General features: G+C 37.6%; 2 protein-coding genes across 3 annotated transcripts; one reads left to right on the forward strand and one right to left on the reverse strand.

Annotated features, from left to right (window-relative positions):
- Positions 1–847: 847 nt before the first annotated feature.
- LOC106005810 lies at positions 848–53,338 on the reverse strand. Its single transcript, XM_013056233.2, has 5 exons — positions 53,308–53,338; positions 52,834–53,196; positions 45,541–45,618; positions 44,325–44,377; positions 848–1,011 (listed from the first exon to the last, which is right to left on the reverse strand). The coding sequence occupies exons 1-5, from the start codon at positions 53,336–53,338 to the stop codon at positions 883–885; spliced, it is 654 nt and encodes a 217-aa protein (XP_012911687.1). The 3' UTR covers positions 848–882.
- A 350-nt stretch (positions 53,339–53,688) lies between these two features.
- Positions 53,689–60,632, forward strand: TENT5A (terminal nucleotidyltransferase 5A). 2 transcript variants are annotated; one of them, XM_004752817.3, is made up of 3 exons: positions 53,689–54,048; positions 54,227–54,770; positions 55,908–60,632. In XM_004752817.3, the coding sequence occupies exons 1-3, from the start codon at positions 54,029–54,031 to the stop codon at positions 56,682–56,684; spliced, it is 1,341 nt and encodes a 446-aa protein (XP_004752874.1). In that variant the 5' UTR covers positions 53,689–54,028; the 3' UTR covers positions 56,685–60,632. The 2 variants fall into 2 exon arrangements, with proteins under 2 accessions (XP_004752874.1, XP_004752875.1); XM_004752818.3 differs by having other exon boundaries at positions 53,690–53,993.
- Positions 60,633–72,089: the final 11,457 nt, after the last annotated feature.

Here is a 72,089-nt window from a genome sequence, read left to right on the forward strand (position 1 = left end):
TATTCACGGAAAATAAGGCAGGTAGGAGAAAGGCGATTAATCAATCTTTCCATTACACTTCCTCTGAGAAGGGAGGGACTGGTATTCTCCTTAAGACCAGATCAGAAATGGGCAAACTCCCATAAAAGCCGTGGAGACTGAAGTGCGGTGAGACTAGTGGGAAGGGGAGTGCTCAGCAGTAGGCAATATGGTAGAAAGTTGCTGTCAAAGACATCCTGTGGGAAGTATCTGCCTCAGATCTGAAAGGTGAGGGGTGTATTGACTTCAAGAAGGCAACAGAAGGTTCCAAAGTTTCAGGGAAGTCAAGTGGTGGCCAAGATTTCAGAGACAGGCAGGTATTTTTTTCACTAAAGATGGTTTTCCAGAGGAATAGAAAATTGGGACTTAAAGGAATAAGAAGAAGGAAGATTGTGCATTGAGAGGTATGATGGGATGATAGGTGAGTAAGAAGGAAAAATAAGAAACAGATAACTAAGTATAGGATAAAAACAGGCATGAGGACCGAAACAAACCTAGAACTGGAATAGAATAGAACAGCAGAGAAAGATCAGCAGTTCTAAGGCAAAAGCCTTCACTTTTCTTTTTAAAATTATATTTATAAATAAATATTCAATATATCTGGAAATATCTGTAAAATATGTATAGGTACAAGAAAAATAATAGAGATATATCTAAGTTCTATGGAGTTTATGAGGCCTTCTTTAAAGAAGACAAAATCATGAATACAAAATTAGATATAAAAAGGCATTAGGTATAAATACATAAAATTAGATATAAAAAGGAAATTGCTTTAAAATTTTAAGACAATAAATCACAAACATTATAAAGAAGGAGAAAAGTACAACAAACTCTACAAAATCCAGAAATACATATAATATTTATTTAGAGGTTTATTTTTGGTTTATTTTTAGTTGTATAAAGGAGAAATGTAGAGTTCCATAATATTTTCTTATTAGGGTTTCTACTTACAGAGTTTGCTCTAGCTCTGGATGTGATTTTGGTAAGAGACAGCTGTCAGGAGAAAGATACGTATGTATGAGGAAAAAATGGTAGGAAGTGGGACCACGCCCAGAATGCTTCATATTGGTACCAATGAAACAAAATAATGTGCAATTCTGGTTGAGATTTAGCCTCAACAGTGCATTGTTTTTTCCTGGAAATCCATCGTTTTTACAGTTAATAATGTCACGCATTTATACTTGCCACCTGTGCTAGAGTGTAATATACAATATACCGAGAAAGCATAGGTAGAGAAGTAGAGGAAGGAGGAAAAAATTGGTTCATAATGTGGAGTCTCTAATGACATTATCTTTCCTCATGCATGTCCTGGATAGGTAGTAGTGAAAACTGTAACAGATTTTATTAAAAAAATGTATATTTATGTATAGTTGCACAATTTAAAATGAGATAAATATGGTGGGAAGGGAAAATGAAGTAGACTAATATGCTCTGGCAAGTAAAAATGTCTATCATATATTGTTACATATTTTAAAAACTTAGATTATAGAACAATGTGAATAGTATGATTGATTTTTGTGAAAAGGAACAGAGGAACACACACACACACACAGACGCTTACATAAAATCGTGGTGCAATACACATACAACTTTTTTTTTTCTCCCGAACTATTTTTTAGTAGTGATTACAGCAGAGGAGTAGATTTGGTATGGAAGAATGGAAAAGTTGTTACTTTTTAATTAAATCCAATTGCTTTACTTTTTACTCTTTACAATGATAATTTATTTTATGGAAACAAAATGTAAAGACTAGAACTAAATATAGAGCAGTGTGGCAGACTGATTGAGCAGGAGAAAATGTTAGGTATCCTGTTTCTAAACTGCTTTTATTAGCTGCCTATGGCAGAGTATGTTATTTCATTAGACCTTATAATGAACGTACCCTGATATAAAACTTTAGAATAAAAATTGAAACAAAACAAAACAAAAAAATCCTGGGGGAAAAATCTATTCTATTTTTTAGCATTTATATCACTGATCAAACAATCATTAAATCCCAGGAATCAGCATCATATTAATTAGGTCATGATAACTAGTTCTAACTTTATCTTTTTTATTGGCTCATTTTCTGAATGCTTTTCTCATTGCTACTCATTCCTAATTATTTGTTAACTGACTCTTTTAATGTGTAACAATGAATAAAATCTCCCTTCCTGGGGCACCTGCGTGGCTGACTCTTGATTTGGGTTCTGGTCATGATCCTGGGATCTAGCCTCATGCTGGCTCTGGGCTTAGCAGGAGGTTTGTTTTAGCTTCTCTCTCTCCCTCTGCCCCTCTCCCCCTCAAATAAATAATAAAAATCTTTAAAAAATATCTCCTTTCTTACAAAAAATTATTAGACTATAAAACAGTCAGAAATTGCTGTCACAATGCTCCTCTTTATGTATTCAAAGTGTTTTTCTGAAGGATATTGGGTTAACCATAGACTGTATTTTTTTTATTTTTTTATTTTTTGGTCAGAGAGAGGGAGCACAGGCAGACAGAGTGGCAGTCAGAGGCAGAGGGAGAAGCAGGCTTCCTGCTGAGCAAGGAGCCCAATGGGGGACTCGATCCCAGGACGCTGGGATCATGACCTGAGCCCAAGGCAGCCACTTAACCAACTGAGCCACCCAGGCGTCCCATAGACTGTAAATTTATTAATCACATTGAGTCAACCCTGAAACTGAATATGCAGTATATTTTAGAGTTTTAAATGTCTGTACTTCAGTCTGCATGGTGCTAAAATTTTACAGGGGAGTGGATGGTGGACACAAAGCTCTCCCTGGGGTACTAAGAAAAGAAAATGAACTGCTGTATGTGCAAGGGGCTTAAAAATAAAAGATACTATAGAAATAGTAGGAATTATTTCTATTACTTTAATAATTATTATTCTATCTTGACAAGGATTGGCTTCTATTTAAAGTCTTGGAATATTTCAATTTTATAGAATTCTATATAATTTTTTTCTTCTGTAAAGTTTTTAATTAATATAAATTTACTTAATATAAATTACCTTTTCCATCCAGCATCCCTTGATAATTTTGTGCCTAGAAATCATATAACACTATAAGACAATAAAAATCATTGCCTTAGGTAAAATTTCTCTTAAAGAAAATGGTATGTATGCCCTTCCTAATGCCTACAAATTCTAGTAGCAAATGAAGAAAAAAATATACATATATAAACAGACACATATTTATGTATGTAAGAACTTGTTTTATAAGTTGACTATAAAATAATGTCTAATCATTAAACACCATATCTACAAATAATACTTAATGTCATAAGAAAATGCTCAGAATGGTAAAAAGATGGATATAAAATGATGGTAAGAGTTATGACCTAAATTTTGAACAGGTAAAGTGTATGGGGTATCTGTGTGCATAAACAAAATTTTAAAAGATTGGAAGGAAATAAACTGAACTATTCAGGATTTGTTTAATTGCTGGATTTTAGAAATGTTTAGCTTTCTTTCTTTCTTTCTTTCTTTCTTCCTTCCTTCCTTTCTTCTTTTTCTTTCCAAATTACTTATTTTTGAGCTTACATTATTTTATAGTCATATAACATGACATATATGAATTTATATAATTTCTGCCAAAATGCCTTCTGACAGAAAAATACCATATAAAATTGCCTCTTTTTCCTTATGAGAGAAATTTTTTTTTAAATTTTAACTATAAATAAGAGAATGTTCTTGTCTCTCTGATCCAACAAAATAGTGAAGTATAAGGGTTAATTTCTTTTTTTTTTTTTTTTTTTTTTTTTTTTTTTAAAGATTTTATTTATTTATTCGACAGAGAGAAATCACAAGTAGGCAGAGAGGCAGGCAGAGAGAGAGAGAGGAGGAAGCAGGCTCCCTGCTGAGCAGAGAGCCCGATGCGGGACTCGATCCCAGGACCCTGAGATCATGACCTGAGCCGAAGGCAGCGGCTTAACCACTGAGCCACCCAGGCGCCCCAATATAAGGGTTAATTTCTTAACTAAGGATGTGAGAAGGCAACAGCGAGAAACCTTCACATTCATTTCAATAGACTCTCAGGTTTGGGACGCATTTGGAAATTTTACTTCCTTGACTTCCTCCAAAAAAACTCTATGGCAGTATACAATGGAAAGCTTCAAAAAAGATCATACTGAAATATTTGAAAATATTTGTAGCACAAATGGCAATATGACATCCCTTTATATGTATAAATACACTCACATAAATATTTGGCATCAGTAAGAAAAAATAAATCCTTATATAATAGCAGGCAAAAGACATACATAAGAAATTCACAAAGAAATGCAAGTGTTCAATAGAAATGCTTTTCTTATAAGTGATCAAAATGCAAATTAAAACAAGACATCAACTTTGGACTTTCAGGCTGGCAGCTGTTAAAAAGGATAATACTCATATATTTGTGAAATTGGAGAATGGATCTGCTCACATAATTCTAGTGGGAATGATTAGAAATTAGCATAACTTTTCCTGATAACAAAATATTTATTGAAAGCATTTAAAAATTGTATATCCCCTTGACATACCAATTCTAATTTTGTAAAGAGTTTATTTATTTATTTGAGAGAGAGTGAGCACACACACGCATGCATGAATGGGGGGAGGGGCAGAGGCAGAGGGAGAGGAAGAAGCAGACTCCCAGCTGAATGGGGAGCCCCACATGGGGCTCAATCCTAGGACCCTGGGATCATGACCTGAGTCAAAGTCAGACACTTAATGATTTATCCACCCTGGTGCCCCAGCAATTCTAATTTTTATCTCAAATAAATAATTGAAAACATTCATAAATAAAGCTTATGCAAGAATGTTTATAGTCATTGAGAACTATAAATCTATTAAAATCTCATCAAATGATCCAGTAATCACATTCCTAGGTGTGTTTGTCCTACGGAAATAAAAATTTACATTCTCACACAAAAACCTGTATATATTTATAGCAGATTTATTTGTAGTAACTAAGTAGTAGAAACAACTCCAAAGTCCTTTCAACTGGCAGAGAAATGAATAAAGTATGGCACATTCATTCAGTGGAATACTATTCAGCAACTAAGATGAACGATATATTAATACATGCAACAACTTAGATGGATCTTATGGGTGTTGTGCTAAATGAAAAACACCAATCACAAAAAATGGCACATTGTTTGATTCTATTTATTTAACATTCTTTAAGTGCCAAATTAGAGATTTGGAGAATGGATCAGTGATTTCTAAAAGTCAGAATTAGAGGTAAGAGTGTTACTGTTAAAGGACATGAAGAATTTTCTTTGTGGTACTGGAATACCAATTCTGTTGGTATTGGAACTGGGGTACTGGAATACCATTACCCCAGTCTATGTTCTGACTGGGGTAATGGTTACACAAATCTATGCATGTGATAAAATTGGACAGAATTGCACACAAATACACACATGTAACGCACATAAATGAGTTTCTATAAAAACTGGTGAAATCCTAATAAGGTCTGCTGTTTAGTTAATAGCAAAACAAATGTCAGTTTCCTAGTTTTGATAATAATCAGTAAGGTGTCAACATTGGGGAAAGCTGCCTGAAAAGTACATGAAAACTCTACTATTTTTGCACTTTTTGTGAGTCTAGAGTTACTGTAAAATAAAAGGTTAAAAAAAATGCTACGGAATCTGATACTGATACTGAATCTGATACTGAGGGATCCAGTTCCCATCAACATTTCTGCTGCTGCTCCGAAGAAATGCATGGTATGATACTACCAGAAAGTTCACAAACTATATAACCATTAAAATAAGGAATGACTTCATGATTGCTAACTGAAACTCTGCAATAATAAACTCATTAAAATCAACATTATTTAAAGGAAGGATACCTTGCATCTGGTGACTAGAAGAAGGAGCAAAGTAAAAGACACTGCCATAGAAGAAACACAATGTATTGTTTCCATCAGTGTTGCATTTATTATTATTATTTTTAAATCTTGGTACTTACTTGAAATGTAGATCTTTTTCATCCCTCTCAGCTTTCAATGCCACTTAAAAAAAATTCCTAGGATGGTATTATCATGCTCTAATTACAGTTGAGGGCACAGTGACATGTGACTGTGCTATAATAACTAAAGCCCTGGAGTGCCCTTTTATTCCATTAAAAATGACCTTAGCTTTGGATCACAGAGCTTTGAATTGATTTGGCTTTTTTGTGGTTCCTCTCCATAGGTCTGCTTCCTCATACAGGGTGATGCACTGAATCATGACACATGAGGTGGGGGAGGGTCAGTGAAATTAACTATCTTTCCCGTGAGAAATAATTCATCATTCAGCATTTGCTATTAACATACCTCTGTTGTGAATAAATGAAGTCACATGAAGTGTATGGAAGTTGTGAAGCAGAAGGGCATTATATAAATATCATTAACTGTTCATGAAGGAGACAACAATTTTTTCATCTGCAAATAGTAGGTATTTGGGCAACAAAAAAGGAGATGTTGATAAGTTTGGTTGCTATATAGAAATGACTCTGCTTGCTTTTATGAAGTATCTTTTTGAGGCTCATTTAAATTTTGTTTTCTCTCTGTTTCAATAGGGTCCTTTGAAAACAATGATTAATACTGGACTTGATTATGCCCTGTAGTAAAAAGACTTCCCAGATTTCTCCAGAATTAAGAAGATTCCTTTGTTCTTAGCACAGGCATTAGGGGTCTCATCTCACTTTGTCTCTGCACTGGATTTCCATTTGGGGAAAAAAACCTAGAAGAGGTTGTGTGCTGGGATCATTCAAATCAGTCTAAAAAGAAGTATCTACGAAGGGTTCACTGCAAGTCAGATTTTGTGCTGGACAATGTGATGGGGACACAATATGAATGGGAAAACCAGTGATTCTTATCTAGCTTAGAACGTACATTTGAACCAAAGGGGACATGTACCAATATGTTCACTGAAGTACTATCTATAATAATGACCTAATGTCTATCAATAAGAGACTGGCAAAATAAACTATGAGATATCCATACAATGGAAAATCATCCATTTTTTGTAAAGAGTGAGGTAGGTTTGTATGTGGAAAAGTGTCGAAGACCTTTGATGTTAGAGGAAAACTATACAAAGTGAAACATTCAGTATAGTACTCTATGTAAACACACACAACACTACGTATTTTCTCCATAAGCATTAGATGCATAGGAAACAACCCTGGAAGAATACCCTTCAAAGTAGGTCTCCCTACTGCACAGTGGCAAGAGTGTTATTCCTACTGGAGGCAGGTTATTCAGTGACAGTCTGGCAGCCATCACTGATGGCCCTACATCAACCTGCTGACTGGTTAGCCCAGGGGAGTGAAGGAGACCAGGATTAAAACTAATTGTCGGGGCGCCTGGGTGGCTCAGTGGGTTAAGCCGCTGCCTTCGGCTCAGGTCATGATCTCGGGGTCCTGAGATCGAGTCCCGCATGGGGCTCTCTGCTCAGCGGGGAGCCTGCTTCCCTCTCTCTCTCTCTCTGCCTGCCTCTCCATCTACTTGTGATTTCTGTCAAATAAATAAATAAAAATCTTAAAAAAAAAAACCTAATTGTCAAATAGAGCCTTAGGAATTATCTACAGCATTTTTATTCTTAAAGATGATTAGTGAAATGTACATTAGATATTAATTTAAAAGTAATGAGTGATTACTGCTGTCTAGTGCTATCAATCCAGAGGAGAAACAGAACATACTCAAATAATTCTAATACAAAACACATTGTGGTCAGTGCTATCGTTATATCCAAACTATGTGTGGTAGGAATATGAAAGTGGAAGGGATCTGTCCTTCTACTACTTGGAGGAGGAAGGGTTTAGTGAAAGTGTCCTTAATGAAAAACAAACAAACAAACAAACAAAACTTTCTACTGTATAGCATTCTGGGCTTTGGGTTTATCATTAGCTGGGAAGACTGGGCAGCTCTGGTAGTATCACTAGTTTTTATCTGCCAGTTCAACCATATTAAAATCCAGGGGGTGAGAGGAAGATGCTAGAAGGAGAACCAGAGGCAAGATTCTAGCCTGTATTAATTAGGAGTGGTTTATTTGCAATTAAAACTGACCCTAGCTACTAAAACCAAGAGGAATGAATTGGTTGGATATTCATGGAGCTTATGGTATCAGTGGAGGCTGGAAGACTGAACTTGGAAAATATAGGTAGGTAGCAAGCATCTTGAGACAGTAAGAGTGATGCTGGTGATGGAAGAGTGCACAAAACCTTTCATTTAGCAATAACAATAGTGGCGAGAGTAGGCATCTTTGTCGTGTTCCTGATCTTAAGGGAAAGGCTGAGAGCCTTATCATTGAGAATTATATTCATTGTGGTTCTTCACAGAAGGATTTTATGAAATTGAGGAATGTTCCCTCTATCCCTATAATCTGAAGAGTTTTATTCAGGAAAGGATGCTTTATTTTCTCAAATGCTTTTTCTGCATCAATTGATAGGACCATGTGGTTCTTGTCTCTTCTCTTACTTACGTGTTCTATCATACTGATTTGTGAATGCTGAGCCACCGTTGCATCCCAGGGATAATACCCATCTGGTCCTGGTAGATAATCCTATTAAAGTACTGTTGGATCCTATTAGCTAGGATCTTGAGAATTTTGGCATCCATATTCACCAGGGACATTGGTCTGAAATTCTCCTTTTTGATGGGGTCTTTGCCTGGTTTTGGGATCAAGGTCATGCAGGCCTCATAGAGTCTGGAAGTTTCCTTCTGTTTCTATTTTTTGAAACAGCGTTAAGAGAATAGGTATTATTTCTTCTTTGAATCTTTGGTAGAATTCCCCTGGAAATCCATCAGGCCCTGGTCTCTCGGTTTTTGGGAGACTTTTGATCACTGCTTCAATCTCGTTACTGGTTAACTGTCTATTCAGGTTGTCAATTTCTTCCTGTTTCAGTCTTGGTAGTTTCTAGGTTTCCAGGAATGTACCCATTTCTTCCATGTTGCTTAATTTATTGTCATATAACTGCTGATAATAATTTCTGATAATCGTTATTTATCTCCTTGGTGTTAGTTGTGATCTCTCCCCTTTCATTCATAATTTTATTAATTTGGGCCCTTTCTCTTTTCTTTTAGATAAGTCTGGCCAGTTGTTTATCAATCTTATTAATTCTTTCATAGAACTAGCTTCTATTTTGGTTGATCTGCTCTACTGTATTTCTTGTTTATAATCTATTGATCTCTGCTCTAATCTTAATTATTTCCCTTCTCATGCATGGTTTAGGTTTAATTTGCTGTTGATTTTTCAGATCTTTAAGGGGTAAAGTTTGAATATTCGGGTTTCTTTGCAGATGACATGATACTTCATATGGAAAACCCAAAAGACTCCATCCCCAAATTATTAGACTCATACAGCAATTCAGTAATGTGGCAGGATACAAAGTCAATACACAGAAATCAGTTGCCTTCTTATACAATAACAATGTAACTGTAAAAAGAGAAATTAGAGAGTTGATTCCACGTATAATAGCACCAAAACCCATAAGATACTTTGGGATTAACCTAACCAAAGAAGTTAAGAATCTATACTTGAGGAACTACAGAACACTCATGAAACAAATTGAAGAAGACATGAAAAAGATGGAAAATCATTCCATGCTCATGGATCAGAAGAATAAACATTGATAAAATGTCTATGCTGCCCAGACCAATCTATACTGTCAACACCATCGTGATCAAAATACCAATGGCATTTTTCAAAGTACTAGAACATACAATCATAAAATTTATATAAAACCAAGAAAAGACACTGAATCATCAGGGAAATGCTGAAAAAGAAAAACAAAGCTGGGGCATCACGTTGCCTAATTTCAAGCTGTAATACAAAGCTGTGATCACCAACAGAATGGTATTGGCACAAAAACAGACACACAGATCAATGGAACAGAATAGAGAGCCCAGATACAGACTCTCAACTCTGTGGTCAATTAATCTTCGACAAAGCAGGAAAAAATATCCAATGGAAAAAAGTCTCTTAAATAAATGGTGCTGGGAAAATTGGACATCTATATACAGAAGAATGAAACTCGACCATTCTCTTACACAATACACAAAGATAAACTCAAAATGGTTGAAAGACCTCAATGTCAGACAGGAATCCATCAAAATCCTAGAGGAGAACATAGGCAGTAACCTCTTAGACATCAGCCACAGCAACTTCTTTCAAAACACATCTCCAAAGGCAAGGAAAACAAAAGCTAAAATGAACTTTTGAGACTTCATCAAGATAAGGAGACAATCAACAAAACAAAGAGATAACCCAGGGAATGGGAAAATATATTTGCAAATGACACTACAAACTTTCATTTGGCTGATATCCAAGATCTATAAAGAACTTCTCAAACCCAACAGCTGAAAAACAAATAATCAAGTAAAAAACTGGGCAGAAGTCATGAACAGACACTTCTCTAAAGAAGACATACAAATGGCTAACAGACACAGGAGAAAACGTTCATCATCATTAGCCATCAGGAAGATTCAAAATCAAAACCACATTGAGATACCACCTCATTCCGGTTAAAATGGCAAAAATTGACAAGATAAGAAACAAGTGTTGGAGAAGTTGTGGAGAAAGGAGAAGCCTCTTATACTGTTAATGGGAATGCAAGTTGGTGCAGCCACTTTGGAAAACAGTGTGGAGATTCCTCAAGACATTAAAAATAGAGCTACCCTATGACCCAGCAATTGCACTGCTGGGTATTTACCCCAAAGATACAGATGTAGTAAAAAGAAGGGCCACCTGTACCCCAATGTTCACAGCAGCAATGTCCACAATAGCCAAACTGTGGAAAGAGCCAACATGCCCTTAAACAGACAAATGGATAAAGAAGATGCAGTCTATATATGCAATGGAATATTACCCAGCCATCAGAAAGGATGAATACTCAACTTTGGCATCAACATGGATGGGACTAGAGGAAATTATGCTAAGTGAAATAAGTCAACCAGAGAAAGTCAATTATCACATGGCTTCACTTATTTGTGGAAAATAAGGAATAGCATGGAGGACATTAGGAGAAGGAAGGGAAAAATGAAGTTGGGGGGTGGGATTAGAGTGGGAGAAGAACCATGAGAAACTATGGACTCTAGGAAACAAACTGAGGGTTTAGAAGGTTGGGAGGGTGGGGGAATGGGTGAACCTGGTGATGGGTATTAAGGAGGGAACAGATTACATGTGTTACATGCAAACTATGAAACATGGAACACTACATAAAGCTAATGATGTACTATAACATTGGTGTATGGTGACTAATATATCATAATTAAAAAAAAGTAGCAACAACAACGTAAATGTGAATAAAATCAAGTAATGCCATCATCTTTGTACCATATTAATTCTGATCTAGATTAGGTCACATATATTTGGTTGCCAGAGGTGGGAGAGAGAGAAAACCATGTCCCCAGCTTCCACAGTGGATGGTGGGACATCCACAAACACAGCACTATTGGAGTCCCCCACAATAGGAATGGGGTTGGCAAGTTGGAGATCCCAAAAGGACTAGTGGTTATTAACTGGGCACCTAATAAGGACAAGTTACTGTTCTTAGCACTTTATATGGGCTTTATTTAATAGTCACAGTAACTTTATGAGTTAGGTACTATTATCATTACCATTTTACCATTTTACAAATAGGGTTATGTAATTTTTTCAGCATTGCAGAAATACTGACTTGATAGTTTGACTCCTGAGTCTATATTTTTAATGACTTGCTAAGGCAGATGTGAAGATAATGCAGATAATGCAGATGTCAATTCCTTGACTTTCCCCCCACAACTCCCCCAGGAATCTGGAACACTTCATAACATTGAATCAGAAATGTGTGGGATACATTATCCTTAAAGAAACCCAAAAGGTTTTCACAGCTGTAATCTGTCATACCTCCAAACTCACGGTGAGAAAATATTTTGATTCTTATTTTTCCAATATTAAAGGAGTCAATTGTGAATCATAGGACCTTCCCAAATGTTCTCATTGAAGATCTAAATTGAGATAAAAACTCATAACCAATGAATTAATAAGTAATCAATTCATTCCTCTAGTCAGGAAATTATAACTTCCTCTTTCAGTGAGGTTTCTAGAACCAGTCTCCATTTAAAATATATACTATAAACTATAAATCAGAAAGAGTCATCAATCCCCCCTGTTTAAAACAGCCCAGTGGCTTCCATCATATTAAGGATAAAACCTTAATTCCTTACCATGACTATGAAGATTACAGGATTCTGCCCTGCCTTCCACTCTCTCCTATGTTCTTTGTTTTCCCGTTGTTCCCAAATATTCTACATGAGTTCCTGTCTTTGGCCTTGAACCATTGTTCCCTCTGCTTGGGATGCTCTTCCACTAGTCTTTATATGGCTGATTCTTGCCCTTTAGCTCTCAAATTAAGACACCTCAAAGACAACTTTCCTTCCCACCCAAACTAATGTAATCTTCCCTCCATGTCCCTTCACCATGTGTTAATTTCCTGATAGCACAGCCTGGAATTTTCTTGTTATCTGTTAGTCTATTATTGAGTGATGAATTCCCTTTTCTAAAATGTAACTCCAGAAGGGCATCATTCTCCAAAGCCACAACGTATGCAAATGTTCACTGAATAAATTATTTCCAGTTTATGTAGGTTTTCTCCTTCCCCCTCAAAGGTCAAGTAATTGTAGTATAGTAAGTCAATATAGGACTCGGAAAAATTTCCTTACTTTTATAGTTCAAAAAGCTGGGATGAAAGATAAAGTAACCTCCCTGAGTTAATAGCAAACATGGACTAAAATCTGGTTTTTTTTTTTTTTCCCACCTCCAGAAGAGAGCTCTTTCAGTATATTGTGCTGCTTACACTAAATGAAGAGCTGAGGTGATCTATGATTTATAACCTCTGTGGTCATCATCCATGAGAGGCCACCATGAGCATGCTTACGCAGAGGTGTTACCTCTCTAATATATTAACACCAGGATAGTTGGGCACCTGAAATGATGACAGTGACAGGTCCATGTGCTATTCACTATTTAAGAGCTTGGCACTTACTAATCTACAGAATCCTCATACAATTCCTATTAAGTAGATACTATTATTATATCCATTTGTAGATGGGGAATTTGAGGCACAGATGTTAGGGAACTTGCCCAGGGCCATACAGCTAGTAAGTTGTGCTGTTAGCATTCAAATGCAGGTGGTCTACTTCAAAGCCCTCACTCTTAACCATTAATAATATTCTGCCTGCTCTGGCTATAAGGCACAATTTGTCCTTCAAAACACCAAATCAGTGAGTTTCCACCGAGACTAACTAGGTAAGAAGAATCCTGGGTGAACCTTGAGGCAAACAGAGATCAGTAGCACAGTTTTTATCAATGCGGTATTGGCAGAACTGTTTTGCTTTTTAAGGCCTTAATTTTCTTTGTACATTAGTCTTCCATAAACAGCAATAAAAGAAAGAGAACAAACACCACTGAATCACCAGCTTCCAAGGTACTGAGTGGTGCTTTATTGACGGCAGGTGTATGAAGCTTCCTGGAACATGCTGTTTACAAATAAAGACATCTTTCTGGCATTAAGAATGGAGAATGTGTGACCCTACTGGTCAAGGAGCAAGACACACTTGAATAACTGATTAAAGAGGAATGGCTTCTCTACTGCTCTATGCAGGTCAGAGTGTTTTGTTAAAATTGCTCTCTGAAGACAGAGTTGGCAGATGGATTACAGGGAAGGCACTGCACAGGGAGAGTCTCAAGCAACAGAGCAACAAAATCTCTGTCACCTGATTGGGAGAACGCATTCCCTTTAGATCAAGAATGTCCATTTCCTGACTGAATGGGGACAATTTCCTAGATTAGAACTCTTCCCACAATCTCCTTCTCAATTCCATTAAGTTTATTGACTTTCCATTCTGATTACTACTAAAATTTAAAAGCAATCAATCAGAGATAGAGCGTCCAGAAGGCAGCAGAATTTCAGATATAAAAAGAAATAAACTGGGTTCAGGAATATCAGAGTGCAAGTGGGTATCTGGATTAAATATTTCATTGGCAACATAGGTTGATGATGTATCTTCCTCATACCCATTTGCTAAGCCCAAAGGTTTGTAAGTTTTGAAATTTCTTAGCACAGCATGGACTGCTTTGATAATGAAGTCTGACCACAAAATTGATACTTTTACTTCATAGACCCATTTCAAATGGACTAATCTAGAAATGATGAGTAGATTTGTTTCTCTGATTTTTTCTGCAGAGGTACAGACCTGTTGATACTCCGAAAGATTGCTAGCTGGACATAGTTAGGGATACATGGTTCAGAAAGGTGGTGTCAAATCTGCTTGGGGTTGAACCTTCATTAAAATACTTTAATCTGCATTACTGTATAGCTAAACACATCCAGACCTTACTTATGGAAATTGTTACTTCTCAGTTGTTTTTTTTTTTTTTTAAGTTTTAATTTAAATTCCAGTTAGTTAATAAACAGTGTAATATTAATTTCAGGTATACAATACAGTGATTCAACACCTGCATACAACACTCTGTGCTCATCACAGCAAGTGCACTCCTTAATCCCCATCACCTATTTAACCCATCCCCCCACCCACTTGCCCTCTGATAACCACCAGTCTGTTTCCTATAGTTAAGAGTCTTATTCTTGGTTTGTCTTTCTCTCTTTCTTTTTTTCCCCTTTGTTCATTTGTTTCTTAAATTCCACATATAGGTAAATTCATATGATATTTGTCTTTCTCTGACTGACTTACTTCATTTAGCATAATACTCTAGCTTCATCCATGTCATTGGAAATGGTAAGATTTCATTCTTTTATGGCGGAACAATATTCCACTGTGGATATATCTATACCAAGATATAGATATATCTTCTTATCCATTCAGCAGTTGATGGACACTTGAGCTGTTTCTATAATTTGGCTGTTACAAATAATGCTGCTATAAACATAAATATCAGGGTACAGGTACAGGTATGCCTTCAAATCAGTATTTTTGTATTCTTTGGGTAAATACCTAGTAGTACAATTTCTGGATTATAGAGTAGTTCTATTTTTAACTTTTTGAGGAACCTCCATGCTGTCTTCCAGAGTGGCTCCACCAGTCTGCATTCCCACCAACAGTAAATGAGGGTTCCCCTTTCTCTGCATCCTCACCAACATTTGTTGTTTCTTATATTGTTGATTTTAGCCATTCTAACAGGTGTGAGGTGATATCTCATTGTAGTTTTGATCAGTATTTCCCTGATGATGAGTGATGTTGAGCATTTTTTCATGTGTCTGGTGGCCATCTATATGTATTTTTTGGGAAAAAAAAGTCTGTGTGCTCTGCCCATTTTAATTGGATTATTCATTATTTGGGTGTTGAGTTTTAGAAGTTCTTTATAGGGGTGCCTGGGTGGCTCAGTGGGTTAAAGCCTCTGCCTTAGGCTTGGGTCATGATCCCAGGGTCCTGGGATCAAGCCCTGCATGGGCTCTCTGCTCAGCAGGGAGCCTGCTTCCTACTCTCTCTGCCTGCCTCTCTGCCTACTTGTGATCTCTGCCTGTCAAATAAATAAATAAATAAAACCTTAAAAAAAAAAGTTCTTTATAGATTTTGGATTATAACCCTTTATCAGATATGTCATTTGCAAATATCTCCTCCAATTCCATAGGTTGCCTTTTAGTTTTGTTGATTATTTACTTCGCTGTGCAGAAGCTTTTTCATTTGATGTAGAGTCAACAATTTATTCCTACATTTATTTCCCTTGCCTTAATTTTCTTAATTAAATAAAAATTTCTTAATTTTTAACTCATAACTACATAACTCCCTTGCCTTAGGAGACATATCTAGAAAGAAGTTGCTATCACTGATGTCAAAGAGGTTACTGCCTGTGTTCTCCTCTAGGATTTTTATGGGTTCAGGTTTCACATTTAGGTCTTTAATGCATTTTGAATTTATTTTTGTGTATGGTGTACGAAAGTGGTGTTTCTTTTGCATGTAACTGTCTAGTTTTTTTCCAACACCATTTGTTATTTTTTGGTTTTAATAATTATCACAATTAACTGAACTCTTCTTTGTAGGAGGAAAGAGTACATGAAATTAAGTTACACGCTTGCCAAATATTTTCAAACTAATTAGCAACTTTTATAAAATTCACAACTATTTCCTCCTACTTCATCCCCTCCCCCAATAAAAAAACCAACAAAAACTAACATTTATTGTAGGAAGCTCATTTAAGAAATCATACAAATTTATACTTTTGATTGGCTCAAAAATGTTCTAGGATCAGCAATTTAACAATGGTTCAATTCAAATAGAAATAACATGGACTAGGAATCCAGAGACCTGGATCTTCCTCTAATTAACTGTCTGTCCTTTGGGGAGTTGTTCAGACCCTCTGACCTCCACTTTCTTCAGCATTAAATTGGGATTAATAGGGTGTGCTCTTTGCAAAGCTTTTAAGGTTGCTGCCACTATCAAAGCAATATCTGTAAATTAAAATATGCTCTCCAAATGTAGGATATCATACACCTTAAATAGCTAAGCTCTGTGTCAAAATTTTGTCCTCAAAGCATCATATTTAAGTGGAACTATATGATCTAGAACTATGGTGCTACTACTGTCAAATAGCCAAATTTGTTTTACAATTTTTTTAAAATATCAGCCTGAGAATTAGGAAAATAAAAAATAATAGAAATTTTAGATTTTTATTTCCAGATTCAACCTGAGAATCACAGTTTCCAGGACTGATACTACTTATGACTATCTAGTAGTCTTATCAATCAAAATGGCAATATTCCCAGTTGGTTATAATGTCATCATCAACAGATTTTTTTTCTTATACTGCCAATAATGCAATTTAAAAGGAGTTACATAATGGCCATTTTCTTTTTCTGGTAAGTTTTCTGTCCAGTCATTTCTGATTCTTTGAGGTAATATGAAATCCTGAGGAAAACCTGCGTTGGGGAGATAATGAGAAAGCAATCTTGGTAAATGAGTTGCTAGATATGTGACAGAACACTCTTCATTTAGTAAAGTATTAGAAAAAATAAATATAAGAATTTCTTTTTTAAAAATCTATTTAAAATGGACAGTAATTTTTGAAAAAGGCAAAATGCTAATAGCCACTGGACAAGAAAAAACAATGGATTGGGAAGCACGAAAAAATAAGCAAGGATGTGTGTGTGAGTAGACAAAGCAAAAAAAAACTCACATAAAATAAGAACAAGAACAAAACTGCATTGACATTGTAGACAAAATAGCTCTAATAAACTTAAAAATATTACCAATTTACTAAAAGTAAAAAAGAAACTAAAACACTAAGGCACAAAGCATCAGTGGATATTTTAATAATGTCTCTGGTTCAGAAAATGTAAAACCATATAACTATAGGCAACCAAGAAATTTTTGAAGATTAAATGAAAAGGTGAGCTTATTCCAGAAAAGCTAATTAAAAAGTAAATACCAACATTTTGTTGCCCACATAACTCATCATTCACAAAAAATGTAAAGGTTAAAATGCCTATTAATGCTCCAAGTTTCCATTTCAATCCACTTACAGAATCAGAGAAATTCCAAATGCCTATATACAAAAACTTTGCAATCATATGATCCATTGATGTGTAATGTTTATGGCAAACTTACCCATGGAAGCAATCTGAGAGATTAAAAAGTGTCCTTCAAAGAAGGCTCTGTTCTAATGCTTAACTTTTTGGAGTGGCTAGGGAATGGCTCTACCACCTAAACAGACAATTCTTCTGTTACAAAGACTGTTCCATAGGCGATCAACCCAGGATGGGCCCATTACTACTCCCTGTAATGGTTCAGTTGAAAGAGAACGTAACTTGGAATTAGAACTGAGTCTGACCTCCAGCGTTTACCTATATGCCTGATTATCTTGGGCAATTCACTGACCTTCTTAAGACACAGCTTGCTTGTCTATGAGATGTGACTAATAATAGCCTAACCTCATAGGGCTGATGAGAGAGCTAAATGAAACACTATCATTTACACATATATATTCTATTCAATACCTAGCAAAAAATGCCATAGTGTTACATATTCACTTTTTAATAAATAACCTGTGAAACAAGATAAACAACTTGCTCAAAGTCACACATCTAAGAAGTTGCTGGCTGGATTCAAGGTCAGGTCTTCTGATTTTAAGTCCTGGGCTACTCCTAAAATATATTAAGGTACAGCATGCAGTTAAGGGATTAAGTGAGTTCAGATGGAGGGAAATTTGTCTTCCTAAAATATTGCTCAAGAATAACAATTTTAATTTGCTTTCACAAAAATATATAATGTAGAATAAGACTAAACAAGTCTTATTGCACTGTGTATTGGTCACATCATATCTGAAGCATATATTCTATTGTGAGTTAATATATTGTAAGGTTTGGGATTTATGAAAAGTCATAAAGTCAACAATTGCCAATAATTTGTTATAGTGGCTAAATTTTTGAAAACCATGACTTTCAAGGAGCAACTGAAGGAATTTGGGGTGCTCAACCTGGAAAATTGGTGGTGGTAGTGGTCACAGAGGATGGAGTTATAGGGAAACTACATTCATTGTATATTAAAAGCTCTGAGCCATTACATCAGAAAGATTAGATATGCAGCCTCAGAAGCCAGAACAAAACTGCTGAAGAGAAATTAATCACCAAAGTTTATTTGATAAAAATTGTCAAAGTAACTTTTATTCAATATAAAGAAAATTTTCAAAAACAATAAAAGGTCCTCAAAAATTCAGCACATTTTGTGAGGTATAACTTGTAAATAATCAAGGAAAGATGAACAGACCTTCTGATGTGGATGATGTAATCATGGTTTTGGCACTGGGTAATAGGTTGAAATAAATGTTCATTATAAGCTTTTCTCAAGGTCTCTAAGATTCTATAATGTGCTTTTTTCTTAAACATGAATAGGAATTGTCAATGTAGTTAGTTTAAATGTTCAGCCTGCATTGCTTTGTACTTCATCTTTGGAGTTTCAGTTGTCCAGATGCTTTGCACTTTGATATTAATTTATTAATACAAACTATTATTTTCATTTATACTTGGTTTATTTAATAATCAATAAATAACAATTATTTAATTTTAATTTGCATGTAATGTTAAATATTTTCAAAGTATCTATATATAAATCCAGTATGTTCCCCTGGATTATAGGTGGAAAGCATCTTTTGAATGCCACATTAACAGATCATTTGATAATCAGTTAATTGAAGTGTATGGTTAGAGTGGAGACAATACAAAACAGTAAGACTAATAATATACAAAAGCAAAGGCCGAAACAGATAAGCCTGTATTATTTGCAAAAATTATCACAGGATTCTGCACTGCTTCTTAATTACAGCTGCCATTTTACCCTCTTTATGGAGAAACCAGAATACAATGAAAAACTTCCCACCTCCTGCAAAATGGTGGTCAGATTCATGTGTTTGAAAAGCACACAGATACCAGCTAGACTTTATTGCATACACTACGACATTCAGCTCTGCTCCTAACATTTGCTTTCTAAATAACAAAGGCTCTTGAAGTGAATCATGAAACTAAAAATAGGTCCTAGTACTTAGAAGAAAAGTTTTTTAGCTTGGGGAACCTTCTGCTTCATTCTCTTTTCTTATGTAAACAAGGAACACCAACAGGTAGCATAGATTACTAATGTTCTCAATTTATTCTTACAGAGAGATGAACTGCTACTCAATGAATTTAACAGAGAGCTACATCAAATAACCTGAAACAAAACTAGACAGGAGTCTTATAGGTCTTCATTTATTTAAATTAAATAATAAATCTGATCTATAAAATATGATTCTATTAAAGTACAGTTTACAGTGTGAACCTTAGATCATATACATACACATAGACCCATAGGCCATATAAGTTCCTCACTTATAAAACAAATATTAAAATATTCAATAAGATCTTGGGAAAGATTACACAGGAACACATAAATCAATGGCTTAACACAACACAGTGAGGCTTCACTATCATTATTATTAGAATATAGTAGAGTATCTACAACCGGGTATAGAGGGAATGTACATTAACACAAAAAAGTCAATATATGACAGATGCACACACACCATCCTACTAAATGCTGAAAAGTTGAAAACTTTTCCTCTAAGATCAGAACAATACAAGGATGCCCATTCTCACCACTTTTATTCAACACAGTACTGGAAACTCTAGCCAGAGCAAATAATAATGAAAAATATATTAAAGGCATCCAAATCAGAAAGGAAGAGGCAAAACTGTCCCTATTTGCAGATAAGATATGCAGAAAACCTCAAAGACTATACTAAAAACTATTAGAACTAGTAAATAAATTTAATGTTTCAGGATATAAGACCAACATACAAAAATCTGTTGCATTTCTATACATAAATAAGGAACCATCAAAAAAAAAATTAAGAAAACAATCCCATTTATAATTACATCAAAAAGAATAAAATAGGGTAAGTTTAAGAAGGTGGAAAGTTTGTTCAGTGAAAACTATACAATATTGATGAAAGAAATTGAAGAAGATACAAACAAATGGAAAATATTCTGTGTTCATGGATTGGAAGAATAAATATTGCTAAAATGTCCATGGTACCTGAAGCAATTTACAGATTCAGTGCAATCCCTATCAAAATTCCAATGGCATTTTCCAGAAAGAAAAGGCAGTCCTCTAAAATTTGTGTAGAGTCACAAAAGACCCCAAATAGCCAAAGCAATCTTGAGAAAGAGAAACAAATCTTGAGGCATAACACCTCTTGATTTCAAACTATATTACAAAATTATAGTAATCAAAACAGTATGATGTTGGTATTAAAAATCAGACATAAAAATCAATGTAACAGAATAGAGATCCCAGGAAAAAAACCTATGAATATATGGTCAATTAACTTATAGCAAGGGAACCAAGAAAGGACAGTCTCTTTAATAGATGGTACTGGGAAAACTAGACAGACACATGCAAAAGGATGAAATTGGACCTCTGTCTTACACCGTACACAAAAACAAACTCAAAACAGACAAAGGCTTGAACTTAAGACCTGAAACCATACAACTCCAAGAAGAAAACATAGAGGGCAAGTTACTTGACATTGGCCTTGGCAATGATTTTTGGATTTGATACCAAAAGCAAAAATCAGTAAATGCAGCTACATCAAATTAAAGAGCTTCTTCACAGCAAATGAAACCATCAACAAAATGAAAAGGCAACTTAAAGAACGGGAGAAAATATCTGCAAATCATTATATAATAGGTTAATGTCCAAAATACATAAGATACTCATATGACTCGACTGCAAACAACAACCCAACAATTTGACTAAAAAATGGGCAGAAAATCTGAACAGACATTTCTCTAAGAAGACATACAAATGCTCAAGAAATACACGGAAAGGTGTTCAATATCACTAACCATCAGGGAAATACAAATCAAAACCATAATAAGACATCACACCTTACACCTTTTAGAATGGCTATCATCAAAAAGACAAGAGATAACAAGCATTAGTGAAGATGTGGAGAAAAGGGAATCCTTGTGCACTCTTGATAGGAATATAATTGGTATACTCATATGGAAAACAGTATGGAGGGTCTTTAAAAAATTAAAAATACAGCCACTGTATGGTCCCACAGTCCCATTTCTGGGTATATATCCGAAGGAAATGAAATACTATCTTGAAAAGATACCTGTATTCCCATGTTTATTGCAGCATTATTCATAATAGCTAATATATACAAACAATCTAAGTGTCCAATAAATAAATTGATAAAGAAGATGTGGGGCGCACACACACACACACACACACACACACACAATGGAATATTATTCAGCCATGAGAAAGAAGGACGTTCTGCCATCTGCAACAACATGGATGGACCTTGAGGGCATTATGCTAAGAGAAGTCAGACTGAGAAAGACAATAGAAATATTGCATGGAATCACTTATGAAAAAAAAAAAATCAAACTCCTATTAAAAGAGAACAGAAAAATGGTTGCCAGTTGCTGGAGGGTAGGGTTGGAGAAATAGGGAAAGGTTGGTAAAAGAAAATAATACAGTACAATAAAGAAGAGTCCTGAACTGGAAAATATGTTAGGAAGCCCAAATTTTTGTCTGGGATCTGCTACTAATTAATTCTGTAACTACAGTCAAGACTCTTAATTTCTCTACCAGTAAAATTAGGAAGTTGGCTAGATGGTACCTATATTTTTGAGCTCTAAAATTATATGATTATGAATAAACAAGACAATCACAAATTCCCCTTTTCAAAATATGCAGTATAGACCTAAATCTAGGATTAGTTGGTCACCAAAGGATGACTTTCAAGTTGAATAAAATACTCCCCGTATAACTATTCCATCTGTTTGATTAGTCAATATCTTGGAACTGAAGACTAAGCATGTATGTCCTGATAAGGGTGTATTGCTCTGGATCCAGAATTCCTGGGCTTGAATCCAGACCTATTATTTCTTAGCTTTATGACCTTGGGCTAGTCAATTTCCTTGCCTGTATAATGGAAATAATAATATATAACATCATCAAGTTGTGAGATGGAATGGATTCACACATGAAAAACACTTAGAACAGTATTTGGCAAGGATAAGAGCTCAATAAATACTGGTAGTTTTTATTGCCTTTACTTTATATGCCTTCTGTTCCTTTCCCGGTTCGCTATTTAATAACATAAATCTTTGAAAATATAATATACTTCAAAATACTACATTAATATGTTATCTTTACAATCTCTTTAAAATGTAGATAGCAGGGGCACCTGGGTGGCTCAGTGGGTTAAAGCCTCTGCTTTCCTGGGATCTCTGCGCTCTCTGCTCAGTGGGGAGCCTGCTTCCTCCTCTCTCTCTGCCTGCCTCTCTGCCTACTTGTGATCTGTCAAATAAATAAATAAAAATCTTTAAAAAAAATGTAGATAGCAAAAGAAAGGAAAAAGCCCTAGCCTGATTACTAGTTTATTTTATCTATTTATTTATTTATTATTGTTATGTTAGTCACCATGTAGTACATCATTTTATCACTTTAGCACTTTTTATCTCTAATCAAAAGGCTTTTCCTTCAAAACTAAAGAGGTTTCCAGCTTTTGTGGCTTAGGTCATTGAGAATAAGCATCAGGCTATTCTCAGCTTCCCAAATGTTCCATGTAATCCTCACAAGAAACTTGAGAGGTGAATATCATTCCTATTTTACATATGAGAAAGACCCTAGCAAATAGAAATGGCAAACCCAGGACTGACTTTTGTCTGTCTGTTGTTCTTTCTCCTTTTTCTTTCTTCCCTTCTCTCTCTTTCTTTCTTTTGCAAAGCCAGGATTTTTAACCCAAATTTCAAATGTTTTACTTTTTCCACAATAATAACTAGTAAGAGTGGAAGGAAGGAAGGAGTTAAAAATAGGAAAAAAGGAAGGAAACAAGGACTTCCAAGGAGCTCTGAAATCATGCCCCCTCTACTCTCCTTGAATTCTTATAAGACTGATGCAGCATTCATCACCCCTGCAACAGTCTTCCTATCTGCCCTTATTCAGTCATTAGAGAAGTCAAGCTGTATCCTACAGGGGAGTGTAGGAGGTAAGTCTTTGGGCAGCTGGTGGATTCTATTCTGTACATTGTAACCTAAAGTACATTTTCATAGAATATCTGGAATTTCTGAAAAGTTCTTGCCATCTCTGATGTCCTGGAAAATCTATTTCAAATAATCTCCTAAATTGCTTTATATAGAGAGAATGGAGACTGGTATTTGCAAACAGAAAGACAAAGCATACAAACAGGCAAACCTCTCTGTGCACTTTAGTATCCTGTTACCTAGCTTATTCAAGTTAAACATCAAATATCAATTAAAAATAAAAGGGTAAATAGTAAAGAATTATGTGTAACAGGTCAAAATCTGAAAAGCCATCCCTGAAGTTAAAACTCTCCTTCCTAAATAGGCAAGAATGATTGGCATCTGGTGATAATAACTGAATTCACCCTATCTCCATCACTGTTACATTCCTGTGGAGTATAGATTTTTGTCATTTTGGGCACATGAAGATACTACTCCCTTTGTCACCCCTTTGGAGGGGTCACATTATCTCTATTCTTTCAGAATCTAAGCCAGTCAGTCTCAGAGCCCATGCATGGGAGGGAATGGAAAGGGGATGCCAGAAAGCTTAGAAATGCCATGGACGCTATTCTTGCAACTCATTTATAGTAATTTATTAGGAGTTCACAATTAAAGGCTTCTTTTGACACATTCAACGCAGCTTCTGGAGGACAGGCACAGACATATGTACAAAAGTCAAAACCAAAAATTCATTCTGGCAGTTTTATTCATGTATTAATTCTCAGTAGCCTAGTCTGACATGACATCCCACATTTGAAGGGCTTTTTAGCTCAGAAAACCCTGGATAACTGACCAACTGGCTTCAGCCTTCTTCTCTTTATATGACAGGAATGGATTTCTCTGAAGGACTTGGCCTCTGACTAGAGCAGGAGAGTCACAAGTCCCAGCTGAACTTGGTAACTTTTCAACCTGGCCACAGCCTAGTCTTGGATTATCCTCTTGCTTTTGTGAAAAACCACCTGAGGTGAGAGCCCCAGTGGATCATGCACAGGAACAAAGTGAGCCAAGCCAAGGCATCAAAGCCTAAAAGGTTGTTCATTTCTAGCTTTTCAAGAAATGGGCCTCTTTTATGAATGGAACTCCTTTATGAATGGGCTTCCAGATTCAACACTGACCAGTGTTGGTATCATTTTACTAAAAGTGTCTTTCCCCATAAGGAAGGCTACCTGTCCCCTCATGCTTAATTCAAAATCCCTCCTCAAAGTTGCTCCTGTTTGGGGTGAAGACAAATTTAGAAGACTGCTTCTGGCTGATCAACTCTTAAAATCTATGCATGATCTACTTGTTAGAGGCAATGGAGAGAGTAGATGCTATAGGCCAGTCCAGCTGGCTTTGTATCCTGGCTCTTCCACTTCTCAGCAGACAGCTATGGGCGAGTTATTTAAATTCTTTGTGCCTGTTTCCTCATCTTCAAAAGACAGAATAATACTGCTCACCGTATGAGGTTACAGTCATAGGGAAATGAGTTAATTAGGTTAAGTGTATAGAACAGAACAAGTAAGCGCCAGAACTGATCACTGTTAGCTAATACGCTCATTTAGAAGTCTGAGAAGTTAGTACCCTTTCTAAAGTGGTAGTTGGACATTATTATACTCAATCCGATCCTGAAAGAATGAAATGAGAAAAAGGTAAAACAGCAATAAAAGGGGAGTTTTGGTTTTTGGATGCTGTGAGGAATGTCCTGGAGATGTGAGCCATGGGAAAGGCTGTAATGGTGTCTTGAAGAGTAGGTTCTGACTTCCAGAAGCTAAGGCAGGAATGGCAGGGCTGTACTATAAATCTTTGGTATCTAAGAAGCAATGATATTGGTGACTTTAAAAGGTGAAGGCAGGGTGCCTGGGTGGCTCAGTGGGTTAAAGCCTCTGCTTTCGCCTCCCAGGGTCCTGGGATCCTCAGGCTCTCTGCTCAGCGGGGAGCCTGCTTCCCCTTCTCTCTCTGCCTACTTGTGATCTCTGTATGTCAAATAAATAAATAAAATCTTTAAAAAAAAAAACAAAACTTTTTTTTTAAAAAAAGGTGAATGCAATGTAGATAAAGAGAGACACCTAACTATATTTGCTTGAACTATAGTTTCTCCTACAGTTAACTGTGGCAGAACAGGATTAAACTACAATTTCCACTGAAACAGAAACTGTTGTCTTGGTGCTCACAATGAGCTCTCAGTAAAGATGTTGTTCAGTGGATTAGTAAGTGATGAATAAACCGCCCGAAGTCCATGCTGAACTTACTTGCTCCATAAAGCTAACTTGACTAAATCCAAAGACAGCCTTTAGACAGAAATTTGGGGATGCAGCTACTCCTAATGTTCCTTTCCCACTTGTCGATTCAAGGTCGACCAAAAAAAGGGGGGGGGGAGGGGACAGCTTAAAAAATGTTTAATATGGAAAAAATCACAACTATGTCTTATTTCCATTAAGGATGCTGCATACTTTCCTTGGGATCAACTAAAGGGATTCCTTAGTGTTAAACAGATATGTTTACAAGTTTTCTTCAGCAAGTTCTCTTTGTTCAAAATATTCTTTTTCTCAGGTGCCTGCTTGGCTCAGTCAGTTAAACATCTGTCTTCTGCACAGGTCATGATCCTAAGGTCCTGGGATCATGCCCCACATCAGGCTCTTTGCTCAGTGGGGAGAGCCTGTTTCTCCCTCGTCCTCTCTTCCTCCCCTCTGCTTGTGCTCTATTTCAAGTAAATTAAATTAAAAAAATATGTATTTTTTCTGAATTAGGTAATAATCAATTAAGACAAAATCATTAACATTTTTATTAATGTAGGTAGGAAGAAATGATCCCAATTTATTGGGGTATATATTCAGATGATCCAAATTATTTTTAATACTACCCTGCAAATAATTTGGCACGCACCAAAAACAAGGCCAAAAGGAATGCTTTAATAAAAATTAGTCAAGTGTGACAATACAAACTTAACAGACAGGCTAGAATTGTGAACATCCTTTGAACATGATAAACAGTAGCAATAATCCCCCCAAAAAAAGTGTGTGTGGCAAATAAATATGAATTTTAAAAATGATGTCATAAAATAGCATATTTAAATACGAATAAAGTAACAATTGATGAAACAGTATTACTCCTTTTATAAAATAATAACCAGTTGGCCTTTTTTTGATCATAGTGCCTAAGCATTAGATCAGGGATCAGCAAACTTTTTCTGTAGAAGAACAGACTGAATACTTGAGGCTTTGCAGGCTAAGAGGACAAATTGAGTATAATAACTAAGTACTTACATAGCAAGTAGAAAACAAATTTCCAGTTTTTATTGATGAAATTTAAACTATAATATTGAGTACAACTTTTTATAATACAAGTCTATTCATGAGTGGATTTTTTTTCCAGTACATTTTACTTAACTGAAGTTCAATTCTAGAGTTCCCTATCATCCAATTAATTACAAATGCCTTTTAGTAAAAATCATTTCTAGGTACTAGAACCATACATAAACAGGCTGTTGGCTAGATTTATTTCTGCTGGCTATAGATTGCCAATCTTTGGGTTAGATTCATTGAAGAAGACCAAGCAGAGCATGCCCATAAAAGAGCAAAAACTAGTTAACCAGTTAACAGCCCTTGGTCACTGTTTTCCATGAATTGTTATTAGGTCTTGATACTGATATAGTATACTAGTGTTCAAACCAAATAATAGGAATTCCTTAACATAAACTTGGAAAATTTTAATAGTGATTAAGAATAATGTGAAAATGAGAATAAGTACCCTAATATAAAAGGAACCCAGCACAGAGCAGTGTGAGTTAAAAACAGCACAGGAGGAGGAGGAAAAGGGCTTTCTGAATGGGTAAGATAGAGGGGATTCCCTTTGCGTCACTGGTAACGAGTATAGCCTGTTCCATAACAAGGAGTGACTAGAAATTTAAATCAGATTGTACCCAGAATTGTATATATCTGTGTTCAAATTAATTGTCAGTAAAATGGAAATAGTTTTTACTCTAGAATATACAGTGGCTTCAGTTCTGACCTACAATTTCCTTCACCATCTTTATATAGTTCGAAGAAACAGCCTAAATATATGTATGTGGTATCTTGGCCCATTACATGTTGGGGCCCAGTGGAGTCAAGATTCTGAGTTTCAAAGTTAGGAAAAAAGGATGAGCAGCTATGATCATACTCCCACATCTTCTTCTCCAATCAAATGCTCTATTAACATGACTTAAGTCTGTCTCTCACATATAGGAATTCACTAAATAAAATTCTTTGGCCTGGGATAGTAATTCATTCATTTAAAAGCCTTTATTAGTTATTGTGAGAATTCAACCCCTTTTTCTTATTTTTAATGTCCTTATGTAAAATCATTCTTTTCAAGGAAAGGACTCTGGTAAAGAACTCAGATTCTAGCTAGAGTCAAGCTACTAAGTTTGAATGTCAATGCTATACTATGTGACCTGGGGCAAGTTACTTTTTTTTTTTTACAACAGTTTGCTCAGCTGTAACAAAGGAATAATTGTTCCTACCTCATCAGATTTTTGTGAACATAAAGTGAGTTACTTAGTATTCTGCCTGGTAGATGCTATATGCTCAGTAAATACCAGCTATTTGTATGATTAGATATTATTACTCAATTTACCTATGATGTTTATTATAATGGCAATATCATTTCTGACATCAAATGAATCGACAGTTTATGAATTTATTGACATATTTTCTGTGCTAGGCATTACTGCAGGCACTGGATAGCATAAATAAAATAGATAAATATCTATAGTTTTGTAGGATTTTCATCCTGGTGGGAGGAGGGGAGAACAGAGAATAAAAAAAAAATGCAATCACTTTTCAGATGATGACAAATACTATGGAGAAAATTAAGTAAGTTAGGGACTATTGAGGGAGGAGAAACTGCAGTTTGACATAGGCTGGGGGATGGGAGAAGTCTTCCTGGATATGGTGCCTTTTTTCCTAAGGCAGTGAGAGACCTTGGGTATATTGCCAAACCAGCAAATAAAACATCCTGCATTTTATGTGGTAACCATGCCTGGAGACAAGGGATGAGTTTTCTTTTGGATAAAGAGCAAATGAGTTTCAGTGATAAGGAGGTATCATAGGGTGTAAAAGAGAGAAGGTCCCAGAGCTCTGGGGCCCCATTTTCACTGCTGTAGAGGCTGAGAGTAGGCTGTCTTATTCTGAGTATTTGAGGTTTTGAAATTTCTCTAGATTCCTTCCTGTGAGTGGGTGGGAAGTGGAACACGAAGAACTTTACGGAGTCCTTTTAACTCCTAATATTTGTTACTCAGGGTCACAAGAAGTAGACTGAAAGTGATCTTAAATGTCAGGTAATACAGTCCTCAGGAAACATGTTCAGAGTAGTTTTGAATGAGTTGCTCAATATTATGAAGACAGTACTTATCTAAACCTTAGTACTTATCTAAACCAATAGGTTTAGATGCTTGAAAGGTCAGTGAACTGCAAGAAAACATTCTCTGTGTGTGACCTACCTACCTACCTTTTTTCCTTCCTTCCTTCCATCCTGCCTTCCTCCCTCCCTTTCTTCTTTCCTTCCTTTTTTCCTTTCTGTTCCTTTCCTTTCTTTTCTTCTTTTTTCTGTTAATTTTTACCCATGGTACAGTATAGTACAGTTTCTTCCAGAAGGATGATTTCAGCAGTGAGTATTGGTAGTTTCTACCATACATTATAATTCTTCTTCCAATGAGTCAATGCTGTTCTCTTACATGCAGTTAGGGGAAAGTTGGCTTCATCTCACTCAGTTCTGGAACTAGGGTGACAGCATTGATTACTGCATGAAATTGAAAGGTGGAGCCAGTTCACTTGAACATGAGAACAAGGGTTTTGTTCTGTTGGGTTTTGTTTTTTGTTTTTTGTCCACTTTTGAAAATTCGGTTTCTACAACAGCACCTAGTACATAGTAGATATCAGTAAATGTGAAAATGAATAATAGATGCAGGTTTTCAGTATTATGAGGCTTTCTTAAAGTCAAAAGTTTATTTTTGTTATATCACTTTGAAACAATGCTTATTTTTATGCTTCTGTCCCAAATAAGGTGTTAGAGATGTTTTCTTGCAGATGCTGGAAAAAAAAATGTCATAGTGGTTCAGAAAATTGGCCTTGCCTCCTATTTCATACTTCCTAGCAATGGGACTCTCAGTTCCTTTTTCTTTAAAATAGGGCAATACAACTAATATCATACTCATGTCTACTTTGTCATCAGATTTTGAAATATGTTGATACATAAAGTATTAAATCAGTTCCTGTCACATACATGGTACTGGAATGTTACCCACTAAGATTACACTAATCTTATATTATGCCTAACATGTCTTACATTATCCCCAATACATTTCTTTGTACATTGTGATCTATAATGATTGCTGGATGATTAAATAATGTTTATATGTTAGAAAAAATTCAAACTAATATTTAGAGTTCCCTGAATATATGGCAAAAGAGTATAATGATTTTTAAAAAAATCACTGCTTGACTACTTTAGTAATTTACACTTTAGAGAGCAAGTAAGCTGAACAATTATAAGGATGAATAAGCCTCTGTCATCAACCTCTCGAGCTGGAAAGCGAACATATTTACATGGGAAGGAGGCAGTGCCTCCCTTTTCTAATCATGGGCCATGTCCACCTTGGCAAGTTCAGGGCCTTTGATGAGCTTTTGTTGTTAGGAATCCAAAGAAAATACCACTTAGAGAGAGGGGGAGGAGTAGCTTGTCAAGATGTAATGTTTGCACCACTTCCCCCTCTATCTATAACTACACACAAAGTATTATCACAGAGATAAGTGATTCCATCCTTAATCTACCACGACTTCGCTTTCTCTCCCCCATGCCAATAAATCCACTTTGGCCAAATTTACAGATTTTTTTTTTCCTAATGGTCATACCCAATGATTCCTTCTAGCCCTTTCCTTGATTCTCTGAATCCTTTCTGGCATGCTGTCCTTTCTGAAATGTACTATGTCCTTGGAATCTGAAACAACCCCCTACCGCTACCTCAAATGTCTCCTTTTCTAACTGCTGTTCTTTCTTTACTCACTTTCTGGTAGTGAATCCTCTTTCTTTGTTTCCCTGTATATGATTATGGTTCCTAGAGTCTGTATTTAGATCTCCTTCTCATAATTTCATTTCCCTCATATGTCTTACAGCATCATATATTAACAAGAGTAATAAGCTGAATAATGACCTCCAAAACCATCAGATCCTAATTTCTAGAACTTGTAGATGTCACCTTATTTGGAAAAAGGATCTTTGTGGGTATGATTAAGATAATGGTGTTGAAATGAGGAAATTATCCTAGATTATGCTGGATTATCCAGGTGGGTCGTAAATGCCATCACTGTGTCTTTGTTAGAAAGAGGAAGATGGAGATTTCTTAAAGATAGCAGAGAAAAAGATAACATGAGCTAGACACTGGAATGATGAGGTCACAATACATATTGCAGCCATTAGAAGCTGGAGGAGGCAAGGGACAGATTCTCTCCTAGAGTCTCTGGAAGAAGCATGGCCTGCTGACACCATGACTTTGGCTCACTGGTACTGATTTTAGACTTGTAGCCTCCAGAACTGTGAGAGAATTAATTTCCATTGCTTTAAAACCCAATTTAAGAAGAAAAGAGAAAGGACCCAAATAAATAAAATCATGAATGAAAGAGGAGGGATCACAACCAACACGAAAGAAATACAAACAATTATAAGAACATATTATGAGCAACTATACGTCAGCAAATTTGACAATCTGGAAGAAATGGATGCATTCCTAGAGACATATAAACTATCAAAACTGAACCAGGATGAAATAGGAAACCTGACAGACACATAACCAGTAAGGAGATTGAAGCACTCATCAAAAATCTCCCAAGAAACAAGAGCCCAGGCTTCCCAGAGGAATTCTACCAAGCATTTAGAGAAGAATTAATTCCTATTCTCCTGAAACTGTTTCCAAAAATAGAAATGGAAGAAAAACTTTCAAACTCATTTTATGAGGCCAGCATTACATTGATCCCCAAACCAAACAAAGACCCCATCAAAAAAGAGAATTACATACCAATATCCTTGATGAACACAGATGTGAAAATTCTCACCAAAATTCAAGTCCATAGGATCCAACACTATATTGAAAGGATTATTCACCACGACCTGGATTTACTCCAGGGCTGCAAGGTTGGTTCAACATCTGCAAACCAATCAATGTGATACAATACACTAATAAAAGAAAGAACAAGAACCATATGATCCTCTCAATAGATGCTGAAAAATCACTTGACAAGGTACAGCATCCTTTCTTGATCAAAACTCTTCAAAGTGTGGTACATAGAGAGTACATAGAGGGTCAATATCATCAAAGCCATCTATGAAAAACCCACCAGGAATATCATTCTCAATGGAGAAAATCTGCGAGCTTTTCTGTTAAGATCAGGAAGACGGCAGAGATGTCCACTTTCACGAGTGCTGTTCAACATAGTACTAGAAGTCCTAGCCTCAGCAATCAGACAACAAAAAGAAATTAAAGGCATCCAAATCAGCAAAGAAGTCAAACTATCACTCTTGCAGATGATATGATACTTTATGTGGAAAACCCAAAAGACTCCACTCCAAACCTGCTAGAACTCATACAGAAATTTAGTAAAGTATCAGGATATAAAATCAATGGACAAAAATCAGTTGCATTTCTATATACCAATAACAAGACAAAAGAAAGAGAAATTAAGGAGTCAATCCCATTTACAACTGCACCCAAAACTATAAGATACCTAGGAATAAACCTAACCAAAGAGGCAAAGAATCTGTACTCATGAAAGAAACTGAGGAAGACACAAAGAAATGGAAAAATGTTCCATGCTCATGAATTGGAAGAATAAATATTGTGAAAACGTCCATGCTACCTGAAGCAATCTACACATTTAATGCAATCCCAATCAAAATCCCATCAATCTTTTTTCAAAGAAATGGAACAAATAATCCTAAAATTTATATAGAACCAGAAAAAACCTCAAATAGCCAGAGAAATTTTGAAAAAGAAAGCCAAAGTTGGTGGCATCACAATTCCCGACTTCAAGCTCTATTACAAAGCTGTCATCATCAAGACAGTATGGTACCAGCACAAAAACAGATATACTGATCATTGGAACAGAATAGAAAGCCCAGAAATAGACCCTCAACTCAATCAATGAGTCTTTGACAAAGCAGGAAAGAATGTCCAATGGAAAAAAGACAGCCTCTTCAACAAATGGTATTGAGAAAATTGGACAGCCACTTGCAGAAAAATGAAACTGGACCATTTGCTTACACCACACACAAAAATAGACTCAAAATCGATGAAAGACCTCAATGTGAGAAAAGAATCAATCAAAATCCTTGAGGAGAACACAGGCAGCAACCTCTTCAACCTCAGCCACAGCAACTTCTTCCTAGCAACATCACCAAAGGCAAGGGAAGCAAGGGCAAAAATGAACAATTGGGACTAGATCAAGATCAAAAGTTTTTGCACAGCAAAGGAAACAGTTAACAAAACCAAAAGACAACTGACAGAATGGGAGAAGATATTTGCAAACGACATATCAGATAAAGGACTAGTGTCCAAAATCTATAAAGAACTTAGCAAACTCGACACCCAAAGAACAAATAATCCAATCAAGAAATGGGCAGAGGACATGAACAGACATTTCTGCAAAGAAGACATCCAGATGGCCAACAGACACATGAAAAAGTGCTCCATATCGCCTGGCATCAGGGAAATACAAGTCAAAACCACAATAAGATACCACCTCATACCAGTCAGAATGGCTAAAATTAACAAGTCAGGAAACGACAGATGCTGGTGAGGATGCAGAGAAAGGGGAACCCTCCTACACTGTTGGTGGGAATGCAAGCTGGTGCAGCCATTCTGGAAAAGAGCATGGAGGTTCCTCAAAAAGTTGAAAATAGAGCTACCCTACAACCCAGCAATCGCACTACTGGGTATTTACCCTAAAGATATAAATGTAGTAATCCAAAGAGGCATGTGCACCCCAATGCATATAGCAGCAATGTCAATAACAGTCAAACTATCAAAAGAACCTAGATGTCCATGAACAGATGAATGGATAAAGAAGAGGTGGTATACACACACACACACACACAATGGAATACTATGCAGCCATCAAAAGAGATGAAATCTTGCCATTTGCAACAACATGGATGGAACTAGAGGATATTATGCTGAGCAAAATAAGTGAATCATAGAAAGACAATTATCATATGATGATCTTGATATGAGGAAGATGAGAGGCAAAAGAGGGAGCTTAGGGGGTAGGGAAGGAAAAATGAAACAAGATGGGATTGTCAGGGAGACAAAACATAAGAGGCTCTTAATCTTGCAAAACAAACTGAGGGTTGCCAGGGGGAGGGGGTGAGGGAGAAGGTGGTTGGGTTATGGACATAGGGAAGGTATGTGCTATATTGAGTGCTGTGAAGTGTGTAAACCTGGTGATTCACAGACCGGTACCCCTGGGGCTAATAATACATTATATGTTAATAAAAAATAAAAAAAATTAAAAAAAAAAAACAATTTACACAGCAGCCACAAAGAACTAACACAACTACGAAATCTAAAATTTAACTTTAATTGTTATCTCTTTTCTCAGTGCCAGACACACAAAGTCAAATACCTACTGGACATTGCACCAGACTTCCCATTTAACATGAGAACTAGCTGTTACTGAGTACTTGCTTTATAAATATTATCTCATTTAATATTCACTTTAGTACTCACTACAATCCTATGTAGTACTTAATATCTTCACTTCAGAATGAGTGAGCTGAGTCATTAGAATTCAAGTAGCTTGCTTTAGGTTATAAAGATGTGAAGTGCTTACTAGGTATCTACCCAAAAGATACAAATGTAATGATCCAAAGGGACACCTGAACCCCAATTTTTATAGTAGCAATATCCACAATAGCCAAACTATGGAAAGAGCCCAGATGTCCATTGACAGATGAATGGATAAGGAAGATGTGGTATATATACAATGTAATATAACTCAGCCACCAAAAAAAAAAAAAAAGTCTTACCATTTGCAATGACATAGGTGGAATTGAAGGGTATTATGCTAAGTGAAATAAGTCAATCAGAGAAAGACAATTATATGTTTTCACTCATATTTAAGTGGAATTTAAGAAACAAAACAGAGGATCTTAGGGGAAGGTTGGAAAAAATAAAATAAGACAAAATTAGAGAGGCAGACAAACCATAAGAAACTCTTAACTACTAGAAACAAACTGAGGGTTGCTGGAGGGGATAGGGGCTGCGGTAACTGGGTGATGGGCATTAAGGGGGGCATGTGATCTAATAAGCAGTGGGTATTATATACAACTGATTAATCACTGAACTCTACCTTTGAAACTTATAATACACCATGTGTTAACTGAATTCAAATTAAATTAAAAGAATGTTAAATGCTAGAGCTGGGATTTGGGGCCTAGTGTGATCTACCTTCAGAGCCAATCATTAATAATAGTACTTTGCTTCTTCAAATTACCTAATGTCTCAGGCTATTCAAAGCCTAGTCATGTCTAACCCAAGCAGCAGTGCCCAGGCCCTCTGAGGATAAATTACTTTAGTTGAATTCAAAGAATCTTTACAGGGCCCCAACTACTTGCTAGGTACTCAGGTATGTTGATCCTTTGCAGACATCACTACAGGCAATTTGCTGTTCTTGCTCAATTATCAAACTCTCTGAGGCTGGAACATTTCCAAATCTCATGCAATTTCAGAATTAAAGCATACATTAGAAGGAAAACCTGGGCCAGATATGAATTCCTATTGCTTCCTAATAGCCTCATGATTATTGACAAATTCTATTCACTGAGTACTATGGTCATCATGTTGCCATGGTCACTTTTACTGTGTTGCTACTGTGTTCCCCTGGGGAAAACTGGAAGAGCTGAAACTGAAAGCATCCCTTTCAACTTTTATAGAGTTTGTCTTTTCATACCGTGTTTAGCACATCTGGAGTCCCTGGACTCCTGGCTGTGTACCATTCCCCTGATTCTTCCCTTATCATTGGAATTAATAGCTGCACTATCTTAGTCATCTACTAGGAGCCAAGTAGTATATGCTATCCATTTAAACTTTCTTCAGTCCTTTAAGGAAATTATTGTTATTGCCATTTTATAGATGTGAAAACTGAGGCTTAGAGACTTAGAGGCACACTAATTTGTCCAAGCTCACGTAACTTGTTAGGGGCAAAGTCAAGTTAGGATTTAAATAATCACGCAACTAAAAATGTTGAACAAGATAAAAAAAATTCTTAACAATTTAAGTTGCTTCTTCAGGTTGTTTCAGCTGAAGGAGCAGAAGGGAGAAAAAGTGGTTCTTCATGGTTTGAGAGGAAGCCAACTCAAATTCCTTCTCCATACCTCAAGCAGTGAAATATTGTGATTTCTGCCTCTGAGATTGCTTCATGCTTGGGCACAGTGGACTTCAGTAATAATACTGGTATTATTTTTATTACATCTGTATAAGTATAAGTTACCAAGCACAAAAGAGCTCTTTCCATAAGAGTGAAAGGGGAGGACCTCTCCTTCATCCTCAGAATTCTATGTTGGGTTAATGCCTCTTTGCAGAAATGGATTTTCTGTGAAGTTAAAAAAACTAAATTTTCAAGGGACTCTTATTTGCACAGGGATAGGCTTTTGTAAAATTTGAAAAAGTAAAACATTTCAACCACAATCAGTTAGACTGCTATTTCTTTCCATATCAGATTTCTCTCCCTGTCATTTCATCCTGAGTGTTGTCCACAGACTGGCTGTGGACATTTTGGGTATCTGGCTAATGGGAAATTGAATTGAAGATCATCTGAGTTTGAGTTTAGTGAAATGTACTTATGTGGTTTGCATTCACTTCAGGTGTAGCTAAATTATTGTTACCTGTCCTTATGTAGCAATACTTTCATAAATACTCCCGCTACCCACTCATTTGAAGTCATGGAATGAAGACGCAGGGTTAGAAGTTGTAAAGCAAGATGAGCCTATGCTATAATACTAGAAATCTGTGGATGATGGAGAAGAAAAAAGGTTTGAGATGTTCAGAGCCAGAAGCTCATTTGTGGAAAGTTTTCAAACAATCCTACATATAAAATTGTAAGCAAATGTTTTGGTTTTCTTAGAAGCCATGCTAACTCACAAGTTCTCTCCTATCAGGAAATATGTAATGAAACAATCAGAGTAAGCAACCTAAAAAAGGGTGGGGGAGACACTACAGGGTGTCAGGAAGGTAATTAACGAATATTTTTATGGATTTTGTGGTATTTATCATCTTTTTAGATACACTTTTAAGTCTACTTTGTGGCGATTTCTTTTATTCTAACTAAATATTCACCTTGTATCTATTATTTCTTTGCATCCTTTTATTAAAGAGGGGCCTAATAATGTATAAGCTTTATATCTTTCAAATTTGGTATCCGCTTCCACCACTATAGCATTTAAAATTGCACTAAGTTGGGGCACCTGAGTGGGTTAGGCCTCTGCCTTTGGCTCAGGTCATGCTCTCAGGGACCTGAGACTGAGCTCTGCACTGGGCTCTCAGCTCACCAGGGAACCTGCTTGGTCCTCTCTCTCTCTCTCTCTCTGCCTGCCTCTCTGCCTACTTGTGATCTCTGTATGTCAAATAAATAAATAAAATCTTAAAAAAGAAAAAATGCACTGGGGCACCCGGGTGGCTCAGTGGGTTAAAGCCTCTGCCTTCAGCTCAGGTCATGATCCCAGTGGGGTCCTGGGATTGAGCCCCACATTGGGCTCTCTGCTCAGCAGGAAGCCTGCTTCTCCCCCCCTACCCTGGCCTGCCTTTCTGTCTACTTGTGATCTCTGTATGTCAAATAAATAAATAAAATCTTTAAAAAAAATGCACTAAATAGACCCTTCAGTTAATGGATGATGGTGGGAAGGAGGTGGAAGAATCCAGACCTGTGGGCTGCGAGGGGAATGGTTTTGGAACTGAATTGGCACATGGGCTCTCTGGCTCTGGTATGAGCATTCAGGTCCCACATGCTGGCCTCCATGCCCAACTTACACAACTTTTTTTTTTTCCTTCCCTCAGCAAGGCCAGTCTAATGCAGTCTAGTGAAAAACCAGCTATTATCACTGTAGAGAAGTGAAGCTTCTCCCAAGTTCACACATCTCCTCCTCCTCCTCCTACGGGCCCTATAATGTCAGAGTTAGAGATACATTCTTCCAGGTTTGGAGAGCATTCCAATCCTCAAGAATGCAATTATTAAAAGCAAACAGTCTTATAAATAATTTCAACATAAATCAGTATTAAATATCCCTTACTCCTGAGCCTTAAGAGATACTAGTGGAGATGAGGATGATGACCTAATAGTTTCTGAACATCTACTATGTATCAGGCCGTATGTCATGTACTATACCACACACGGTCCCAGTCCATCCTCCAAAAGAGGAAGAAACTGATGCTCAGAGGGATCATATAGCTCTTGGCTGAACAAGACTTCACAGAGATTAGGGGACAAAAAGTTAAATGACAATTAGGAGTTTAGGGCTTTAAGAATTGCATGTTTCACACATGCTGCCTTGGGCTAGCCCTGCTCTTTACTGTTTTCCCAAACTCTAGTAAAATGCTGATTACTACTTCTAATCACACAGAAAAGGGTAGAATTCACTCTATACTGTGTAGGGTATAAAAAAGTAACCCTGACAAAGTATTTGGCCCAGCAAAAGTAACATAATTGGGATTAAAAACTGGATGACACCTGGATTTCAACAAAAACCAATTACTAAGATGGGAAAAGGTTTTCAAGACGAGAACCAGACAGTTAAACATTAGCTTTCAATGGTTTGAAGTGTTTAGTTTTGAAATGGTGTGGTTTGGAAGCTCTCCAGCAGAAAAACTATTTTCTTTTAAAAGAAGAGCTCTCTGCAATATTTTCTTTGCTGAAATAATGTGATTCTTAATGACGTCTTATATGACCCAAACTTTAAATGGACCTATTATTTTAGTTGACCTCATTCTTACTGGGTTTTTACAGGTCAACAATGAACTATCAACAGCTTCCTGATAATTAATCTTACTTACCCAAAGAACTGTTAGCCTGTTAATCTTATCTGTGCTATGAGGAAGCTTTTATATGTACCAGACTTCCTTAGTGAATAATAAAAACCAAACTGAAATTCTGCAGAAAGGTTCAAGCTTGTGAAGTTTGAGAATGAAGAAACGGATTGAAAATCATGATGCTACCCTGTCTTCAGCTCCTTACTTGCTGAAATTCTGTGGTACATCTAGCACAGGGATGACTTTACAGTAGAGTCAGCAGCACAACTAGTTGGGTCAGGAGTGGCTCTCTGGATGGCTTTATTAAAATGTATGGACATTCAGCATATACGGATAAGGTACCTGGATGGTCTGGTTTGAGAAGCAATGGGGAAGGCATCTCAAGTACTTCAACTAGAATAGCTCCCATTAAAGTTAATTTTTTACAATCAGAGACTCATTCCTATGACTCTCTAGATCTTTAAGAATTTACTATTAAAATACAATTACGGTCTTTGGTTGTCATCTACCCCAAAGCAAGAAAGACATCTGACAAAAGGAGGGGAGAAAGATGTACTTTTATAACTGAGGCAAAGGATCCCAGGAAGAAAGGTAATGAAATAGTAAACTGGCTTTCTTCAAACGGCAGAGAGGGAGTAGGAAGTAAATGCTGGTCTCATTTAGCAATTTGTAAATGAGTTGTTTATATGTATGGGTTTAAAAATGCTCATACATTGGGGGTGTGTACATACGTGTTTGTAAAATAAAAAGCATTATTTGATTCAGCCTTTTGTCAGCACAGTATGAAGTTCCCCACATAAGGGTATGATCTGCTAATTGCCCATGACATGCACCCTTTCTTTTCAAGGCAAGTTTCTGAGTTTCAATTATTTAATATAAATCTATTTTTCTTTTTTTTTATAAATCTATTTTTCATCAGGTTAAAAACTTATCCCATATAGCAGTTTAAATCTGAGATGCTCAAGTAGATGCGGACAGTGATATTCATTAAGATGACCTTCTGGAAGAGAGGTCATTATATCCTATTTTAGACAAAATAAAATATAAACATGACACTTTACCCAAGACACCACACATTTTTATTACTCACTGGTGATAATGTAAGTTTTGAAAGGTTAGGTGTATGGTGCTGACTTGAGTACATTAAACCAAACAGAGATCAAACTGTATTGAGAAAAAGTTCAGCAAAGCTAGAATTGTTACTTCAGAAGACCAAGGAACATTCCCTCTTAGAAGGAATGAAGACTGAATAGAGTTTACTATTCCCTCCCCTGCATACTTTTTAAAAAAATAAATATTGTTAATTTGCTTATAATCTCTGCTATAGATATATCAATGACCCCAAAGGAAACAGACAAAAGGTGAGAGAAAGAACTACTGGTGACCGTCAGGTTACATTCTGATTCTTCTTATATGTACACTTCAAAAAATTGCTCCTTATCTGCAATTTTCCTATATTAATGGTACAATCTTTTTATATTTACTCTGCCTAAGTTGTAAATAATTTTTTAAAGAATAGGGTACAAAGATAGGAATGTAATATTTAAAATGAAATGAAATATATCACAGAACTTTGTCTCTTCTATCTTTATGTGCTTTCTAAGGCAACCTCTTCATCTCCACGTATCTGAAGACATCTTTATGTTAATGAATCCCCTCTTCTTTCTGTCTCCACTGTTATCACCATGGCTTCTCTGACCAGTACCCAGAGTGGTAAGTCCACTTTACATTATAATTCTATATATATTATATTATATATATAAAATATATATATTATAATTCTATTATTTGTATTATAATTGTATTGTATTGTAATTGTAACTGTATTGTAATTCTATTACATTATAATTCTATACAAGCGTATCTGGTGGATATGCATAACAAGTGTGAAGAAAATCATGAAATGATATGATGGCCTCTAATATTCTCTATTGTATATCATTCTATTTCACTAAAATCATTGTGTGACCCTAACGGGTTGTGACAAACAAGACTGAAAACAGTAGTCTAAGCCAGCTTCATCAATTGCCCAGATATATGCAGTTGCCTATTAAGTGGTTTCTCTTTTTTCCATTTTTTTCTCTTTGATTCCCTATTCCAAACAGAGCAAGAAATAAATCGAATCAAATAAATCAAAATAACAATCAAACAAATCAAAATACATCAAAAAATAAATCAAATCCTGGTACTATCCTGCTCAAAACCTTCAGTAACTTCTTGCACTTAATAATAAAAGCCAAACACCTCACCATGACCTTCATGATCTAGCCCTTTACTTCCTCTACAGACTAATCTTATGTCCTGTCTCCCTTCTTCGATATGCTGTGGCTCCATAGAACTTGTTACGATCCCACTAGGACACGAGATTCTTGCCTGCTGGATACAACCTCTTTCCTCTGCCAGGAACCTTCTTTTGCCAACTTCTCATGCCTAGTTATTGCTTATGCTTCAGTTTTTTGCTTTATTTTCTCTACAGAGAAGCCTTTCTTGACAACCTAGTTGAGGTAAGTCTTTCCCTATTGCTATCTATTTCAGCCTATTGTTTGAATATTTACCACCTTTGGAGAAATATGGAAAAAATATGGCAGCTAGAAAACTTTGACCAAGTAAAAGGCAGGATGGGGAAGTGGAAGACCCAGAGCAGGAAATTGCATGGTTTTAGGGACTAGGTTGTATCTATCTTAAAATCAAGATCTTAGACTTTGGAAGCACGGCTTTGTGAAGCACCTTGCCTGTAATTGCTGCCCTTCAATTTTTTATTATTGAATCATATTGATTTTTAAAATGCTACATGTCACTATTTCACTAAGAAGAATGAAGAAAAAGAAGGCCATGATTACATGTAGGCCAACAAATTTTAAGAGGGATTATCTGGTGACAGAGGCAAAGCAATAGACCCTACCAAAAGGCAATGCTTAGGTGCAAGGGTCAGAGGCTGCCCATAGGGTCAGCTCCTGTCAGGTGAGGGTTCTCTTTAAGATCTCTTCTTGGGAAGCCGGGGTGGCTCAGTTGGTTAAGCATTTGCCTTTGGCTCAGGTCATGATCCCAGAGTCCTGGAAGGGTCCTGGGATGGAGTCCTACATTGAGCTCCTTGCTTCGCAGGAGCCTGCTTCTCCCTCTACCTGCTGTTTTCCCTGCCTTTACTCTCTCTCTCTCTCTGATATAATAAATAAACAAAACCTTAAAAAAAAAAAAAAAAACCTCTTTCTCTCTTCTTCTGCCCCTCACCACCATGCACTCTCTTTAAGTAAATCTTAAAAAAACAAAACCTCTTCTTAAAGAGTTTAATGTTTTAATAAGGAAGATATATCCATCTGTGAACCTTAAATTTTTGAACTTTGAAGATTCTTCCTGTTATGGAGATCATGAATAACTTGCCAATTTTGTACTCTATTAACTTGCCAGCTTGCCAGGGTAGTCCGTTTGAAGGGACTCTGTCCTAGGGACTAAAAGCCCCTATTGTCTATTCCAACAGTTCCAGATCTATAAGCAGATATTTGTAAATGGTGTTATCCTTCACCAGCAGCTGTTTGGGAGGATGCGGATGCAGGATACACCTGCTTTTGAGTTCAGGTGGTACTTGGAATCAGCTAAATTTGACTGAGCCTCAAAGTGATGCCCTGAAAGAGGATTCCCTGAAGCCTAATACTAGGAGTATCTTATGAACCCTCATGGGCCTGATGCTTAGGAGAAGCGCCACCTAGTTTCTGGACCTTCCCTCTGCTACCACCAGCTTCCATTTCTAAGCATTAGGCTCCACTCCAGATCTTGCAGAACAGTTACAAAGCATCAAGCATGCTCTAGGATATATTTATATATATTTTCTCATTTAATATTGCCCAGCCTACTGCTCTCTCAGCCTGGCCATGTATAACAATCTTGTGTCTATTCCTTTTCACCTCAGCATCAGAGGACCATCTCTCCAAAGCTATGACATGAATGTACATGTTCTGTGTTATGAAACATGTCTTTCTAATCCCCTATAATTCCTCAACAAAGATTTGTGATAATATTTTACTCATCCCCACAAAGCCTCCTAGGCTCAACGTTGAAGAAAATTTATTTACTATGGCTGCTTTTAAAGAGACTAATTGTAAGTTCTCATAGAAACATTCTATGTCAAGAACTAGGGAAAAAATATCCATCCCCAGGGTTCCTGCATCCAACCCTCAACCACATGATTTAATAACTTTATCTTAGAATAATGTACTCAGTTGTTTGCATGTTAGCCTTTGATTTTCCCAAGAAATGAATAAGAGAGATGTGGCATTAACTAAGGTGACCTTGCCATAAGGTTAAAGGAACATGACAACTGATCTCCAGAGCTTCTGGACCTTTGGAACAAATTCAGTTTCTTCCTGGGTAAGGTTTCTTTGAATTATAATTTATTGAACACAAAATGAACTAGCTATTTTGGGGTTAGGAGTTAACTACCTAAATCTTGATTGAAAATAGTAAGGAAAGAAAAAAGAAAGTAGTTTGTGAAGTTGTGTAAGAACGGCCTATTCTTGTTTACTTTCTTCTTTTTTGTTGTTGTTTAAAGTAATATTCTTGAACAATGTAATAGATAAGAACTATATAAAACCTCTGGGTGTTCAACAGCTTTTATGGAATTGTGAGGATGATCCACTGACAGTGAGAGCAATAACAAGAAAACAGACTTCAACTGGCAAGAAACAGCAGATCCCTGCCTGCAGGGAATGACCAAGTCAGAAATCTGACTCCTTCATGTGTTTGGATAATGTAATCTAACACAGATGCAAACCCAATTTATGCTATAATGATATTACATTTGAAATGCTCTACTTAGTTGTAATCAAAATCCAATTTCCTAGTGCAATTAAATATAGTAAAATATATTGTAGGCATTTATTAGCCAAAATTAATTAAAAAAGAAAGACACAAAAAATAAAGTAGAATCAGCCCCAAATGAAAGCAAGCTGGACTAAAGCCAAAAATGAAAGACACTCTACAGATAGGTAAGAAGTCAAGGCAAGAGACTTAAAACTATTTAAGACCACAATGTTCTTCAGTGAGACATCACAATTGTCCACAGATCTTAGGAGATTAACCTACATTGCAATTTTATGAAACTGGTTATTTATAGTCAATGCTTTCCACTAAGTGTGCAAAAGCCTTTAATTTTAAATGACAGAGTATGGTGATATCTCTGTGGGTTTGTGATTTTGGATTAAATCCCCTGTATTTCGTTTCTATTATAACTTAACAATGACCAATATGAAACATCACTGTCAGAGAAAAACAAACTAAAGGAGGAATCCAAATCCTCCACAGTAGATGTATGACCACCATACATCTTAGATTTCTGAAGAACTAAGCAGATATAAAATATAGTCATTTTGTCCTCATATTAGTATTATTAATATTAGTATTTATTAGCATACTAGTATTTTTGATTTAGGACATATAGTCATAATACTTAAATGTTCTAAGAATAAGAACATAAGTTTTAATCAAAACACTCATTTAATCAAAACTTATTCAGTAGTGTAGAATTTAAGGAGGTATTTGGCTGGCTCAGTCAATACAGCATGTGACTCTTAATCTCAGGTTCATGAATTGAAGCCCCACATTGCGTGTGGAGTCTACTTAAAAAAATAAAAAAAGAGAGGGAGAGAGAAGAACTTAAGTTGTAACATAACATCCTCATAAAAGTAAATGGCATATTTATAATTTCATATCACATGTATGAAGGCACAATTTGAAACCTAAAACTGATTAGTCTTCATATCCCACCTGATTAAAAAAACAGAACAGTGGTGGAAGCTTCTGAAGTATTCCCAGAAGTGCTGAAAAACAAAAGAGAGAAATAAGTAAATCCCAAATAAAATCCCATTAATCATATGTAAATGGGGCTTCAGGAAAAAGAGTCATTAAATGAACATAAAATCAGAAACTTAGTTTCATAATAACACTGAGGATTTATTCGAACTTTAAAGCTGACCATATTTCAACTGAAAACATCCTCCTAAATAGAGGTTTTTTTTTTTACTACAGACACACAGAACATATTAAGCTACTTAATTTAGATTATTTGCCAGTTGATTTTCTGGTGCCAGTGATCAAACTAAGGATTTACAAAAAGTAGCTTAATTGTGGCTGATAGCACTAGTCTGATTCAATAGCCATGCATCTGTGTTAATGAATGAGAAATGAGAAAGGATGAGTAAATGAATAAATATCTGGGAAAAAATTTAGGTGAAAGATATATACATATGTCCACACATACCTTCACCTCCCAGCACAGCTAGGTTCAAACACCACCTCCTGCCCCACTCCCCGACTCTTTTAACTCAGAGAAATAGGGACAGTGCACTACATCAGGGCTGAGGGTTGCTAGAGGTTTGGACTACCCAAGTTTGAATACAGCATAAAGTACAGTGTGTAAAGCCTCTAGTTAATTTGATCAACACAGGCATTCAAAAGCGATAATGCAAGTTTCAGAGTAAATGTTTTGATCAAATTGGTCTTTAATTAAGTTTAGAAGACAACTGAGATTTCCATTTTGCCCTATTTAAAAACAAAAACTTTAACCAGACATCTGGCTGTTTAATATCACATAGATAGATCAATTAAATAATTAGTTTGTTTTTCAATTTTTTAATCCAAATGTTTGCTATATTTAGACAAAGAGCAGATTAAGAATTAGTCATGATAACTCAATTTCTTTGATTTATGAAAAAAATGTGATTCAAAGTAATGACCTACCCAATATGCAAAGGGTAATTACTTTGGAGTCAGAAATATTTTCAAGTCATCTGTCTGTGTGGTCTAGAGTTGTAACGTACAAAACAGAATACAGTGCATGTAATACATAAATCTAATATTTTAACAAATTTTAAAGTAAAACAGAAGTTATTCTTAATGTTATCTTCTGATGATTATTGATTTTATTTTTCAAATAATAAATTTAAAATATGGATATACTACTCGAAGTATGAAATGGACTCACCTTGCAGGTATTTCCAGTGCTCAGCAGTGTATAATGTGCCTGTGTCACTTCCGAGTATTGTGACTTGCTCAATGAGTCCTGTAACAAACAGAAGGACATTGATGATGTTCAAAGGCATGTAAGGAGAAGAGCGGACAACCAGACAAGTCACAGGTACTTGCATAAAGCATTTATTTTTTAACACACAGCAAAGCCATGCATTTTTGATCAGTATGAGGAAGCTAACTACTATTCATGTTAAGTAGATGGGCGTGGGAAGTGGTGACTAAATTAATACTGTGAAGAAAAAAATGTTTTCAGAATTTTAATGGAAACCAGGGATGGTATGAGGGCAAATACTCTCAGCCACAATACAGTATTTTTTTCTCTCTTAATATTCTATCCTGGCTTTCTGCTAAGAAAAATTAAGAATGTCACTTGCTTTATGCTAAACATTCACTGCATTGAGTAATTGTACATTTCAAAACCTGGAGGGCAGTTTTTCTATTGCCCTTTAGAGATACCTTACTTATCTCAACTGTGGCTACTTAATCATGTGTTAGTCCAAATTCCGTTTTAATTTCCAGCACCCCTGCTGTAGTTGTGGCTTACTAGAAACCAATCTTCTTGAGTCAGAAGCTTCCAGGCTTCAAATATCAATAAGTTTGATAGCTCTTTTTTCCCCCTATACTTTCTCAAACAAGGCTCAGTTCACAGCATTCTGAAGCTTTTCTTTTCATTAGGAAATTAAACTTGAATCTCTTTTATCCCACATGCTGGAATAAGGCGTCTCCCCACCTCCTACAGAAACTCTGTGGCTAGTTTCCTCACTCGTATTTTACTTCAGGAACCTAGGATTTTCAAGTAAGTGTTCTATTTCAGAGTCCAGTTTGTACCATTTTTAAAAAACTGTCTTTTAAAAAATGTTCTTCATTCTGGTAGCTTTAACAAAATATTTTTGAGGGTACCTGGGTGGTTCATTTGGTTCATCTGCCTTCTGCTCAGGCTATGCTCCCAGGATCCTGAGATTTAGCCCGGCATCAGGGTCCCTCCTCAGCTGGGAGCCTGGTTCTCTCTCTCTCTCCTTCTACCCCTCTCCCTGCTCAAATAAATTCTCTCTCTCTCTCAAATAAATTCTCTCTCTCTCTCTCTCAAATAAATAAGATATTAAATAAAAGAAAACATTTTTGTTTAAGTATTATTTATTGTGTTTAGTTTCTCATACTTTCAACAACAATGTTTTTTGGTTAGTAATTTCTCTCGAACATCAAGATAAGATTATTTATATTATTTAAGTTGTAATTTCCTTCTTTGGCAGCAGAAAATTTTGAGGTAAGGGATGCCATTAGTACAAAAAGACTTTAGAAATATAGTGATGACAGAAATGTATAAAAAAAGTTTTCTCAAAAAAGCAGATATTATTGAATCAATATATGGTTTATGAATATGAGTAAAATATACCTTCTAAAGCTGCTATAAATTCAAATGGTACTTATAAAATTTCTGATTTTGGCATATTAAAATTGTGCTAGCAAAATGGGTATACTCTATTCTGAAATATCTCCAAAATTTCAAAGCTCCTTTAAAAGAAATCAGCTATCAGTGGAAGGAAAGAAACTATCAATCAACTGTCGGATGTATCAAAATAGGTACAAGTTAAGAACTGGCTAAAAAATATCAGAATGAGCTGGCTATACCAACAAAGATAGTCTCTTTTTTTTTTCTTTTTCATCACAAGGTACACGAATATTTTTGACTAAATTCCTTTTAGAAAAGAGAGAAAATTTATTATATTCCCCCCTTAAGCCCTTCTCAAAGCTTTAGAAGGTATTACTTGTGGTACATTTTCTTCAGAGAAATTAAAACATTCTTCTAGTACAAATGTACAGAAGGAAAAACTCATAATATAAATATTATTTTAGGGATGATGGGTTTATTTATTCATATTTGGTAGCTGTTGGAAATATATATGTATTTCCAATTTACATTTTGCCAAATGAATGCAACTTCTGAATGTCTCTTTTGTTTGGAGTAAGGAAAATATCTGGTCCATAGACTTACAACATTGAATGAAACGGCAAGCATTTCATCAAGATGTCAAAACAGGAAGAACTTATGGCATAATCAGCACTGATAGTCGAACAAGAAAATACTGGCTAATCTTTCTGATGAAGAACTATTAAAGGACAATCGATACCAATTGTGATTTTAGGAGTAATGATGTACATCTGTTTACCATATTTGTTGCTTGCATACTGAATTTCCTAAGCTCACTGATCTATGACAGTGAATAAAATTTTTATGAAGTCATAGGCTTCAAAGACTCTTAAAAATTACACCTTAGTAAATTATATAAAATGCTTAACAGTAGAGTAGTGATACTTTTTTAAGACATTCAAAAGTGTGAATGTAGTCTATACAATTGACCCTCTGTGTAGCTGGAGGATGCCTTCAAACTTAAACTATTTGTTACCAATCATTTAAATCCATTCACACAAATGGATTAAAAGATTAAACAGTATGGCCAAGAGAAAGAGGTGCTGGCCTATGGTTAGGAGTAACTAAGTCTAACTAACTTTTCCATAACTAGCTACCTAAACTTGGAGAAAATCATCTGACCTTTCTCCAAAATTAGGACTGTACAGTGATCAGAATAATTTTGAAGATAAAATTAAATGTTATAGAATAAAAAGGGTTGAAAAGTTTAAAACTACAAAAGTTAACCTGTTGCTTGCTAATAAGTATATAAATAATAAAAAGTTGGACTATTATTCCTAAACTAATGTACAAGCTGTATGGCTTAGGATATTTCTGGCCTTTGATAGGCCCTGAATTAAAAAACAAAACAAAACAAAACAACCAAAAAAAAAAAACATACATTTCCCAAAAAACATATATTTCCCTGAGAAAGCATGGGGAAAGTCATTCACAGAACCATTTCTCTGTGAAAATAGGTAATTTAGGTTCCCAAGTGAGTTTTAATTTTTATATGAAGCACTTTGATTAGCTGCTGCTCTAACACTAACTGGACAGCAGTGATATCTCCAGTTTACCCTACAATGGAGAAAGCTGCATGTGCATGTTTGGAAAAGGATGTCTGCCTATCCCTCAGTGGCTTCAGGAATCACTAGGCTCTGCCCTAAGGCAGTGTAACACAAGAGGGTGGGGTGGCGGTTCAAATTCTTCACATTGCCAATTTTCTCCTGGATTGCAAGGTGCTTCCACAGGGTTATGCCACTTTTGGTGGGAGGGATCAAAGAGTAGAAGCAATGGAAAGTAGAAAAGCCAACAGAGAAAGCAGAGAGAGCTGGTATGAAAACACCAAGAACAAGACAAGTATATGGGGAGACACAGCTAGACTACTGCAGAACAGAGAAGTAGTGAGCATCCAAATAAAAGAAGGAAAAAAGAAACAGAATTCCAAAAAGAATGCTAGAGAAAGGGGGCATATAACTTTAAACAACATATGTTATGTAATGGGATTTGATGACCAGGAGAGGGGCAAGAGTGGGAGCAGTAGTTTTAGTAGAAAACAGTAGTTTTCTGGACTCTCCTCTCATTCTGGGTATGAGCTTGGAAGAATCATTTCATATTTGTTTGCTTCCTATCTTCGAAAACCATTTTTGAGAAGAGAAGATAGGAAGCAGATTAGGCAAAATGGGAAAGGTATTATCACTGCTACGCACCTGGGGCAGACTTCCACAACTCACACTGTTTTTCAGTGTGTATACTGTTACTTATAAGTGCTGTAAGACTGCCAGCTTGCTTGGTCTCCACTGCCATAGAGGCAGAAAGATCACTTTTGTTTGGGGAAGACACTCTCATTAGTCCGGTTAGGCCCCTGTGCATTCTGGCCTTCAACAGTTGTTTCAGGATAAAACATCTTGGTCTTCAACGTTGTGTCCAATCTGAATGAATGTCCAGTACTTTGAAAGAAAGAAGGAGGAGAATACAATTCCAGTTCAGTTTTAGGTCTAAAAGGTAAATGAGTAGACAGGTAGAAAGCAGACTCACAGAATGAAAGGGACTAGGAGAGGAAGTACACATGTGGGTCTGAAGCAAGGCTCTGCAACTTCTCCCAGTTATTTAACCTTCTACTTTATTTTCCCTATCTGGAAAACAGGTATGCAATATGTAACAACTTTGAGATTTGCAGGAAGTTTAAAAGATATAATGTATATAAAATACTGAGCACACCACTTGACACATATTAACAAACTAAATAATGATAACAATTATTAAGATCCAAACTGAATTTTTTCTTTCATTTCTTATTTTCAGTAGATTGATTATTATTGTAACCTTTAAATCAAGATCAACTAATTACAAGGGTTTTTTTTCTCAAAAATATATGTAAAACTTCCTTTTAAGAATTTTAGGTTAGGGGTGCCTCGTGGCTCAGTGGGTTAAAGCCTCTACCATCGACTCAGGTCATGATCCCAGGATCCTGGAATCAAGCCCCGCATAGGGCTCTCTGCTCAGCAGGGAGCCTGCTTCCTCCTCTCTCTCTCTCTGCCTGCCTCTCTGCCTACTTGTGATCTGTCTCTCAAATAAATAATAAATAAAATATTAAAAAAATAATAATTTCAGCTTAGAGACTCAGAATCATATTACCATAGATATGTTTTCCTTTCATTTTTTTTTTAAAGATGTATTTATTTGTTTTAGAGAGAGAGGAAAGGGGTAGAGGAAGAGAATCTCAAGCAGAGTTCCCACAGCACAGAGCACAACACAGGGCTCCATTCAGGACCCTGAGATCATGATCTGAGGTGAAATCAAGAGTCAGCCACTTAACTGACTGAGCCACCCAGGTATCCTCTCTTTTTCCTTTTAAATGGAGAAAAGTAAATTATATACCAAATAAGTTCAGAAGCTGAAGACTGGAGAGAAAAAAAAAAAAACAGCTCCGAACCTAGATTTAAACTAAGGGTAACTGTGTTGAAAGATATCTAGGCTGTGAATATGTTAGGAAAAATACAGATTTTTTTTTTCTCATTTGATAATTATTTTGGTTATCTAGAAAAAAAAATGCTCGCAACTGCAAAATTTGCAATTTCATGGAAGGATGAACATTGTCCCCCTTCCCCCCGAAATGTAAATATTATCTCAGTTCGAAGACAGGGAGAAGAGAAACAAAGGACAACAGAGGTTTTCATTCAACAGTACATATCAAGTGGCCACTATGAATCAGGCACATATTAATCCAGTCAAAGCATCACCAAGGTACTGCCAAAAGCAAGATATCCCAGATGTCCTAGTGCAGGAGGTAGCAGGGTCTGGATTGTGGAGATACAGAAGGTTGCTGTGATGGGGAACCCAGGTGGGGAGCAGGAAATGCTTTGATAAAGATTTAAGGAAGTGTCAACCACAAAGCCCTGGCATTTTTAAGAGGAGGACTCTTGCCCATTGATCCTAGAATTCATCTTTTCTCCAGCGCAGGGTCTCATGCATAGGCCTTCTATGTCTGGTCTCAAGCTCTACCGCCTTCCAGCCATGACCTCTACTTTTGGGAGAGGCCATAGGAGCAGCCAGGCTGAAGGGAACAACTGGGCAGAGAAGAGCAGGCTCTGCTTGGGAGAGCACCTAGAGAACTGGGTTGCAGTGAATGTTGTCAATGCAGTGCAAAGTGTGGCTGGGCATTGTAATAGAATCGGGGAACTTGGTTAAATGCAGATTCCCTTAGACCCACAGAACAAAATCCTGGACATGCATGAAGTCTAGGTGCTCACAGCTCTGAAACTTTTTTCCCTTCACTTTTTAGAGGAAGGGTTAAAATAAAGTACACAAAAATAGCAGTGGAGCTAAACACTTGCTTTTTTTGATGCAGAGTACCTAATTCGTGATCTACCCCTATGGCCTCATTTTTAGAAAGGGCAGAATTCACATTGGTCTTTGAAAGAAACATTTTCAACAGGTCTTTTTATCTTCTAATTATTTTTGCCATTTGTACTTTTCTTGCCTTCCAATGAGAAGATACTTGTAAACTACAGATAATCCCGTTCCTGAAAATGATGGCTAAATGCAGTCAAATGGGTTGCGTTCAAGGTCTTGCTCCATCTCTTATTAGCCATGAAATTTGGGCAGGTTTCTTTACCCCACAGTTTCTCTGTTTCCAAATTTCTGACACAGAATACCTTCGTTTAAATTGAATATTAAATGAAGTTTTAGGTGTAAAGCCCTGAGGATAGCCCACAGGTGCTCAACAAGTTCCTGGAACGCCCATGAACCTTATGCAAATGAACTACCAATCTCATTCCTTACCATGATAGTCTATACATCCTTTCTCAAACATTCTAATTCTCTCTTCCCTTTGTTGATAATGCCTGTCTCCTCCTTACTCAACCATGGAGGTAAAGTCCACTTTTTAAAGATCCAATCGAAATGACACCTCTCTTCTGGGCTTCTCTCCCAGTTCCCCTAATCGGGTGGTCCACCATTCATGTCAGGATATACTTCTCCCTAATAGAGGTAGGGCTGAACCATAATTATGTACTTGCCAGTCATGCCCACTTAGATTGTGGGAAATATAGTCATTCTTATATCCTGAGCACTTAGCTTGGTGCCTGGCACATAATGGGTGATCAAACCTTAAATATACACATATGTAATTTCTCTGAATGCCTGGACAGAATGGCGAATTCGGATCGGACAGGAATGCACGCGCTTTGGGGGGTTATGGGCCTGTGAGTATTGTGCAGTCGTCCTAGCGTCACCCCCATCTCACCACTGCCAGGCCAGGCACTGAGGGATAATGGCTTCCGTCTAAGATCCAGCCTGTTTTCTCCGCTTTGGGACACGGCTCCGCTGGGCACCGGCAGGGGGCGGCGTTGCCACGCAGCTGGATACTCGGCGGGTTACCGTCCTTCCCCGCCCCCCTACTTGCGCGCCCCCGCCCCACCCGCTTTCCCCAGGGCGCGCAGCTTTGGTTAACTCGGATGGGGCTCCCTCAATTCCCGCGGGACGGACTGTTCTTCCTCCCAGGCTGGACGGCTGGGGTTTTGCAGGGCCCTGGGAGAGCGTCTTCAGCTTCTCCGGAGGGTGTGCTCCCCTTTGCCCCACGTCAGGGCAGTTACTCAGTTTGGAAAAAGCAGCCTGCGGCGGGAATAAATGGCCGGAAGAAAGGCGGGGGGGAGAGCTTTCTAGCAAACAGGGTGGTGCGAGCGGGAGCGCGTGAGGGGGTAACCATCCTTTCGCACTGCCTAAGTGACTGAACTTGGATAGAGGAACTCTTAACTTTTAGACTCGCCCTTTCACGTTTCGTGGAAAACTAGATAATTTCACACGGACATCTATATTTACTTGAGAAAGGCAAACCTTGGCGTGGGACGAACGCGCTTCGCTTCTTCTGTCGGAGACAGAACGCGCCCCGGTACGTCCGGGCCCGCGCCACAGTGCTTAGCGCGACACAGAGGCCGCGCGCTCCCCGCGCCCTACCTCGGGCCTGCGTCGCTCTTGGCCTTTGGCCGCTCGCCTGCCCCGCCGCCCGAAACGCCGGGGCGCCCGCTCGGTGACGCGCGCTGGCCGACGTCGCGCTCCCGGACGCCCGGAGCTGCTCGTGCGCACGAGTTGGACGCACGCTCGCGGCCCCGCCCCCGCGTCTCCTCGGGTGCGCCTGGAGCTCCTCGGCACTTCCCACTTCCAGAGGTTTCGAGAATCGAAACCCAGCAAGCTCTTCCCCTCACTCTCCGAGATTAATATGCATGGACAAGTGGACTCTTGAGTTCACACCAGAACCGGTTTTGTGGCTTAGGAAAACGGTCTCGCTTTATACCGATACGCTGTCTAAACGGGAGGTCCTGAGGAATCCCTTGAGCCCCATCATTAAGCTAAAACGACACCTTTAATCTGGAGAGAATTTTATGTTTGGCGACTTTCTGCAGTTGAGCGATTTCACCCAGCTCGGTTTTTAGGGCCACTTATAAGTCTTGAGGTATTTTAAGTGTCTTTTTGTTGGATGAAAAGGAAAAAAGAGGCTTGGAAGCGGAAGACCGTCTCTAAATTAAATATATGTGCAAACACACACACACACATGCACAGACAAACACCTACTCGTCTCGCACTCTACGGACCGCTCGGCCAGCCGCGCAGCACAGCCCGTTGGCCCGCGGGGCGGGGGGGCGGTGCCCTATGCAGATGAAGAGGGTGTGGCGAGCGAGCTGCGCCCGGGCCCCGGAAGCGCGGAAAGGCCCGGTATAAAAAAAGTACTGAAGACATTTCCCCCGCACAACTGCTAAAGCTCCAGAGACAGTAACGTGTGCTGCGGCGGCAGCTGGAGGCGCCACCTCCGGGACCACCGCAGCTGAGGCGACCGCGGCGCGGGCGGGGGTGAGGGGCGGGGGCGGCCAGCGCAGGCGGCGGGGTCTAGGAAGGACTAAGTCGCTCGCTGCTGCCGAGAGCGCACTCGCACTCCTAGAAGTGTTGCCGCCTCGCGTTTCCTCGCTCGCTGCGCTCCTCGAAGGGGCGGCCGCCTCCAGGTGACACAGACGGGACTCCCGCTTACGCTTTCCAGATGCATCAGAGATACTTTTGGTGCGGGGCTTCTCTGCGGGACGCGGGGCGCGGCTGGGAACTGTGGGGGTCTGGGGAGGGAGAGTCTCCGAGGAGCCCTCGAGCTTGCGGACGAACCGGGGAGGGGGCGCGCTCTTTACGGGCCCCTGTCCGCCGCGGCGCGTCCTCACCGCGCTCCTTACCTCCCTTTGGCTTTTAGGACTGACCAGGGCCAGGTGGCGTTCGGAGGGCACTTCATGGCGGAAGGCGAAGGGTACTTTGCCATGGCCGAGGACGAGCTAGCCGGCGGCGCTTACATCCCGTTGGGCGGCGACTTCGGCGGCGGCGGCGACTTCGGCGGGCACTGCTTGGACTATTGCGAAAGCCCCACGGCGCACTGCAATGTGCTGACCTGGGAGCAAGTGCAGCGGCTGGACGGCATCCTGAGTGAGACCATCCCGATCCACGGGCGCGGCAACTTCCCCACGCTCGAGCTGCAGCCGAGCCTGATCGTGAAGGTGGTGCGGCGGCGCCTGGCCGAGAAGCGTATCGGCGTCCGCGATGTGCGCCTCAACGGCTCCGCGGCCAGCCACGTTCTGCACCAGGACAGCGGCCTGGGTTACAAGGACCTGGACCTCATCTTCTGCGCCGACCTGCGTGGAGAAGAGGAGTTTCAGACTGTGAAGGACGTCGTGCTGGACTGCCTGTTGGACTTCTTACCCGAAGGGGTGAACAAAGAGAAGATTACGCCACTCACGCTCAAGGTAAAGCCCCCCGAAATGGGCTCGGGTCCGCTCGCGGGGCAAGGCTGGGGTGCGGCGGGCCGAGGGGCGTCGGTTTGATGCCATAGACCTGCGGCCGTGCTTTGGGTTTGGGCATGCTTCTATATTTGTTTGTTTGTTTTTTGTTTTTAAAAAATTGTTTAATGAGTCAACGAAGGTGCGTGGACTGTGTTGAGTGTTTTAAGTTCACTTGGTTCTTCAGCGCCACTACTCTTCTTTCTCCTCTGTTCTCCCTTCTCTTTCGGGTGTTTTGTTTTGTTTTTTCTTAACTCTGGCTTTTCTTGCTTGCGTCTTGTCCAGAGTGGATTCTGATTAAGTGGAAGAATGAAATGATGTGTATCGTTTTTTGAGTCATTTTATGGTCTAGCTTTTTGGAGAAAGAGCAGCCTGAATCAGGATCCAGTCAGTGGGCTTATTACCGTATTGAATAGTGTGATTAGGTTTCTCAGCTGCATGGCAGACTCCCATGTGTGAAGGATATATGTGGTGCTTCTCCTGGTTGACTCACGTGTGAAGGATATTGTGGGTACTCCCCCCCCCCCAACACACACACTTGGCTCAAAGCGTGTTTTATACAATTAAAATTGTCTAAGGAATCTGTCTCCCAGAATATCCTAATTTATTTAGTTCATACTGGATTGTAATTGCAGAGTACCCCTGGAGGGACAAGATTCTAATCTCATCAGTTGCCTCAGGGGAGGTGGAACTGGGTGAGGAGGGACAAGGGTGAGAAGCGGACCAACTTTCCACTGTGTGCCTTTCTGTCTTCTGAGTATTGTGTGGATATCGTGTGAATATTCTACCTATAAGACCATTTAAAAAAAAATAACATTTCAAAAGTCAGACAGGACAACAGAACGTCTTAGTAGTGTGCTATGTCTGCCAAAAGCCTCAAACTGTTACTTCTAGTCTCTTTCCCAGACGCTAAAACCACTCGTTAAATGCATTTTTTTTCTGTTTTCAGAGGACTGTTTGAGACTGTAGGTAGTGTTTTGCTGAAACTTGACAAAACAAAAGGGAAGGAACAAAATAATTATCAACTGTGAAGAAGATGTATTTGTTTATTTATTTATTTTTTCTAGGTTTGCTCATCTTCTTGTTTTATCTTTTAAATTGTAGGAAGCTTATGTGCAGAAAATGGTTAAAGTGTGCAATGACTCTGACCGATGGAGTCTTATATCCTTGTCAAACAACAGTGGCAAAAATGTGGAACTGAAATTTGTGGATTCTCTCCGGAGGCAGTTTGAATTTAGTGTAGATTCTTTTCAAATCAAATTAGACTCTCTTCTCCTCTTTTATGAATGTTCAGAGAACCCAATGACTGAAACATTTCATCCCACAATAATTGGTGAGAGCGTCTATGGTGATTTCCACGAAGCCTTTGATCACCTTTGTAACAAGATCATTGCCACCAGGAACCCGGAGGAAATCAGAGGGGGCGGCCTACTTAAGTACTGCAACCTATTAGTGAGGGGCTTTAGGCCCGCCTCTGATGAGATCAAGACCCTTCAGAGGTATATGTGTTCCAGGTTTTTCATCGACTTCTCAGACATTGGAGAGCAACAGAGGAAACTGGAGTCCTATTTGCAGAACCACTTCGTGGGATTGGAAGACCGCAAGTATGACTATCTCATGACCCTTCATGGAGTGGTGAATGAGAGTACAGTGTGCCTGATGGGACATGAAAGAAGACAGACTTTAAACCTTATCACAATGTTGGCTATTCGGGTGCTAGCTGACCAAAATGTCATCCCTAACGTGGCTAATGTCACTTGCTATTACCAGCCGGCCCCCTATGTAGCAGATGCCAACTTCAGCAATTACTACATTGCACAGGTCCAGCCAGTATTCACATGCCAGCAACAGACATACTCCACTTGGCTACCCTGCAATTAAGAATCATTTAAAAATGTCCTGAGGGGAAGCCATTTCAAACAGGATAGGGTAAATAAGTAAATAACAAAGGCTGAGTGACCCAGCCCCAATTAAAGATATGCTTTGTGCAATGAAGATCTGCTCCTGGTTTTAAGCTTGGCAAAGCTTGTGGATCTTTTCATAAGTATGGGAACATGATCTCAAAACATCCCTCTTTACCCACCAACCCTCTCATCTCTTCCTCCAACCTAGTTGGATTCTATCCTGAAACAAAAGAGACCTGTCATTCAAAACAACCAGGTTCTCCTAAAATAAACAAGGGAAAAAAAATGCTTGATGACAATATGGGTTTGCAGTACCTGCTCCCATAGCTTTGCCATAGGAAAAAAAAAAAAAAGAGTTTCTTATAAGATGGAATTTAGAAAAGGGAAAATACAGAAAAAAGATCTTACCCCAACCTAATTATCAATTCAGAAGTTCAGATAGTAACAATAATGTAAAGAAAGGGACTCCAAAGTTGGGATTACTATCTGAGACTTGCAGCAAGTGCTGTCTGTCAAACTATCCTATTACGCTAACAGAAACAGCTTGCTCCAAATGAACAGTAGTAGGTTGGTGCAGTTCTCATAGCAAACAGCAGAACTTAATGACACAATCCATTATTTCCAGCTGTGTACATAGCCTGCATTTTTAAAATATGAAAATGCAAGCAAAAACAACTATAGCAAAGAAAGTATGCTCAAGGACCAAAGATTTAACAGATAAAAATACCCAAGTAGAAGAGATATAATAGAATATATAAAGAGTTAACTATATTTGTTACACACCAATAAACATCAAAGTGCCTGTTGCCTTCTGAAAATTTGAAGTGGAAAAATTTTATGGTTTAATGATTATTTTATTTTATCAGGGACTCAAAGAAAATAAAACAACATATAAGCTTGTGAATGGTGGAGGAAATGCCCTATTTTTTCTTGGCAAATACTTGTATAAAGTTAACATTGTTGGTGTAATATTATTATAGGTACATGTGTATGTGTGTGTACATGATGTGCATATAGATATACATATTTGGGACATGTATATCTATATACACATAATACATTGACTATGGTCTAGAATAATGTAGCAAATAGAAAATGTTTAAATACTGTGTGCTTTTATGTTTTCAGCAGGATGACATGAGACGTGGGCATATTGCAGTGATGAGTTAAAACCCACATCTAAAAAATTAAAGCAAATGAAGGAGGAAAACAATTAATATATATGATAGGAAGAGCAGAGATTATACATTTTTAGTGAGTTTTTTTTTTTCTTTTTTTTTTGTGAGCCATAGAATTCTACAAATGGGAGAATATTTGTTTGGCAGAGCACTCTTTTTGTACTGAACTGCCATTTGGACAGTAGAAACCCTTTTATTTTGTGTAGTACTTGCATGCCTCCATGATGTATAATCCAGTGGATCATGGAATAGTCCATTTAAATCTCTGACTGCTAATAAAATTTCTGGTGATTTGAACACTACTTATTAATATTTAAATGAATTTTTTAATGAATGCATTCTGCATTCCAGGACCACTAGAATTTAGTAAATGTGAAATGACCCTTTTTAAAGAGTATTTGCACAATTGCTTAAAATTTATATATGAGATATATATACAATTTTATAAATTCATGCCAATATGAAACACATTAGATCTGGTTGTCACACTGCATTTAAATACTTAGTACTGTACTTTAAATTCAGTCACTTTGCATTGAATCAGATCCAACTCTATTATCTCTTTCCCAAGAGACCAGTTAAATCTTTGTGAAATGAACTGGCATTACCATTTCAGTTCAGTGATGGCTAATTCTAAAACCGTTCCTTTTCCCAGCTCTGAATTCCTTTGGACACTGGTCTCTGAAAATGCGTTTGTTAAAAACAAAACTAACACATGCAAAACTTTCTTTGTATTGTGAAAGAGCCACATAATTCCTACCGACTCTAGTGGATGACTGCTTAGTATGATAATTCCTCTGAAGAACCTACCAGATTTTTGTCATCAAATTCAAGAGGGACTGAGAAAGAAAATAGCATCATCCTATTGGCAGTGTCATTTGTTTGTTATCTAGGCATCACCCAGATGCTCAATTGTAGGGTTGATCTATCAGAAACTACCTTTGCACATCTTTCTTTGAAGCCTTAACATGAACTTGATGGGTTTGCTGTGGCAGCTTCCCTGTGAATTCTGTCTGAGCTGTAACAGCTACTGCACTGCCAGTCACTGTTTCCTAGGGAACTCTTTTCTCCCATGTTGGCTCATTCTCCCTCACTCCAGCCCTGGGTTTGAAAATTAATTGTGAATTCCCCGGAAATGATTCCATTTGCAGATTAAGCCTCATTCTTAACTATCAGAAGCCACAGCTCCACCTGTTTACCTGTTTGGTGTTTCCTAAAAGAAAACTAAGAGAACACTTGGGAACATAGGAGCAGATGGAGATCTGCTTTCTTCCTTCTCATTCTCTTTGACAAGTGAGTTGTCCACTATATTAACAAGAATCTGGAGATCTCTGGCTCTGCCATAGCAACAATCTGCTGTTAATTTATGACACGGATTTTTGTTTAGGGCCTTATTTGAAAATATACTTTCCATTTTCTGAAGTATTTATGTTCTTTTCCTGCTTATTCCAGGGTGGGTAGCATAGTTGGAAGTGCCAACACCTGGCATTCAGATAGAACAGGCTGTGCTCAAGACAACCTTCAGCAGTACTTTAAAACTTACATAATTTATTTCTCTTTTGTACGTACTATAGTCTTGTGCATATGTAGTTGAACAAACAGTGGAATATATGTCTCTCTTTGTGGATGTGTAACCTAAAAGTTTGAATGTCTGGTGAGAGAGAGCCGTGTGTATAAGTCAGAGAAAAGAACAGCTCTCAACTCCTGATTAGTGCCTGTGATTTGCTTGCTTTTGTGTTTATCTGGCCTAGCGTGCTGTTAACTTTAAAGCAGGAAGAAGTTTTATCTTCTGGAGGCGCTTCTCACCTGTCTAGTTTGGCATGTCAGAGAACATTTGACCTGTGACAGTGCCCTTTAAAAAAGTCGATATGCAGTAAATCTGGTTGCCTCAAGGAGTCCTACATTAAGATGGACTTTTTCCTTCTTGAAGTGTGATCAAGTAGCTGCTCCCTTCGGTAGTGGGTGGACTATTTTAATGTGGCTCCAAATGATCCTAGGATGGAAGAATATCTGTAAGCCACGCCATGGAAGAAACTTTAAAAAAAAAAAAAAAAAAGTGAACATCCTATTTTTGCCACCCCTTTCTGTTAGCTTATCGTTGGTTGCTTTACTGTGCATAAAGTTGTTTTCAATACAGTGCTTGTCAAATAAATATTGTGAACTATTTTGTAAATGAAATGTAATATGTTGAAAGTTGTCAGCAGTTCAAAAATAAGCTTTTTCTGTTGTTTAAAGACAGTGTATTACATGAAACCAAAAACTGAAAAAAAACATCATATATAACACCTATTTAAATATAATCTTTCTTTAAGATTTCTCATAGCATAGCCTTTTCAGTGCCAAGAAAGCATCTCTATGTAATATTTTGTTGTAATAATGGCTTGCTAACAAAATACATGGAAAAAATACAAAGTTGGAAAATGTCAAGGTAACTTGGCAAAATTTGCTGCAAAGACTTGCAGAATGGAGAAGGCTCTGCCCACTGGCTCTCTCTCTCTCTTCAGCCTCTCTACAACCGTTGCCTGCTCTGAGATGTCCTATTGCAGCAAGCTGCACCTTGGGTCACTCTTTTGGAATTTTTGACTTTAGACTGTGTCACAGGCAGAAAAGGAGTTGATGGAGAATGAACTTTTTAAAAACTGACATGTTTGAATCAGTGCTGGAGGGAACAGATTGTGAATTTTGTTTACAGCATCCAATATTTGGATTTTTTTTTCTTGTAAATAAAAAGAAGTTATTTTTTTCTATTGAGTTGTGTCTTTTATCTTTGGCGTCTGTTCTGGCTAAAGACTGTGTCCTCTGAATCCCAGCTTGAGTCCATGAGAAAAGACAAGGCAATATTTGGGGAAAAAATAGCCTTCGCAAAATTTTAATTACAGTAACATTAAAATGTTCAGCTTTCAGCCAGCCTATCTCTCACTAGCTCAATTAGCTCCAAAACAGTCTAGCTAGTGAGTGCCAAATTTTTTTAACTGGGTCTGAACTTAGTGTTAACTAACCCGGAAGTCAGACAAGTTTTCAACCATCAGTAGAGACTAACAGCTCTGGATTACAGGGCTCCAGTAACCTTAAAAGGGCCTTGGTTTTCATGAGTAGCCCAAGTGCTGTGATAAAGTCATCAGTGGTTGTTTATGGTTTTAGGCTCTATAATATTGTCCAGAAGTGTTTACATTCTGAATTGAGAGAAGGGGAATAAGAATTGGAAGCTGGTAATTGGAAGGGGAAGTGGAAGGAAGAGCAATCATAGGATCTAATAAGTTATAGTTTGAGTGCATGTGAGTGTTGGGTGCCAAAAAACCGCTCCTTTGACTGATACTCAACATACTCTCGCCAGTTTGGATCACCAGGGACATATGTTTATTTATTAATTTTTTTTTCTTCATGTAATTTTGGAGATTTTCTCCATTAGTAGCATGAGAATTTGGTAAGCCTGGGCTATTATAGGACATACTTGTGATTTTTAAAGCCATTTAAAGTCCTGATGTTGGATAAATGCATGCTTGCACTGCATCTATGTACGAGCCACTCCTGGTATTAAAATTCAGTTTCCCTCACATATATTTCATTAAAAATACAAGGCAGTTATTTGATTTGATAATGTGTCATTCTCTTTGTTTCAACCTCTTCATCCTTCTGTAACTCGTCTCTCACATGTCTGTGGTCATCATATAATTCTTTCTAAGCAAGGGTTGAATAAGGACAGTGCATATTAAGCTTTTCCTAGACTTAGATACACCCTGCTATTTCTAGTTGAATTACCAGGCTGCACCTAGCTAAGCCTGGGTAGAAGTAACCCACCCTTTTTTTCCTTAGGAAGCTCATTCTCCAACCATTTTGTTCCTTTCAGAAGAAAAACAAAAATTAATACCCAAAAAAAAAAAAAAAAAAAAAAAAAAAAAAAAAAAACAAGGAAATTAAAATCAGCCCTTTATACATATGAAGTAAAATAAGAACTGTTAAAATCATCAAATACTTCAGAAATTTAACTAATTTCCTTTTTGAACCAAGTTTGGAATAAACGATACGAATGTTCTTCAGTCTAATGCCAATTACATTCAGTTAGGAGGTGAAGAAGAGAAAATGATTTTAAAATGACAGTGGCTTTCACCTATCAAGGCCCAGTTTTTGCCTTCTAATGCTGTGCTCCAAAAAAGAACTGAGTCTCCTTGGACAAATCTAGGGCTGGGGCAGGGAAGATACCAAAGGAAGCTGGAGAATCCATCTTGCAGTTCCAGAAAGCAATGATGTGCTTAAAAAAAAAAAAAAAAATTTAAAAACCACAATGATGCAGGGCATGTCAAAACAGCACAAGAGCCAACTGAAGAGTTTTAGTGGCCAAAACTGGAACAATTTGACGAACAAAATAAATAAGTAATATTGGATTATAACCCAAAGTATAAAATATCCATGCGTTCACAGAGACAAGTAGATGATTGAATGGATAAATGGGGCAAAAAGACAAGTATCCTGTGCAGAATTCCAAATAATCTGTGTAGATATTGCCCCCTCAAGGAGATGGAACTTAAAGCCCTCCTCTTAAGTGAGGCTGTACATAGTGATTTTCCTGCAAAGTGTACAGTTTGGAAAAAGATGAAGATACTGTGCTTTGCTATGTAATAAAAATGGCACTTCATCTCTGGTCTTCCTCCCCAAAAACCCATAACTTCTGTCTAATTATGAGAAAAGCATCAGAGAAATATAAGAAATATCAGAGAAATATAAGTATTCCATAATATATCAGACTAGTACTCTTTAAATCATCAAAACAAGGAAAATCTGAAAACTCCCAAAGCCAGGAGAAGACTGAGACATGGCAACTAAATGTAATGTGGTATTCTGGAGGGGATCCTGGGACAGAAAAGGACATTAGGTAAAACCTAAGGAAATTTGAATAAAGCATTATTAAAATAATAATGTTTCAATATCAGTTTATTAGGTCTGACAAATGTATCACAAGACATTAGCAATGGGGTAAGTGGGTGTTGGATGTGGGGAATTCTGTACTATCTTCACAAATCTGTAAACCTAAAACTATTTTCAAAAGTTTATTGAAAAATGAAGATGGAGTAGGCCCTTCCTTGCTATTTTTTGAGAAGTGACTCCATTTGGAAAAATAATTGTGAATAGTGAATTTTACTATTTTAATGTCTTCTGCACTTAAGAGTGTTAGGAGAGCATGTGAAGGAGTGAAAGTAAAGTGACATTTTTTTTTTAATTTTTAAAGATTTTATTTATGTATTTGACAGACAGAGATCACAAGTAGTCAGAGAGGCAGGCAGAGAGAGAGGAGGAAGCAAGCTCTGCTGAGCAGAGCCCAATGCGGGGCTCGATCCCAGGACCCTGAGATGGTGACCTGAGCCGAAGACAGAGAACCCACTGAGCCACTCAGGTGCCCCAACATGTTTTGCTTCAAAGTTTTAGAGAAGCTTTATCTACAAGTTTTAGAGAAAAGGAAGAAGTTCAAGAGAGATTTTTTATAGGCTGTGTTTTCTTGTAGAATAGTAGGAGGAATTCCTATTCCCCTCTAGTTTTAAGGAAGACCAATACTAAATACAGCTACAAATGACTGTGTAGATATTTATAAACATGGAGATCTAAAATGAGCAAGGGGCTAAACTTTCACAGCTCAAATATATGGAAGACCCTGGAAAGCTGGTTAGCAACTCTTTGCAAGGGAGTAAATTGATAATTTTTATTAAATACCAGGGGAGGTGAATATTTAGGGGAGTGTTGATATGGATTATTATTTAATATAACCACTTTCAAAATGTATCTACTTACCTAAGCTTTTCTTTCAGCCTCTCAAATTTTCTTAAATGCACTGGGACACCTGTTTTTTAATTTACTTTCTCAATTCAATCACTGTTATTAGAAATGGTTAAAAATACAGTTTTAAAAAATAGACACCTTTAGTAATTAAAAATGTTAATTCCAGCTTAGTTAGGACAAGGCCTGTGCTTTCTTGCTTAGGGACATGGATCACCCTGAATAGGAATTTATGAGTATGGGGCTAAGTTATTTCTAACCTCCATAATGGAAACTTCCCTTCAGGATCCCCTTCTGAAACTATTGATTTTCCAGCACAGTGTGTACTTATCAGTAATGCCAAGATTTTGTGGCATCATCTGGGCATGTCATTAGAAAACAGCTGAAACCTTATTCTTTTATTTATTTTTTCTTTCAGCAAAATTCAACATAACAAATTGTACTAGGCACTATGGGCAGTGTCATTCTATGCATTAATCCCAAATTGCATATGCTCTGGAGTTTCTTCTTCCATATCTTTTTAAGTAAAGTGAAGATGAACATAGTTCATATCCTTTTCATTTTAAAAGGGAATAATTAAGAACTATTAAAATGCCTGTATTTTAGAGTTCAGTTATCAGAGAAAAGAGAAATTCAATCAGGTTCAAGGCCTAATGGTTGAAAATACAGTTGCCACATTTTGTAAGTAAAAATACAGGACACATAAATTCAGAGAAGCAATGAAAAATATTTTAGTTGTCTTCCATGCAATATTTTGGACATATACTAAACTTACCTACATTTATCTGAAATTCAAATTTACGTGGGAGTCTCATATTTTATCAGGCAACTCTTACAGTCTATATAGAATTACAAAAATCTGAAAAATTTTCTACTATAGTTTGAGTCAAGGACATTTTACATCTTAATATCTAACTTTATGGACCATTAAATACTGCATCCTTAGAGCAGCCATAGCAGCAAACCCTTTGAGACATGGTTCATCCATTAAGTATTTGCAGAATACCTTTTGTGTGTTTAGCCTTGTGCTGGATCCTGAGACCCCAGAAGAAGTGAAAGACCTGGTCTATTGCCCTTTAGAAGGCTAGATTACACCTGCAAGTAGAGCTTACTTGCTGAAAATTAATTTTTCAGCTACCCTGGGGTTAATTACTCACAAGGCTTAGCTCTGCATGGGGCACTGTGGACTAATGGAGAGTCAAGATGAAGGTAATAGTCCTTGAAATGTGCCTTTTCGGGAGGTCAGAGGGCTGAATTTCCCACAGGTAGCCCCAGTATAGACAGGCACTGGCTATTTATTTGCTTTGCAGCAAAGGATAAGCATAGATTTTTGCAATTTCTGCTGAGGGAAGTACAAATTCTCCCCATAGTTCTGGGCACTTGCATTCTCTTTTCAAAACTACTGCAAAAATCTTTAGGACCTAACTAGAAGGCACCTTGAAATTTTATTGCCCTATCATCCTGTTTGCTGCAGCACATTAAAATTCCCTTGAATGTTTCTTACGTAACCGCTTTTGGTTAACTGTCATCTTGAAGTGTTATAATTTATTTTTTCCTGCTTTTGCCAGAGCGGTGACAGTCCCTTTCTCTGATGCTTGAAATGCACCAAAACCACCTCGCACCCTAGATTTCAGCCCCTCCACATTTGTGTAAAACCAGTTGCACTTTCATTCAGAGTACTTATTCAGTCAGAATAGAGCTCTTATTTAAAGAACATTTATAACTGTCACTGATTGTTTATGCACTCTCCTGGACCTCATGGGGTGGGAAAATCTGTAGCTTTTGCCATCATCAAAACATTTAATAAATAGTTTCTTATGCGTTTGGCTTGATACTCACTGAAGATTTACAAGGAGTTATACAAAACTGGCTTCTTTTCACTGGTGCATTTAATTGAAAAGTGACACAGGGATATGAACAAACAAACAAAACACAGAGCAGCAGTGAAATTAAGAAATTAGCGGAAGTGTGGGTGGCCAAACTCATTTCCACTTTGGAGTATCTGCTGATTGTTCCATCTCCTTGGGAATATTGTCCTCCAGACTTTTGCATCTCTTACTCCCTCACTTTGTTATTATTATTAATATTATTGTTGTTGTTGTTGTTCTTGTTATTTCTGTTGTTGAAATGTTACTACCTCAGATTTTCCCTGATCTTCTACTTGAAAATAGAATTTCCCCTCCAGTGTTTTTACCAAGTTATTCTCCAGAGTCTTTATACTAATTTTAGATGTATATTACCATTACACTTGTCACTACCTGAAACTGTATTATAAACTAATTAATTTATTTATGGTTTATTTGTCACTATAGAAAAAAATTCCACAAAGGCTAAGAGTTTGTCTAATTCCTACTGTGTTCTTTGTGTCTAAAATAGTGCCAGCCACATGGGAAGTACTTGTTAAATTTTGGTGAGTGAATGAATGAATGAGTCCCATTTGGTTCCAGGTGAACAGTTACACGAAATATCTAATGGGGAAGATGTTAAGAACTTGTAGAAAGAGTGAAGACTATCCAGGAGTGCTATGAAAATAAGAATAGGATCTCGGAGACTGCTTGTTCTTTGAAAGGGCGTAGATGAGAACCCAGGTGGAGAAATTCCCATCTTGAAGCAAGTTAGAAGCATGAAACAATAGGAGAGATGGTTTCACAGGCATTCTCAGGGCAGTATTCACCTCTCCTTGGCTGCTGAGTTTGAGACTGTTGAGAACAGTGGGCCACTGGTGCCCATAGCATTTCTGTGGCACTGGCCCTTAAGGACAATAACAGGATGGTAATCTTCTAGCACCAAGGGTCTGTTCTCTTTGTCCAAATCAAACCTAGCAGTGTTGTAAATTGAGAACTACAGTTGTCATGGGTAATGACTGCACCCTTTTTCATCATGTGCTACATTTCAGAACTAGGGAATCCCTGAGAGAAATTTTCAGGACCATGGGCACCAAGACTGAGGTCTGTCTCATATTTTAAGTGATGGTCAGGGGCCATTAGGAGGGAAATTTGCTATCTGAAGAAGGCAAAATTGTAAAAGCCAGTCTGTTCATCAGCCTTTTCTAAAAACAGACAATCAGCATTTCCACTGGCATCCTTAGCTGGTCAAACGTCACAGAACAGTTTTGCCCTGGGGCATTATACCTGCTGTGATCATTTGTTGTTGATTTTTCAGGAGTGTCCCAATTTCAGAGTGCTGCCCTGTTGTTGCATATGGTCACAATAAGCCTTCTGATCATAGCTATCATTTTATAAATACTGAACAAGTTAGATGTCTCGTGATACAAGGATCTCAGACTTTAAAAAATCATTTACAAGTTAATTTCAAAATTTAATTATTGCCACTTGTATACATTAAAACTGACTTGAATTCTCTGGATCCTTTCCTAAGCCCCAACCCACTTAATCCATGGTGATTCACATGAAGAAGGAGGTTAGTTAGGGAGGTTAATCAAGAAAAATGAAACAGGGGCGCCTGGGTGGCTCAGTGGGTTAAGCCGCTGCCTTCGGCTCAGGTCATGATCTCAGGGTCCTGGGATCGAGGCCCGCATCGGGCTCTCTGCTCAGCAGGGAGCCTGCTTCCTCCTCTCTCTCTGCCTGCCTCTCTGCCTGCTTGTGATCTCTCTCTGTCAAATAAATAAATAAAATCTTTAAAAAAAGAAAAATGAAACAGTATGATACATTTCATAAAAAGTACTAAACAGTTCATTAAAAAAAAACTCTATTAAAAAGGTAATTTGGGAGGTTCTTATACAACTTAAGGTTTTAAGGCCTCTTGAAGAAATCTATAAAAGAGGAGCATAGAAACAAATATGTTTTCTTTACTTCTGGAAAATGGACCAGAGTGTGTGCATATAAGGAGAAATCCTCATCCCTCCCCCAACCCACAGTGCAGTCTATACAGGCAACCTAGAAGAAGGGACATGATATTTGCTGAGTTTTTACTCTGGGTCGGGATGCTTAGCACTTTACATACCTCATCCTCCTTAATCACCAAACACCATAATGGGTCACTGTTATTTTCCCCGCTTTACCAAGTAGGAAATGGACTCTAGGAGGGATGATGTACTAGCTAACCAACTGGAAAGGAGAAGAGGGAGAGAGTTTTCCAAAGCAAATCTTGAATGTTGAATGTTTTGTTTTCTTCTTCTAATGTTCCCAAACTCTCCATTTGTCACCCTTAGCTGTGGATTGTCAGGGCTGCTGTTTCTCTCAATCCTCTATACTTAAGAGCAGGAGGAAGGATGAGCAGTGGCAGTCCAGCTGAGACCCTGTGACCCCTAAGAGAAAGAGTGATTACAGGATGTGAATTGTTCTCTATAGCAGGCCTTCCTTATGATGTGTAAAGTCAGTAATACACGTTCAATTTGATAAACTAATTATATTTTCCATTTAATCATCACAATTCGTTAAAAAGTGTATCATGATCATCTCCTATTTCAGCTAAGAAAATGAGAGCTAGAGAGATGGAGCTTGCATGTAAGCCATAAAGGCCTTTCGAACTCATTCAGAGATTACACAGAGAGTCTATTTCTGCTGGAGACATACAAGGCAAATTGGTCTTCAGGCCCTTCTACAACTCTTTCCTTTCAACCATCTATCCAAAATGCAGGTGCATCATAGCAACACAGCAGGTAGAAGGTTCAAGAAGAGCATCAGAGCTTTTCTTCTAGGATAAGATCATGTAAATTGCCTATTGTGAGTGGATTACCTTATGAAAAATAAGCATGATTTAAATTTTCAGTTGGCAGAACTCAGTAAACTACTTCAATGCTGTCAAAGCTGTTTTATGTATATCCTATTACAGAGAATAGGCCACTTAATCTTTAAAAAGTGATCAGTTAGCCTGGCCTACGTCACTTCTTACTGACAACACATGCTACCAGCTGGTTGCTTTTGAATCTTTTTTTTTTTTTTAAGATGTCTGAAAGGAAAGGCAAAGTGTAATGAGACATGTAACCTCTTACAAAACTCTGAATATCAAATTTCTGTTAACTCCTGAAATGTTCATTAGTCTTCTTGTGGTGTGGTCTAATCACACCTGTTCAGTTATGCCACCCCAAGCATATTCCTTAAAGTTTTTCTCCTAGTTTGGGACTTCTGCGCTGTGATGTCATAAGCCTTTCTCAATATATAACGTCGTCAAGACTCTTTGTCACTTGGTAAAAATACTTCAGAGTCATTGTGGGGGAGTATAAGATTAGATCTGTGGAGCTGATCCTAGTTCTGTACTAGTACTAATTGATGGACTTCTAAAATGGTATTTAAGGAAACACACGCATACCTAAGTCCCATTCTTAACAATTTTTATTTAGACGGCCTCAAGGGAGGCAAGGATGTTATATAATTCTTATAAAGAATTATAATATACAGCTCTGCTCAGAACCCCTGCTTGTCAGATGCTAATAGTGCCTAATCTATGTCATTTATCCTAGGCCCTCTAGAAAGCAGAATCTGATGTGGTGATTATGATCCTAATGGTTTATTTTCCAGATAATGATCACAGGATGTTGAGGTAATGAACAAGTGTAATTCATTGAACGCAATGTGTCACCATGTTGACTATGGCATCACAGAGTGCCACAGAGCAACACGAAAGGTGAATGTGTAGGCATGTTCAACAAACAGGAGAGATTTCTCCAGAAGGTCTGCAAGAAAGCTCTGTACTTTGGAGTAGCACACAGGATAGAGAATGGAAGAGAAATTTATCTGCCTGGTTTCTTTGTCTCCATTTTTCTATTAGTCAAGGTTCATTCCTTGGGGAACTACCTCTTTGACATTTCCAGTTGCCTTATTTGGCCCTAAGTGGATGTGCAGGAGGACAGGTCTCTCTCATGTCCTCCAGGTTGTTGCTTCATTCAATTCCAGAGCTGGCGTGGATCTGGCAATAAGTGGGGTGATGACTCAGAAAGACAGGAAGAAGGTGGTCAACCTTCTGCGTCCTACAACAGCACAACAACAGCAGTGTTGTCCCTGGAGTATGGAAGAGACTGTTGAGGGGTTATTTCAGCATGCCAAGAAGACAGAGTCAGATTTAAAGAGGGAGTGGAAGATTGGGAGGATGGCAGCCACACAGAAGATACCAAGAAAAGGGAAATTAGTGTCAGCTATTGTTGACTGGCACTTGACATCTCTCCCCCTCTTTCTGCATTTCCCTCTGTATCCTAGGAACTGGAAAGCAAAACAAAACAAAATAAAACAAACCCTCCATTTACTAGGCTCTCTTGCAGGTAGGGGTCTGAGTGCATTACAGGTTTTGCCAGTAGGAGACAATTGCATGAGACATGGTAGAGAGGCCTTTCTTATGTCACTATGGTGCCCCCAAGAAAGTTCCCCTAGATGTGTATACTGGTTGCAGCACTAGTGTTTTTGAGTTCTAGATTGCAGGTATGGGTTGCGTGATTTCAAGAGTCAGCGTCCAGTAGGGTCCTCTGACTTCTTCAACCCTTCCAAAGATTTTGTAAGCACCCTCTTTCAGCATTTAAACCCTTTATGATGGAAATATCGGAAGCAGTTTCCATTCCCTGTAATGCAGTTAGAAGCACCAAGAGCAAAGCAAGCCTGCTGCACTGAGCCTCATGTGCTGCTCCTTATCTCTGTCTGTCCTCAACCCAGGAATGGGAAAGGTCAGCAGCAGCAAGACTGGTTGAAATAGCACAGACCACGTGGTCAAGCTTTTGGGTTTGAATTCTGGTCCCACCGCTCACAACTTATTTAACCTTACACATGGTATTTAAACCCTCTGGATTTTTGTTTTCTCAATGTAAAAATGGACTAATGCTCAATAATATAATAATTTAGATTCTTTGTTACACAGACTTAATGAGACAATGGGTATAAAAGTTCTTTTTGACAGCTACACTATGTTTTAAACTGGAAAACTATAAAGTATCAGTACTTCAAGTAGTGCATGTTGTGTGTTGTCCCTGGGACTGTAATAAGCCTACTCAGTCACAGATGTAAGAGCAGTTTGCTCACCATTATATCCCCAGCTCCTAATACAAAACTTGACATACAGAAGATGCTTGGTAAGTGTTTATGGAATGAGTGAATGACAGATATCCAACAGCTTATATCCAGACTATAATTTGCAGGTGGGAAAGTAATAAGAGAGCAGTATTTGGTCTCACTCATGACTTACCAACACTGCACACTTTAAGGTTGGTACAAAGCATTTAAGGAACTCATTGATCAACTCCTGCCCACTTTTGGTTGGTGATCTAATAAGGTATTTGGGATTTTTTTTTTAAGATTTTATTTATTTATTTCAAAGACAGAGATGGGCAGAGAGGCAGGCAGAGAGAGAGGAGGAAGCAGGCTTCCTGCTGAGCAGGGAGTCAGATGCAGGGCTCGACCCCCAAGACCCTGGGATCATGACCTGAGCTGAAGGCAGACGCTTTAACCCACTGAGCCACCCAGGCATCTCAGGTATTTGGGAATTTTAAGTGCATTTCCTTCAAATGATGTTTGAAGCACTCCTCAAAATATAGAAGGGTTTTTGTTTATTTGTTTGCTTGTTTTTTACCAAATCTTATTGATGCAATGAAAATCCAGTTGTTAGGAACAAGTGAAGAATGTGTAAATATAAGCTCTTTCTCACTTGTCTGTCTCATAAAGTGGTAGTGTGCAGAAAATCTCAATTTTCCATATATCATAATCACCCATGGACCTTCTTACAGAACCTGCTTTCCTTGAAAGTCTCTATTTCTACCAAGTTCTGTGGATGATTTTGAGGCCTGAAGAAGTTTGGGAACCACTAATATGATGGTTTTATTTATTTACTTTTTTTCTTTTTCAAAGATTTTATCTATTTATTTGACAGACAGAGATCACGAGTAGGCAAAGAGGCAGAGGGGGAAGCATGCTCCCCGCTGAGCAGAGAGCCCAAGGTGGGGCTCGATCCCAGGACTTGAGATCATGACCTGAGCTGAAGCCAGAGGCCCAACCCACTGAGCCATCCAGGCTCCCCAATATGGTGGTTTTAAATGTTTTGTCTAGTGAGAAAACATTTTAACATTATCACAAATGTGTTGTTCTATGATACTTTCACAAAACTGTTTTGAAACTTACTACTGGAAATCTTATTTCCTGTTCTATTTGATTCTGTTGTATTTAATTTTTGTAAAATTCTGGTTATGATCCACCAAATGGATCCCGTAAATCATGTGTGTAACCACCTATAGTTTGAAAAATATTGGCATAAAACATATTACAACTAGAATTAAGAACTATCGCTTCTTTTTAGAAATATGTTTGATATACAACATTTTATTAGTTCCAGGTATACAGCATAGTGATTCAACAATTCTATACATTAAGCTATGCTCACCGTAAATGTAGTTAACATTTGTCACCATATAATGTTATTACATATTATTGACTATATCCTCCATGCTATACTTTTTATCCTCATGACTTATTTGTTTTATAAATGGAAGTTTGTACCTCTTA

Source organism: Mustela putorius, unplaced genomic scaffold, assembly GCF_011764305.1.
Source record: "Mustela putorius furo isolate JIRA1106 unplaced genomic scaffold, ASM1176430v1.1 tig00003863_pilon_pilon_pilon, whole genome shotgun sequence".
NCBI classification, from domain to species: Eukaryota; Metazoa; Chordata; class Mammalia; order Carnivora; family Mustelidae; genus Mustela; species Mustela putorius.

What these genes read in the sequence shown, in the direction of transcription:
- LOC106005810 (XM_013056233.2), bottom strand. Translation starts at nt 53,338, where the DNA reads ATGGGGCTCAAGGGATTCCTCAGGACCTCCC. An exon ending in GGGATTCCTCAGGACCTCCC is followed by an intron (nt 53,197 to 53,307) that starts GTTTAGACAGCG and finishes TCGGAGAGTGAG; the next exon opens with GGGAAGAGCTTGCTGGGTTT. An exon ending in GCACTGGAAATACCTGCAAG is followed by an intron (nt 44,378 to 45,540) that starts GTGAGTCCATTT and finishes TTTGTTTTTCAG; the next exon opens with CACTTCTGGGAATACTTCAG.
- TENT5A (XM_004752817.3), top strand. Translation starts at nt 54,029, where the DNA reads ATGCATCAGAGATACTTTTG. An exon ending in ATGCATCAGAGATACTTTTG is followed by an intron (nt 54,049 to 54,226) that starts GTGCGGGGCTTC and finishes TTTGGCTTTTAG; the next exon opens with GACTGACCAGGGCCAGGTGG. An exon ending in TTACGCCACTCACGCTCAAG is followed by an intron (nt 54,771 to 55,907) that starts GTAAAGCCCCCC and finishes TTTAAATTGTAG; the next exon opens with GAAGCTTATGTGCAGAAAAT.